The sequence below is a fragment of the Manis pentadactyla genome (assembly GCF_030020395.1).
Source record: "Manis pentadactyla isolate mManPen7 chromosome Y unlocalized genomic scaffold, mManPen7.hap1 SUPER_Y_unloc_3, whole genome shotgun sequence".
NCBI classification, from domain to species: domain Eukaryota; kingdom Metazoa; phylum Chordata; class Mammalia; order Pholidota; family Manidae; genus Manis; species Manis pentadactyla.
Window position 1 is genome coordinate 539,837 of NW_026644608.1, and position 72,089 is coordinate 611,925.

The following is a 72,089-nucleotide window of genomic DNA, read 5'->3' on the forward strand; positions in this document are numbered from 1 at the left end:
CAAGTTAAATACTTAATTAAATGACTATGTTCTGGAAAGTAAAAACTACTTGCTATATTTCTCCAGGAAATTCTATCAATAAGCACCTTTTTCTTTTTTCAGCATTGTGAGATGTAAGTATAAGCAACGTGGATGGACACTGTTGGTGGGTCAAATTTAGCTGACATCTTTGAGTCTACAGTCTTCTACAAGGTTTTAAGAAGCAAGTCACTCCCATAAAAGAAAAGACACACACAAAGAGAGGGAGGGAGGGGAAGGAGGGCCTGCCTCACTCTGGGCCCCAGAACAAGTCAGTGAGCATTCTGACCAGCCTACTGCCATCTTTAAAGAAAACCTGAGTGAAAGTAGGTATGGGAATTCCCAGAGCCCACCTACAAGGTGCCGTGTTATGAATCCAGCAGAAAATCCACGTTCATGGAGTTAAACAGAAAGCCGCCCTCACAAATGGATTCACCTCCCCAGTTTTAAATCTATGGAGGGCATCACGGACATTCACCCCAAGACCTGAGGTGCTCACTGCCATCCTAAAGGGCCCCCTCCCAGTGGCTGTACCAAGTGGCTCTGTCTTGGAGGGGGCCTGCTGGGATTAGACAAACACACAAACACAATACACCAGGCATTTACAGCTAGGGAATCAATTTCTATTTGTGGAAATACAATTCAAACCAATTTACCTTGACCCAGGGGAGCATTCATTTTAAAATACAGGTGCATTACCCCTTTGTTCTTGGGCTAGGAGCCTCACTGGAAAGGATATCTAATGCTTGAGTGAGAACGTCTTTCTGTAAGTTTGCTTTTATACCTAGAAAATGTTACATACTGGTGCATACAAGTTGGAGGAAAATTCCGTGGATTCTTGAACAGGTGGCCCTGTCCTACAAACAGTTCCTGTTCTTGGTGGCTAACTCAGGCTCCGATCATTGGCTTCCCTGTCTCTGCTTCACCTACCCTGGGCCACTCTCAGATGACCCAGCGTCTCTCAAAGCCCTCTGGTGTCCGTGGCAGCTCTTCCTTTATTTCTAGAACATCCTGGAAAGGTACAGAGAGGGCAAGGGCCAAAGGGGGCAGAAAAGGCCTAAAGGCGGGGCTTGACTATTCAGCATGGGCGTCTAGCGGCAGCCAGACAGGGAAGGTGGGGAGGTTTTCTGGAGGACAACCTCACTCCCCAAGCAGCACTTCCCACGTTTTCCAAAGTACCACCCAGTCTGCGGCCGGCTTCTCCCTGGTGAACCTCGGAGAAGTAGGATCTTCATTCTAGCGACAAGAAAGTGGCACAAACATCACCAAACACACCTGAACTGGGCACGAAGCATTCCTGATGCTTCATCCTAAATGCTGGCTCTGGACTGGGGCTCCAGCTCCTTTCCAGTGAGGCAGCATGCGCCCGAGCAGGAGAGTGACACTGCAGCACCGCATTACCATGAAGGCAGGGGAGGCAGGGAGAGCAGCACATCCAGCTGAGTCACCCAGGGAACTTTTGGAACCAGACACCATACCCAACACCAGATGCTGGCCCAGCTCCGGGGCAGAGTCCAAGTCCCTGCCAAACATGACAGGGGCTTTAAAAGATGAAGGGGAGTTATTATTTTGCATTCCCAGAGGGATGCTCTACCACAGAGCCTGCATGGTTTTGTGGGAGGAATTCTCATTTAGGCCAGAAACCATTACTGTGGCTGCACAGGTGCCTGAGTTAGCTACATGACCTTGTGCCAGTAACTTAACCTTTCCGGACCTGTTTTTATCACCTGGAAGTCAAGAGGACTGGACCAAGATTTCTATACTCCATGTCCAGTTCGAACGCCCTGTAACCCATGTTAGGGAAGCTGACACAGAGAGAAAAAAAGGGGCAATTTCTATAGTTGTTTTCAGCAAGGAAAACAGGAAAGCTGACATACTCTTGACCATTCTGTAGCTACACTGGATTTTATCAGAGCAGCACCCTCTCCTGGACAAGGGCCAGCCCCCTGACTGCTGCTGGCACCATTTCCTCTCCCAGCAGGGCTCCCCTACACTCCAGTCCTTCCAGGGAAGACACACTTGGGTGATGTTACTTCTGGAGGGCGCCATCTCCCTATTCCTCATCTAGCAAGGCATCCCCTGTACAGGTAATAACAGGAACAGCCAACATTTGGAGAGGCCACACTATGTGCCAGGAATGGTTCTACATCCCTTGGATGAACTGGTTTTTTAATCCCTACAACTGTATAAGTCAAGCACCAATATATCATCCCCATGTTCCTGACAACAGAGACACAGAGAAGAAATAATTTGTCTAACATCACACAGCTTCTAAGTAGAACAGTCCCATGAAAACAGGCAGACTGGTTCTCAGATCTCCACCACTATTTTATACCGCCTCTCTAATGACAGTACAAAATAAATAATTTGAGATTTTTCTTTTCACCATGAATGAGCACCCTTACATGCAGTGGGCAGCTGCCTACATCAAGAACATGTGGCCTTGTCTTAAAGAGACAACATGGAGACACCAAACAGATCAAACCCATAATGGGAAAGATGGATTGATCTGGGTCTGACTCCCTACTCTACCTGTGATTATGCGGCTCCCAGAAATTTCTTTAAAAGTCCCAGTTCCTCATCTGTAAGATGTGGATAAATAATATCCACTTGGTATGTTTACTGTGGGGATTACATTTAAAAAATCATTGTAGAGGGCCCAGCTAGTTTCTAAATTATGACAGTGAGTATATATATCTGTATTGAAATCTCAAAGGACAGATATAAAATTGCTCAAGATTTCATTTGCTAGGTTGGGGCAAGAGGTTGAATTCTGAGTTTTAGAGTTACCAGTCTGTTAATTTAATTCATTGATGTCTATTTCAATATAATGAGTCATAAGAAATACACACTTGGTCATTCAGATGACCAAATATGTGTTTCCCAGGCATATCTGGTCTCATCTTGTCCTGTTAATCAGAGACTTTTGGACTCCATCCAATGGGGCTGGAGGTTGGATCAGCCCATGGCCAATAGTTTAGTCAATCATGACTAGGCAACGAAGCCCTCACAAAACCCCTGAGAAGAGCTTACTGCTTTCTTCTCTCTGGGATCCTGCTTCTTTGTCCCAGAGAGAGCTTCTATGCTTGGGGATCCAGAACATGCCTCCATATGCCATGAGCCAGGCCCCAAGCTCTACAAGGACAAAAGCTCCTTTATTTGGGAACTTGCCCTGTGTGTCTCTTATCTGGCTGTTGTGTCCTTTACGGCATCCTTTATTAAACTGGTAAACCCAAGTGTTTTCCTGAGTTTGTGAGCTGCTCTAGCCAATTAATCGAACCTATGGCATAGGTTGTGGGAACTTCCAGTCTGTAGCCCGTAGGTCAGAAGCACAGGTAATTTGGAATCAGGGGTGAAGGGCAGTCTTGCAGGATGGAGCCCTTAACCTGGGGAATCTGGTGCTGTCTGCAGGCAGAGAGCATCAGAATGGAGTTGAGTTCCCTAACACCCTGCTGGTGTTTGAGAACTGCTTGGTGGTGTGTGTGTGGAGGAAGACATTCCCCCTCCCCACTCACACACATATTGGAATCGGTCCAAGAACTTAAAAGAAGGTAAGCACATCAACGCACCACCTGCTAACATCTATTGACATCTATTTTCTATTGAAATCTATTGACATTTATTTCTTACTATTCTTTGGGAGTCATAAGATTGTGGATCCCTCTCAGTTGTTCCTAAAGTATCCAAAATTCCAATAGTAGATTCCTTAAAGAGGGAGAGGCCAGGTACCCTAAAAGATGAGAACAGTTCTGCGAGCGAGAAGCTCTCTGCTGTCTGCCCCCCTCTATCACTCACCCGAAGACACACTCTGCCCTTCAGTTCTCCTTCCATGATATGGATACAACAGTTTCTGCTCTTACCTGAGCTATGCTCTTCCTATGTTTTTACCTTACTTATTCTGAATTCACATAATAGTATAATTGGAGTGGTAATGTCTAACATGTGAAAATTTTGAAGTTTAAAAAGTCTTTTCATGTGCCTTATTGCCTTATTTAGTTTCCTTAACAACACATTTTTAACAGCCTTGAGGGTAAATTTACTAAATTTAGCAAAAAGGACTGTTTTGCTCTTCAGTGGAAAGATATTAGAAAACTAAAATGTGTTTCAAATGTGTGTTTATGTGTGTATATATATATATATATATATATATATACATATGGACTATATTACATATACATGCATCTGTGTATGCACATATACACATACATATGTGTGTGCATCTAGCAGACTGAGCCTGTGGCCTCCAAGAAGATTGAGGACACTACGTCTCTCACGGCTCTGTATCTGCTCACAAATATTCTTGCCTAAAAAAAGTAGATTCCCCGGTAACACCTACCACATGTCTGAATCACACGGGTAACGCTATCTGCTAAATATTTATAAAGGAAAACGGCAAATGGCTGCAAAATGGATATTAAATCCAATTTATTAAATTCCATGCCACTACTATTTTATAAATTATTCCTTTAATTGTGTGTTTCCTGAAAACTTCAGACCACCAAAGACTCTGCCCTCAATTTTAAGCTGATTCTGAGAAAAAAAAAATCACTTATACAGCTTTAAAATGTTTAAACCACCCAAATGGTGACCCTGGATTTCAAGTATATAACATAAAATGTATTCACCAAATTATATACAGTTTAATCTAAATGAGTCACAAGTAAAACTTCATTAAAGTCATTTATGTATCTATAAAAATGAGGCCTAAACCATGTAAAAAAAAAACCAGGATGGACACAACCTAACATTAAACACATCTTTGGTGTACTTTTTTTTCTATTATTGCCATCCTGCTCCATCTCAGCAGGACCCCTTGTACCTAATCTTGCAATATAAGCAATTCTGACTTTTTGGGAATATTCTGCAGCAAGATCAATATACACTTCTATTAAAATCACTTAGTGAAATTTGCATAAATCATTAGCTAAGTAAATTTACTGAGGTGGGGGAAAAATTTGCCAAGATACACTATTAGAGGAATGTAAACTACCAGCTAATCTACTGTGGGCTGTCTGTACCTCCCAGCCCACACCCAGATTAGATGATGGAGACAGCCCAGGGAAATAAGCATGCTAATAACTGACACTGTTCCTAAAGGTGCAATAAAATACACTGTTTCTTCAACTATGCTAAATATCTGCAGGGTAACATATATAGTACAGTAGGTGGTAGGAACAGCCAGACTAGATTTAAGTCCACTCTGTTACCATAAGAGAATCATCTTCCCCAAAAGCACACCTCCTCTTCTAGAGCGCCCCATACTGGCTGATGAACCTGCCATCCCTGGGGTCACCAAAGCCACAGGGACAGGGTCAGCACAGATATCCTCTTCACTGAGTCAGTGCCAAGCCCAGTGTTTCTAACCTCCTTACTATCACTGCTCCCACTGGCTCTCACCACCACTGGCATGCTTTTAGTTCTAGGCTGGAGCCAGGAAATCCAGTCTCAGGAAGCAGGACTCACAGACAGAGTCCAGAGGGACAGAGGTAACCTCGGTGCCATGGTGTCATGTCTAGAGGGATCACAAGGAACGGCCCCCCAGCAAGTACTTCCAAGTGGGGCTCCTAAAGCAGGGGCATCTCCGGCAGGGGAGGGAGAGAGGCAGGGACCAGGTCATTTGGGCAGGAAACTATCTGTTCCATTTGGGGTATAGACTACAGGGAGGTGCATGCCAGTCAGGAAGGTCACAGAGGAGCCCGGATTCTCCCCAACAGGTGAATTTGGAAGGCAGGGAGGGTCAACATCAGACAGGCACCTAAGAGCTCATCTGCCTGGTGTTGCAGGAGCAAGGGCTGAGGAACTGAGGTGGCCTGTTCCATGGAGTCACATGTCATGCAATGTTGGGGAGGCAGAAACCACGGGTAGGGGAGGCCCCAAAGGCTTGTGGTCACCGGACAGATGATAAACCAACACACCAGCTCAAGCTGCTCTGAGCACTCCCACTCATAGTTAGGGATATAGCCCCAATTCTATTTGCCTGCCTCTCCTAGAGTTCTGTAAGTAATGCCCAAGAAATTGACCGCATGCACTGGTGCTGGATTTCAAAGCACATAAAAAATGGTTTTGATTATCTGCTATGGACAAAGCACTGCATGAGGCCACTTGTAAGCACCCAATGAATCTTCCCTGGCTGTAAAGTTGCACTGGTATCAGACCAGTTTTACTCCTTAGGTACATACACACGGTTAAGATGAAATAAACAATGACTACCAAACGGTGGTGTGAACAAAGCCGAGTCTACTGTCTGCTGGCAGGGAGAGATGCCTCACTCAGGCATCAGATATGCAAGGGCTTGCTCCCAGAAATAGGGGCCTTAGGTACAGAGCAAAAGCAGGAAGCACCCCTATGAGGCAAAATTTCGAGGTCAGGTCTCTGCCAGGGCCGTCGAGAAGTGTCAGGTCTCTGAGACTCAATGTTGTCATTGAGCCTGCTTTGAACCGGTCCAGGATGGGCTGGTGAACATTCCAGCAGGCCTGTGGCCAGTCAGCAGACACACCCACACATGCATGCTCCAGGTTTGGCGACAGTGTCACTTCAAGCACAAACACACACAATACAGCAATAACCTCCACCAAATAACTCATCATATCCCTCAGCCTCTGTTTTACTTGTATTGCACATTTTTGTTTTTGTTTTGTTTTGTTTCAAAATCAAGTGACTTTTAGTAAGGGTTTTCCAGGACAGCCAAGGGCTTTCTAGGATCAAAAGAGATATACTTGACTCTTTATTTGTTACCATGTGTCCATAAACCATGACTTAGTTTCACACTTGCTGCCTGGGTCCTTAATTCCAAAACTACCTTTCCAGAGAAAAGGTCTCTCTGTATTAGAATACTGTGTGTTCTACACAGACAAGATAGAGTCTTAAAAAGCTGCATTGGTGTCTGAGAAATTGAAGTATCAGCCTTACCAGCTTGGCCATTTTGAGTCATTGGAAAAGTGGTTTACTTCACCCTGAATTGATGAATTTCTATTGAGGGGTATGTTTCTCTAACACACAGAATAAACTGGCACTTGGCAGTAATTTAAACAAGTGAACAGAGCCAGCCTGCCATCAGAACAAAGCCACAGAAGCAGAAGCAAGACAGATCTAAATGAGTTAATCTGCAGAGAAGCCACTCCTGCAGACCATTAATACAAAACCAGCTGTCCTCTCCTTTGGGCACTAAAGCTGCTCCTCTGGTTAGTCTGCACGGAGAGAGACACAACAGGTCTAAGGATCAGAGAGTCAAGCTACTGCAAGGAGCACCTGGGGCCTGTGGAAACCCACCGTGGCCTGGTTAAGGTGCTGACACACCATCCCTCCAAAAGGCCCATCCCCACGCGCTCCCCATGATCCACCCTGTCCTCGGCCTCAGGGAGGGCTGGGCCTTGGCATCTGCTGCCTTTAGAAGCCCTGCCCTTTTCTGATTGTGTGCCCATCATGGAGTCGAGCTGAGCTGACCAATCCCTTTACCAGCCTGTCTGGGCCAAAAATGGCCATTTCTGCCACACCTTCTGCAACCCCAAAGAGCCAGGTTCTCACTCTTGAAACTGGCCAGAAGCTGGTGCCTGCTCCCCACTGACAGGGCGATGGGCTCAAGTCCATTCTCCTCTCTCATGATGGAGCCCAGCTCTTCAAAATGGACCACATTTGAATTTGTTCATCCCAATGCAACCTGTCCCAAAGGAAGCATTGTCTGGTATGTTTCTGTGTGTCCACATCTCTCCATAATCCTGACACAGAAAGCGCATCTTCAGCCCCAACGTGGGACAGGAGGCAAGGACCCTGGAACAGTTATTCTCGACACTGAGTTGCCTGCACAGTACAGTCTCGGGGTGCGCGTGTAAAACCTTCCAGGGCCCATCATAACCTCAGTTCTCCCTCAGTTGGTCTAGGTTCTAATTCATCTGGCATCAGGATGGTCCAGAAAGCATTCCAGGTGATTTTAATGTGCAACCAGGGCTGAGAACCACTGATTTAGAGAGAAAAAAGCAGAAGCCATCAGCTGCAACTCCCCAGTGTCCACACAATTTAACAGAAGCTCCTACCCAGGCCCCTTCCCCAAGCTTGGACTCCACAAAGTAAACATGAGCAAAGCGTGTTGAGTTGTGGTGCTGCAGTTCATGCAGACAGTGCCTCTAAGCAGGCTGAGCCTCAGTTTATCCAACTATTAGGAAAAGGCTACTTTAGATATAGTTGTTTTGCTTCTCCCATTTTCCATCTTTACACGTCTCCTTCTCTCTTCCTCTCTTACATCAATGCAGACTTTTTCTATATCTGCTTTTCTACTTCTCCAAAAATATTTTATGTGTAGCCTTGAAATTAGATTTGGGAAGTGTCTGCCCTGTTAAGTAAATAACATCACAAAAACTATAACCTCTATAATCCACCTGGGGTCTATAACACTGATGATGGGATATTCTGTAATAACAAAAGACTCCATCCGTGGGACCAGGGTGGGGTAAGGCTCGCGCTGAATCTCACAGATCTGTGCCCTGAAAGCCAGATTCAGACTAGCAGCTCTATGCTACCTAGCAACCACCCACCATGATGCTTGCCACTTTTTATTCCCTCTGAGCTACGTTTAATATCTACTTATCAAGTAGAAAATTCATTTCAGAACTACTTTCAGAGCAAGTATAAAGACTCTTTCAGGATATACTATCTACATTACTTTAATCCAATGAAATACATAAATCTCTCACCCTGCACTAAGCCCAGCAGGTGGGAGGGCATGCAGTCTCTCAGATGGGCCTTCTGGGATGGAGGAGAGTGCACAAACACCCAGATGAGCAGGGCACGGGCAAGAATCTGGGGTAAAGCCGGTCTCTGTGGGACTCTGTCTAGGATGATTTAAGTATGGAAAGTACCAAGAGTTTTGTTTGTGTATGTTGTTTCAGAAAACTCTGACATCCAGCAAGCCCAGATCACAGCTGTGCTCCAGGCCTCGAGGATCTGCAGGCCATCTCCATCGGGCTGTTCCCAGGATCCACAAGCACAGCAAGTCTGCTTCAAAACTCATCACCTGCCCTCCTGTTCTTGTATTTTTATCTCAGGGAATGAGATCATTACCCACTCACTTATCCAATCAGAAGCCTAGTAGTTATCTATCTCCCCTCAAACCTCTCTGCACTCCTTCCAAATCCCAAAGTGCTAGAGATTCCATGTTGCAAACACACTCCTATTTGTCATTTCCATCCCAACCCACAGCCCGTTTTAATGTGCTGCTTCCCAGACCCATCCATTGGCCTCCTAACTGCTCCCCTGCATTGAGTCTTGCCCCCTCTAATCTATTCTCCTAAATTCTGCCACCTTTATGAGACAATCCTCATCACATTGCTCCTTCCATTAAAGCCCTTCAATGGCTCCCCACTGTCTGCAGGATGAAGAGGAGTGTACAACCCCCCACAACCCGACCTCTCCAATCTCATGTCTCCCATGCCCCACCCTGAACCCTCTGTCCCAGTCAAATGAGCCAGGTGGAGGTCCCAGCACTCCAGCCTGCCTCCCATCTCCTTACGCCTGTTTGGGCTGCTCCTTGTAGCTGGACTGTCCCTCCACCTTCCTGCCCTCAGCAAAACATACTCATTGTCTGGCCCTACCTCCTCCAGGAAACCTTTCCTCACCCTTGACCCCAAAAGAAGAAGGGGCCGCCCTACCCTGAGCCCCACCCCCCAGTCAGACGTCTCTCAAAGCATCTACCATGTTATTGCACTTGCTTACTAACACCACTGGGATCACCTGGAGGGTGAGAATTCTACTGTATCTTTTCAACCTCAATGCCTACCAGTGCTGCCTGATGCAGAGGAATTTAATAAACATTGGGTACATGAATGAATGTTTCAGTGACAGCATTTTAACTGTGGTACCAAAACTATTTTCTTTGCAACTTGTATATACTTTGCTTTCAACTGCTTATGATGTTGAACCGCCTCTTACTCTAGTTGTAAATCATTTGCAGAGGCCCAAAAAATAAATCAGCCCAGGAGATATGTCACCTTCTCATCCCCTGAGAAATCATTTCTTTGTTCTTTTTTCCCGGAAAAGGGGTCACACTTCGAGGCACTCTAGCAGCTCATAGTAAGAAACTATCAAAATGAATTATTCCAAATTCCTGGCCCTCCCTGCTTTTAAATGCCTCTTCCCTGGAAGTGGTTACTGAGTTGAGCACAGGGTGAAGAAACTAATTAAATCAAAATGACCATGGCATAAACCAAGACTCGCTTATGAAGTCTACATCCATGTCCCCTGCCCATGTAGCTAGACGGAAAATAACACAGAGCAAACACGGACATCCCCAGCTTTGTGGCTTCTAGGCCTACGAGGGAGTCACATGGAAACCAAGGAACTGTTCTCACGTCACCGCCCCTGTGCCCCAGGTGGAGCCTCTGGAAGGCTCTGGGCCCACCCAGAACCCCATCTGAAATGTCAAATATCTGCAAAGTGTCTGCAACTTAATACCGAGCAAATACTCTCTTTTCCAAGTGATTTCATATTGGAAAATGAGCAATTTAAATAAATATTTAATTAACATGGTGTTTTTATGCTTGATGCTAATGTACTTAGAGTAATTTGTTTTCCCAGATTCTCTTCCACAGAATTATTTCATGCAGTGCACCACAGATCCATCTGAAACTCTTTTGGTCCCTAATAGACAACCCAGGGAACCTAGAAACCAGCCAAACAATGAAACAAGTAAGTGGAAACCCTTTCACTGAAAAGCTATCGAGACCCTTTTGCTCTGGGACACGTATCACACGTGCTGCCGGACGGGACAGGCCCCCCTGACCCCCTCGGTGGCCCTGGGTCTGTTCTGATGGCATTGAGGCCTCACTGACCAGGCTCTGGTGGTCCCAGGCAGGGACGAGGGGGAGAGGAAGGTTACTCAGGAAGAATGTGGGGCTGTGACATTTTGTTTTGTCGGCCCACAAGGCTTGTTGCCATTCTGCTTTCCTTACCCATACAAATCTTGCTATGGACTGACCCCAAATCCCCAAAATTTCAAGGCTATTTCTAATATCCTTTATTAATAGAAGCTTTTAACTTTTTTCACAGCACAGTGCTCAGATATGCTCTGAACACACAAAAGCAGGTGCCATATAAGGGTCTGCTCCCCTAAACATTTTGAGGAGTGGTGGAACAGTTTGATTGTGACGATGTGAGCAGCAAGCTGGACACCACACTAGTGAGCGATCACTTTTTGGGTGGCTCTAGACTTCTGCTTCCCTTGGATCAGGGCCCTGATTACCCAAAGTCAGCCGGGGAAAGAGGTCCAACCCACTGGTACTTACCATCTCAGAACCACTATCTAATTCTCTATGCTGATTTCTTTGCCCTTCAGCACCTTCTTAGGAATGTACTTCACTGCAAAGAGTTTACCAGTTGCCTTCTCTTCGGCTAAGACCACTTTAGAAAACGCTCCACTGTGGACAAAGAGAGAGAAAAAGAAGTGGCTTAGATTCAGCAATTTACATTCAGAAGTCCATAATGGCTCCTCCTATTCCACTACCACAGTTTGAGCAATAATCACATGAACAAATACCAGTATGACAATTGCTTTTTTTATCCAGCCTCTCTCCCTGCCATACTTGTTTATGCAAAGAAGTACACACATGCAAATGTGCCCCGTGCAAAGGGCCATGTGGATGTCCACATGGGTCTGGCAAACTCCCAGGGTCACCTGCCACACTGCAGAACACCACTGTAGAAGTCACACTGGAGCCAACTGGGAGCTCCCAGAAAGGTTCCCACAGAGAAAGGTGGTCTCCATCTGAGATTGTCAGTTCCCCCACCTCAAAGCAGATGAGAGGGTAAAACTAACATGTCTAGGTCCCGCACAGACCCTTTTATCCCCAGAAAACTTCAGAACACTTCACAAACATTTAATTAATTCTCACAGATAGGTAAGGATATAATTTAAATGTGAGTTGGTGCAACACATGGTACTGACATGGGGTTAATTAATTGGTAGGAGCATGCTTGTCTTCAAAACACAGCTTGTTTTTTTTGAAACCAAATAAACAAACAGAATATATATGACATCCTGAGTGGGGGACTCTGTTGCCTAGAAATATAAATTTAACTCTTTGAGGGCAGAGCAACAATGTATGTAACCAGGACATTCAGAGCCAGAGAGCCTGTTTCTCCAGAGAGTCCTGTGGTCAGTGAGCCCCAGAGCCAGCACCTCAGTGGCCTCCTTGTCCCTCCATCCTGCCCCCTCCTCTATTGGCCAGCAGGTAGTATCCAGGTGCCAGCTCAGGCTAGGGACAAAACTTGCCTGATGACTCAGAAACAAAAATAGGCTGTTCCACCGTTCACTCTTATCTCAGCAAGTCTGGCTTTGCGCACATGGGCCAAGGAAAGCCACGACCCACCGAGTCATTCTCTGTCCCCAGACTTCCAGGAGCAATTCTTATTTCCGCAGAGAAACACTAAGCATGGCCTCCACACAGTTATGATTAGAGACACACCCTCCTGCCTCGAGAGAAGCCATTAGAAAGGCCAATGTCATCCCAACATTGGTTCCTCAGTGGCACCAAAGAGAGGCCTCGGCAAGGAGGACCCACTCTTCTCTTCCTCTGCCTGCCCATCTGACAAGGAGAGGTATTTGTCACTGGCCCAAGGAAGACAAATATATATGTTTTAGACTCTTTCTGGTGAGAGAAATTAATTTCTCTTAGTGCAAATTAACTATGAGTCCTTGGGTCCATGTTCCTACGGGAACATAAAGTCTTATGAGGGAAGTCTGTCTACCTTCAAGCTCTGTACCTAATCATATAAGCCTGAGGGGCAGAAGATGGGCATTCACAAAAGAACCACATGGAAAATGTCAGAACAGGAGATCTTCCAGCCAAATCCACAAATTATTGGCCAAGTGGGATTTCCCCCTCATGGTAACACATGCTTCCCATATACTTATAGACACTGAGAAGGGATTAATGGTCACCAAAAAGAAGGGGGTGAGGAGGGTGAGTGGGGAGGGAGGGAGAAGGGGATTAAGGAGCATTACGATCAGCACACATTATGTTTGGGAGTCACAGGGAAGACAGTAGAGCACAGAGAAGACAAGTAGTGACTCTATAGCAGCTTACTATGCTGATGGACAGTGACTGCAATGGGTTTGCGGGGGAGCTTGATAATATGGGTAAATGTTGAAACCACAATGTTGCTCATGTCAAAGCTTCATAATATCAATGATACCTTAATTTTAAAAATTCTTGCTCTGAGGTTTTAAGTGTTGGAGTTGGATTGAGACTTATTTGAGTAGGTCCTACTAGAACTGGTATCTTTACATTCTGAACACATCTATTCCCTATTTTTAAGCCATTTAAAATATCTCTTTGTGTAGCTTTATGATTTGAGGTAAGAGTTCTTAAATATCTCCATTTTCCTAGGTATATAATATAATTTTAAAAATTAAATGTAAACTTTTTTACATTAATGAAAATTAAAATTAAAGTATTTGAACTAACACTCAACAAAATGGATTTCTCTTCTTTTGGTGTACAAGTTCACAAATTTAAAAACATACAGATTTGTGTAATTACTATGTCAATCAGGATACAGAGGAGTTCCATCATACACACAAAAAAACTGCTTGCTGTTTCTTTGTGGTCATTCCTCCCTTCACACCCAGCCCTTGGCAACAACAGCTATGTTACTATTTCACTTTTTGAGGATGTCACATAAATTGAGCCACACAGTATGTACCCTTCAGAGACTGGCTTTTTTTTTACTCAGTATGATGCTTTTGAGGCTCATCCAAGTTGTTGCCGGTACCAGAAGCTTATTTTTTTATTGATGTGTAGTATAACATTTTATGGATGTACCACAGTTTGATTTGGTTGACCTGTTGAGGGGCATTTGCATTGCTTCCTGTTTTCAGGAATTTCATTTCATTAGAGCAAACATCTAGGGGTAGAACTCCTGGGTCATTAGGTACATTTATGCAGAAGATTTTGTAAGATGTCAAACTTATTTCTAGAGTGGCTATAACATTCTGAATTCCCATCCATATTCTGTAAGAGTTCTAATTGCTCCACATACTCACCAACACAGTGATGTCAATGTTTCTTATCCATTCTTATAAATGTATAGTGGTATCTGTCGTGGTTTTAATTTGCAATTCCCTAAAGGCTAATAATGCATATGTTCTAAAGGACTTACTTGTCTTCTAAATATCTTTGTGGACTGTCTGTTAATCTTCTGATTGTTTGTATAACTGAGTTTCGAACTTCTTTGTGTATTTTCATGTTATATCCTTAATGTTTTTGCTGAGACCAGTGTTTAAGACTCCAACTGTAATTGTAATATATGTTTCTGCTTTCAGTTCATTCCATTTTATAATGTATTTTGAAGCTCTGCTGTTAAGTGCATATATGTTTGGGATTATGTCTTCTTGATGAGTTGAGTCTGTTGCCATTATGTAATATTGCTTTTTTATCCCCAGTTTTCATGGCTCTGAAGTCTCACTTGTTTGCTATTAGTATAACAATGGAAGCCTTCACATGGTTCTCATTTTCAGGGTACATTTTGTCTTCCTTTTATTTATTAATTACTTATGTCAATATTTGTGATGTAAGGTCTGGATAAAAACTAGTTTTTATGTCTTGAAAAATTGGTCTTTTAATTGTGATTTTGACCTTTTATATTTCAGGTATTAATTGAAATGTTTGGATTTAGTTTGATCATTTCATTATTCCTCAATGTCCCTCTTCTCTTTCCCCTTTCCTGTCTTTTCAATTATGTTGACACTTCCTAGTGTTACATTTCAGTTTACATTCTTTCTTACCATAACCTTCTGTGCAAGATATATTTAGCAGTTTCTGGGGTGGCAATATATATAAATTTTAATCTTCTTAGAATCAATATTTAATCACTTTAATGGAATGTGGACAACATAGGTCTCTTTGTGTCCCCTCCACCACTTCTATGGTTTAGTCTTATTTATTATATCTACATGCAATTAAAACCACATTAGTCAATGCTGTAATTTTTGCTTTCAGTCATAATGAATATTTTAAGCAACACATGGAGAAATATTCTATGTGTGGAGTATTTATCATTTACTCTTGCTTTGCTTTATTTCATTTGTAGTATAGTTTTACTAGTTATGATCCAATAATGATGAATTATTATTAAAATCCATAATTACATTGGGGTACACTATTTATGTTGTGTAGCTATGTGTGTTTGAAAGAAATCCTGCCCTAAAAGTCCTCTGTGCTCCACTTATCAATCTCTTACCCCTTCCAACAATTCCTGGCAACCATTGTTCTTTTTTATTCTGTCTATAGTTGCTTTTTCCAGAAGTCGTATAGTTTGAATCCATCGGTAGGTAAACTTTTCAGGTTAGTTTCTCTCACTTAGCAAATGCGCATTTCAGTTTCTTTTATGTATTTTCCCGGCTTGATAGCTTATTTCTTATCACTGAATAACATTCCATGTAGTATGGAAGTACCACATTTTTTTAGCCATTACCTGGCTGAAGGATATCTTGGTTGCTTCTGATTTTTGGCAATTATGATTAAAATGTTATAAACATCTCTATGCAGGTTTTTCTGTGGACCTAAGTTAATTGCTTCTTTGAGCAGCTGCAGCCACATGGGTCCCTCCCCAGCACCGGACGCCAGTCACGAGAACTGCCAGACTGCGCCTGCGCGCAGGACACTTCCTGAAAGACACGCGCATTAGCCAAAGTAGCCAATCCCGCAGCGGGGGCAAAGGCCAGCCTGCTCCACCCACCTGAGTCCAGGACTGGGTTCTGCTTGTGACTGACAGGCACGGCTTGCCGTACAATCCGCCCGTTCAGTCCCTCCTGGCCTCCCATTGGCGGGACCGCTCTGATCACAGCCCTGATTGGCGGGTTGTGCCTGGAAAGGCACAGCAAACCCGTACCTCGCCTTCTGTGACATCCCACCTTCCAGAGAGCGGGAATTGCACGGACGTCGCAGAGAGTTCCCGTCCAGGGTAGGCCGCATAGTAGCAATGTCGGGGAGACCAAGAGGAAATTGGGAGCCTTTGCCTTTATTAAGGGGCCATGTGAAAACCTTTCTGAACCCTCCACCCTAGACCTTAAAGAGACCCTCCAGCCTGAGAGAGCCCGATCCCCTCACCCACCCTGAGAGGGTCCAGATCCCCTCAGCCTCACAGGACACCAAATCCCACCACCTTGAGCGATCCTAAATCCGCTAACATGGAGGGATCTCACATCTCCTCAGCGTGAGGAGCACCTCACCCAAACCACCTCATCTTCAGAGAACTCAAGGCCCTTCACCCAGAGAAATACTAAATCCCCTAAGGCTTAGACCCCTCCCCATACCCTCAGTAACCCCAGCTCCCCTCAGCCTGAGGCCCGCCCCAAACTCTTCGCCCGAGTAACCCTAACTATAGCAACTACAGAGAGAACAAATTTCCTCAAGGCTCAGAGACCTTGAATGCCCCAAGCCTGAGAACTATTAATTTCCATTCAGCTTCAAAAACCCAAACTAACCTCAACGTCAGAGGTCCTAAGGCCCCTTAATGAGAGACTCCAAATTTCCTTAGCCTGACAGACCTCAAATTTCCTCAGCCTCAAAGATTTAAAAATCCCCTCAACCTGAGCTTTCCAAATCCCTTCAGCCTGAGACTCCAAACCTTGTCCTGAGAGATTGCAAATGCCATCAGCCTAAGGGATCCCAATTCTCCTCAGCATGAGACCCCAAATCCCCTCACTCAGCAGCCCCGGTTTCCTCAGCCCAAGATCTGCGTTCCTTAGAGATCAAGGCAGCTTTACACCCAGATTTCTCCAGAATCCACAGGTGGAGAGCCCCAGATCTCTTCTTTGAGAAATATTCCTTTCCTCTCGCTGGATCAGTTCCATGATTGTCAGCCTGACCCCAGTCATGGCATCCAGTGCTCCGCATCTCCCTGCAACTCCTCCAGCCGTGCCCTCTGAGGACTGCCCTCAAACACCCGCAGCAGGCCCCTCCAGGAACCTTCGCCGCCTTTCCTCAGAGGGCCTGAGCTGCAGGGATCTAAAGAAACAAAATTCAGCTCATGTTAGGCTGGTTGTGGCCACTGAAGATGCTCCCATCCCACCAATGCCCACCCCCGTCTTTCCCCACTGGGTCCCCACATCTTCCTGCCCTGGACAGGAAGACAGACCTGCATGGGGGCAGTGGTCTGGGCTGTCACCCCCTCTCAGCACCTTCTCCCTTCACAGGTGCCTTGGCTTTGGCGCTGGAAGATTTAGGGACACTTGCCGGCATCAGAGTCCCAGCAGCACCTGCCTGGCCGTCCCAGCACCATGAGCTCTGACAGGTCCCTGGAGGAGAACAGTGAGGGACACTCAAAGGCAACGAGCTGGAAGGCCACGGTGAGAGGTGTGGGAGGTGAAGCCAGGCTCCAGATGGGGTTTCTAAGAAGGAAGGGAAGAGGGGCTCGGTCACAAGGAGCCTGCACCAGTAGGCGACCCTCTCTGTGAGTGCATGCAGGATGTCTGAGACATGGGGAGAAAACGGGACCCTAGCATCAGCAATTGCTCTACGTCAGGGGAGGGATGGGAAAATTCTCGCTTGGTGTTTGCACAGTAATTCAGGACCCAGTCAGGAGACAGAGTCTTCACCCTTATTTCAGAGACCACCCAGCGGCCTCAGGCTGCCTACGCCCTACATGCAAGATGGAGCAGAAGGCCCAGCTCACAGTTCAGACTTGTATTAGTAAATCACTGATGGAACCTATTATTTTCTCTAGGCCAGAGATGATTTCAAAGACATTTCCAGATACTTCTCCAAGAAGGAATGGACAGAGATGGGAGACTGGGAGAAAACCCCATACAGGAATGTGAAAAGGAACTATGAAGCACTGGTCCCTATAGGTAACACGACATGTGGAGTGCAGAGTAGCCTGGGAAGCAAGTCTTCAACCCCTGCATCAGTCTGGCTCTCTCTCAGGTGGCTCCGTCTGCCCACAGTTCCCTTCTGCGTGGAGACAAACCCAGAGGGAAATGCTTTTTGTATCAGTGTGGGGCCAGTACTGGTAATGCGGAGCTCACCTCCTGCCTTACTCCAGACCCTCCCAGCACATCCAAATGAGTCGCTATGACTTTATAGTGCTTTCATTTCTTGCTGTGCTCTGTTCATTCTTCCAGCTCTTCCCTTTTAAGACAAAGATTTTGCTTCTTTCCAGGTCTCAGATCTCCTCGACCAGCTCTCACGCATCGTCGCAGGCAGGCCACCAAGCCCCAGGTGGATGACACTGAGGATTCTGATGAAGAATGGATGCCCAGTCAGCAAGGTGAGGAGCCAGGAGGACTTAAAGGTGTCCTGAAGCTGACCTGGGTTCAGGTACCAGCTGGGTCTCAGGAGGTAACAACAGAAACACTACTTCCTCAAAATCACAGACATTCACAAAGCAAGCAAGATACAGAACAGCATATTATACAGTAAGAGGCTATTCATATAAAGTTCTTAAATGGGTAAAGTAATTATATATGTTATTTAAAGATATATTAATAAGCAGCAGATGTATAACAATCGGAACGTGATAAGAAATACCAAATTCAGAATAGTTATCACCACAAGAGAAGAAGGAAGGGCTGGCAGGTGGCTTCACTGTATATTGATTAGTTTTCTGTTTGTTTTTATTTTTGTGTTTGATTTTTGAAGTAGAAATAAAGACCTGAAGCCTTTTGTAGCAGAATGTTGCAATAAGACTGAATGGTAGTGGATATATAGGTTTTCCAGTGTTAACTCTCCATACTTTAAAATACATCGTTGTTACTTGCTTTTGTAAAACATTGTTAACTAATGAAAAGGCAGTTAAGGAAATCTTAATTAGACTATAAATCCAAAACGGAGCTTTCTAACACTAATCTCATGATTGTTCAGTTATTGGATTAAATGTCTTAGAAGAGGGAATGATTAATATATTATGTAAAGTTGCATGATTTATGTATGTATATTTAATCATACCACATGGTGTTCTTACCCAAAAGTGAATGTGATTCTTTGCCTGGGTTCCAAGAAAGTGTTTGAGAGAGCTAGTTAGTGTAGCTGATCTTTCCCACATGTCCCTAACCAGAGACAGCATCAGCTAAATAAATGAGGGACAATCACTATAAAACAGAAATGAGAGGCTCAATTCTGCTGCCCCTCAGACAGGATACTTTAAAAGAAGAGTCAGTCTGCCTAAACTGGGGAAAGCAGCTTGGATTAGGTCTATTATTCTCCATCTACAGATTTCTGGGTCCTTAGGATCTTAAAAGTAGTGTTAAGAGATCTGACATCCACAAAGGTTCTGACATGGAAGGAGAGTCTTCATAGGAAACCGTATGCCCATGGTTTATCGTACATCTGTGCATTGCTATCTGGATGCAATTAAAACCCCCACCCCAGCCAATTTCTTTATTTATTTTTATTGTGATTTAAAAGAAAAAATAATAATAAGTTTTTCCTCTTAGCAGTTTTTAAGTAGGCAACATGGTATTATTTTTTTTAATTAATAGGCTTTATTTTTTAGAGAATTTTTAAGCTTACAGAAAAATTAAACAGAAAGTACAGAGAGTTCCCTCTTTCCCTATGCCCCCAGTTTCCCCAATTATTAACATCTTGAATTGCTGTGGTACATCTGTTACAATTGATGAACTGATACTGATAGACTATTATTGACTGGAGTCCACGGTTTACAGTAGGGTTCAATCTTTGTGTTGTACAGTTCTATGGGTTTTAACAAATGTGCAATTTCATGTGTTCACCTTTTACAGTTTTACCCAGAATAGTTTCACTGCCCTAAAAATCCTCTGTGCTCCACCTATTTATCCTCCTCCCCCCCAACCTCTGGCAGCCACTGATCTTCTTACCATCTCTATTGTTTTGCCTTTTCCAAAATGTCATATAGTTGGAATCACACAGTACGTAGTCTTTTACACTGGTTACTTTTACTTAGCAATATGCATTTAAGTTTGCTCTCTCTCTCTCTCTCTCTCTCTCTCTCTCTCTCTCTCTCTCTCTCTCTCTCTCTCTGTGTGTGTGACCTGATAGCTCTTTTTTTCCCACACTGAATAATATTCCATTGCATGGATATACAACTGTTTGTTCATCCAGTCACCTTTGAAAGACACTGGTTCCAATATTTGGCAATTACAAATAAAGCTGCTATAAATATTCATGTGCAGTTTTTTATGTGGACATAAGTTTCCAAGTTATTTGGGATAATAGTATGGTGATTGCTGGATTATATGGTAAGAGAATATTTAATTTTGTAAGAATCTGCCAAACTGTATTCCTAAGTGGCTGTGCCACCAGCAGTGAATGAGACTCCCTGTTGTTCCACATTTACTGTTGTTAGTATTTTTTTGTAGTTAGTACTGTTGTTACTTAGCCATTATAATAGGTAGTTGATGGCATCATTGTTGTTTATCTTTTCATATGCTTATTTGCCATCTGTGAAACTTCTCTAATGAGATGACTGTTCAAATCTGTTTGTTTGCTTGTTTGTTTGCTATCATTAATCTACAATTGCATGAAGAACGTTATGTTCACTAGGCTCCCCCCTTCACCAAGTCACCCCCACAAACCCCATTACAGTCACGGTCTGTCAGCATAGTAAGATGCTGTAGAATCACTACTTGTCTTCTCTGTGTTGCACAGCCCTCCCCATACCCCCCACAATATACATGTTAATCGTAATGCCCCCTTTCTTTTTCCCGCCCTTATCCCTCCCTTCCCTCCCATCCTCCCCAGTCCCTTTCCCTCTGGTACCTGTTAGTCCATTCTTCCGTTCTGTGATCTGCTGCTGTTTGTTCCTTCAGCTTTTCTTTGTTCTTATACTCCAGAGATGAGTGAAATCATTTGGTACTTGTCTTTCTCCACCTGGCTTATTTCACTGAGCATAATACCCTCTAGCTCCATCCATATTGTTGCAAATGGTAGGATTTGTTTTCTTCTTAGGGCTGAATAATATTCCACTGTGTATATGTACCACATCTTCTCTATCCATTCATTTACTGATGGACACTTAGGTTGCTTCCAGTTCTTGGCTATTGTAAATAGTGTTGCAATAAACATAGTGGTGCATCTGTCTTTTTCAAACCGGGCTGCTGCATTCTTAGGGTAAATTCCTAGAAGTGGAATTCCTGGGTCAAATGGTATGTCTATTCTGAGCTTTTTGAGGAACCTCCATACTGCTTTCCACAATGGTTGAATTAATTTACATTCCCACCAGCAGTGTAGGAGGGATTCCCCTTTCTCCACAACCTCACCAACATTTGTTGTTGTTTGTCTTTTGGATGGTAGCCATCCTTACTGGTGTGAGGTGATATCTCATTGTGGTTTTAATTTGCATTTCTCTGATGACTAGCGATATGGAGCATCTTTTCATGTGTCTGTTGGCCATCTGAATTTCTTCTTTGGAGAACTGTCTGTTCAGCTCCTCTGCCCATTTTTTAATTGGATTATTTGCTTTTTGTTTGTTGAGGTGTGTGAGCTCTTTATATATTTTGGATGTCAACCCTTTATCAGATCTGTCATTTATGAACATATTCTCCCATACTGTAGGGTACCTTTTTGTTCTATTGATGGTGTCCTTTGCTGTACAGAAGCTTTTCAGCTTGATATAGTTCCCCTTGTTCATTTTTGCTTTTGTTTCCCTTGCCCAGGGAGACATGTTCATGAAGAAGTCGTTCATGTTTATGTCCAAGAGGTTTTTGCCTATGTTTTTTTCTAAGAGTTTTATGGTTTAATGACTTACATTCACGTCTTTGATCCATTTTGAATTTACCTTTGGCAACGGTATTATTCACTACAGGCACATTGCTGTACAACAGATTGCTTGGACTTTTCGTCTTCTATGACTGAAACTCTGTAGCCAGTGAACAACTCCCCAGGGGATTCTCCCCCAAGCCCCAGGCAACCACCATTCCATTTTCTGTTTCCATGAATTTGATTACTTTAGATATCTCATATAAGTATTTGTCATTTGTGATTGTTTTATCTTGTTTAGCATAACGTCCTCAAGGTCCATCCATGATGTAGCATATGAGAGGATTTCCTCCTTTTTTTAAAGGCAGAATAATATTCCTGTGTGTGTGTATAGCACATTTTCTTCATCCATTTATCCATCAGTTAGGGTGCTTTCATACCTTGGATACTGTGAGTAATGCTGCAGTGGCCATGAGTGCAGAAATATTTATTCAAGATCCTGTTTTCAAATTCTATTCATATATACCCAGAAGTTGGATTGCCAAATCATAGAGAAGTTCTATTTCCAATTATTTGTGGAAACTCCACACTGTTTTACATAGTGGCTGCAACACTTTACATTTCAACAAACAGGGTTGTAAGCATTTCAGTTTCCCATCATCCTTGTCAACACATGTTATTATATGTTATTTTCATATTGGCCATCCTAACAGGTATGAGATGACATGTTGCTGTGGTTTTCATTTGCATTTCCATGGTGATTATTGATATTGAGCATCTTTTCATATGTTTGTGGGCCATTTACATGTATCTTCTTTGGATAAATATCTACTCAAGTCTTTTTTCCATTGTATTAGTCAGCTTGGGCTGCCATAATGAAATACCATAGACTGAGTGACAATCCACAGAAATGTGTTTTTCTCATTCTGAAGACTGGAAGTCCAAGATCAAGGTGTTACCATGGTGAAATTCTCTTCCTTACTCTTAGCCAACCTCCATCTTGCTCTGTGTTGGTACTCTTCTTTGTGCATGCTCTTAGGGAGAAAGACACAGATCTTTCTCTTCTTCTTGACAAGACAAATCCTATCATGAAGGCCCCACTCTCATGACCTCATCCACCCCTAGTTAAGTCCAAAATGCTCCATCTTCAAATACCGTCACATTGGGGGTTAGGGTTTCAACATAGGAGTTTTGGAGGGACACAGTTCAGTCCATAGCACCCAATGTTTAATTAAGTCACTTGATTTTTTTACTGCTGAATTGTAGGAGTTCCTTATATATTCTGGATACTAAACCCTTATCAGATGTATGTTTTACAAATACTTCCTCCCATTCTACATGTTGCCTTGTCAGTCTGTTGGTTGTGTCCTTTGTTTCATAGAAATCTTCAGTGGTCTCATCTATTTTTTATTTTGTTCCTTGTGATTCTCATGCCATATCCCAGAAATCATTGCCCATTCTAATATCAGGAAGTTTGCCCTTGTTTTTTCCTGAGAGTTTTATACTTTAAGGTCTTCCATTTGGGTCTGTAATCCACTTTGAGCTGATTTATGTACATGATGTCAAAAAAAGGGCCCATTTTCATTCATTTGCATGGAGATACTCTCAGCCCCACCGTTTGTTGAAGAGACTATGTCCTTTCCATTTACTGTGTCTTCTTTAATTTATTTCCACAATGTTATCTAATTTTCAGTGTGCAAGTGTTTCACTTCCTTGGTTAAGTTTACTCTTAATTACTTCATTCATTTTGTTGCTGTTCAAAATGGATTGTCTTCTTAGCTGCCTTTTTTGATTGTTCCTTGTTAGTGCATAGAAGTACAAGTCATTTTTGAGTGTTAACTTTGTACCCTGCAACTTGCTGAATTTATTAGTTCTAATAGGATTTTGGGAAGAATCTTTACAATTTTCTCCATATGAGATCCGCAAACATACATAATTTTACTTCTTTCTTGCCAAGTCGGATTCCTTTTATTTCCTTTTCTTGTGTGATTCCCTGGCAAGGTCTTGCAGTACTATTTTGAATGGAACTGACAAGAATGGGCATCCTTGGCTTGTTCTTAATCTTACAAGAAATGCTCTCATTTTTTTCACTGTTGAATACAAGGTGGGAGGTGGACTTTTCATATTTGGCTTTTATTATAGTGAGGTAATTTCCTTCTACTCCCAGTTTGTTCAGTATTTTTGTCAAAAAAGGCCAATTTATTATTTAACGATGAATGCAATAGATAATTTATGAACATAGGAAGAAATATAAATGACATTTTCTCTAGTTTTTAAACATTTTTTTTTGCTTTGTAACCGCTTTATTGAGTGTAATCAGTACAGAGAAACAGAAGAGCTTTTCCTGAACAATATTAAGGCTTCTGATCCATGAACATGGCATGTCTTTTCATTTCTTTAGGCCTGTAATTTCAGGTACAAGTTTTGCACTTCTTCTGTTAAATTTATTCTGAAGTATTTTATTCTTCTCGATGCTGTTATAAATGTAATTGTTTTCTTAATCTCATTTTCAGATTATTCTAGCTAGCATATAGAAATACAAATGACTTCTTCCTCATATTCTGCAAATTTGCTTATCTTATTAGTTCCAATAGCTTTTTAGTAGATTCTTTGGGTTTCCTATATTCCAGCTCATGCTGTCTGCACATGGGGATAGATTTACTTCTTCCTTTCCGATCTGGATGGCGTGTGTCTTGCTCTTCCCTGATTACCCTCACAGAACCCCCAGTAAATGTTGAATACAAGTGACAGGAGCAGAGTCCTGTTCCTTTTTTGTTCCTCATGGCAGGAGGAAAGCCTCTAGTTAGTATGCATGATAATAGCTGTAGGTTCACTTCTAATCTTAGTTTGTTAAATGTCTCTAGAAGTGTGTTGAATTTTGTCAAATACCTTTTCCACATCTACTGAGATGGTCATGTGGTGCTTTAAAAAAATCCTATTGATATGCTGCATTACATTAATTGATGTTTGGATATTAACCTAACTTTTTATTCCTGAGATAAATACCATTTGGTCATGGCATAGAATCCTTTCTATATGTTGCTGGATTCAGCCTTCAATATTTTGTTGAGGTTTTTGTGTTTATATTCATAGGGTATATTGGTCTGTAGTTTCCTTTTCGGTCATGTCTTTGATGTCTGTGTCATTTTTTTTCTGAGAGGGCATCTCTCATATTTATTGATCAAATGGTTGTTAACAACAATAAAATTGTGTATAGGGGACTCAATGCACAATCATTAATCAACCCCAAGCCTAATTCTCAACAGTCTCCAATGTTCTGAAGCATAACGAACAGGTTCTTACATGGTGAACAAGTTCTTACATAGTGAGTAAGTTCTTACTTGGTGAACAGTGCAAGGGCAGTCATATCACAGAAACTTTCGGTTTTGATCACGCATCATGAACTATAAACAATCAAGTCAGTCATGATTATTCATTTGATTTTTATACTTGATTTATATATGAATCCCTCATTTCTCCCTTATTTATTTATTTATTTTAATAAAATGCTGAAATGGTAGGTAGATGCAAGATAAAGGTAGAAAACATAACTTAGTGCTGTAAGAGGGCAAATGTAGATGATCAGGTGTGTGTCTGTAGACTGAGTGTTAATCCAAGCTAGACCAGGGCAACAAAACATCCACGTATGCAGAAGATTTCTCTCAGAACAGGGGGGGTGAGGTTCTAAGCCTCACTTCTGTTGATCCCCAATTTCTCACCTGATGGCCCCCCTGCGACTGTGCCTGTCTTAGGTTGTTCCTCCCTTGAGGAATCTTACCTGTCTCTGGCTAACCAGTCATCTTCCAGGGCCATACAGGGAAATGTAAAGTTGGTAAGTGAGAGAGAAGCAATATTCTTTGACAAGGTTAGCTTTTTACTTCTTTGAAGATTTATGCCCTGTGGCTTCTATGCCCAGCATTTGTCTTGAGGTATCTTTACCACTTGGAAGAATTATGATACTTGGTAATTTCGATGTGAGGCATGAATTCTACTAATAGTTTTTAAACATTTAAAAAAAATTAGTTGATGACCCCAATAGAAAGCCTCGATGATACTTCAGAAACCATTTTCCTATCGCCCTTCAATACTCCTTTTACTCATCATTCTAGTTCAGACTGCCATGTCCCTAATGTGAATTTCCAGAGTTTGGAATTATTTACCAACTGAAGCATTAATTTTTCTTCACCTTTAGAAAAACCTTCTTGGGTGGCCTTCAGAGTGGAACGGAGTAAACACCAGAAGGTGAGTATTTCCTAAATCCTGTTGACAAGAAAATCTTTCTCATGGACCCAAACACAGGTAAGAGGAGGAGAAGGCACTGAGTGTGCTAGAAACTGCTGCCTTCCTTTCCTGATCCCTTCTGCACAATGTCTGCTATCATTTTAATAGCTAGTAAGAACAGCAACAAAGAAGCTACCACTTGTTTCTATTTTCACAATATTTCAGACGTTATTTTAAGCATTTTACATGAATAACCTGACTTGAACCTTGCAGGAACCCTATGAGGTAGGTACTATAACCATCACCATTTATAGATGAGGAAACTGAGGTAAAGAAATGTTTGATTACAGGCCTTGGATCACAGTTTCAGTGGTAGTGCAATCTGACCCAAAGCTCCTTCTCTAAACCACTTACAAGCCCATTAAAACTTTCATAGTTGTCTAAAACTCACACTGTCTTTATTCATAACTTCACTCATCTTACTGGTGATAACAACTTAAGCTCCTGTCTGCTATGCTAAAGTGGGAGATGTGCTAAGACCATCTGACTAAGGGAAGCTTACAAATGGTCAGTACTGACAGTGAATAGGAGATAGGATCCCCACCCTCACAGCCCCCAACTCTAATCAAAAGAGGCATCTCCCAGCCCAGAGGAACTCCAAGTTTGATGGTTGAGGAACAACAAATAAGAAAATAGCTGAAGGACTCCATATAGGCTACACACTATTCTGCCAAAACACATCCATCTGGCACTGCTTTCAAATGCTCATTCTCGTAGGAGGAAGTGGGTCTTTCCTCCGAGCTTTACTTAGGCAATCACATTTATTTGCAATCATCTGTGTAGCCTGCCTCTGAAATGGGAGCTCTTTGAGAACCTTGTTCATACCTGACTCTTCTCAGAAGTCCCAGGCCCAGCTCAAGGCCCTGTATATTTTCTCAGTAATTCGCATTAAACTAGATCAAACAAATTAAACTAGATGTAAGAGGGTCAAGGAATGCTGAAGATAGTATCTATAAGATAGATTTCAAATATGGAGGCAAGCGAGGAGGTAAGTTGATAGCAAGACTAATCTCACATTCATGCTGCATTAGCTCACAGAATAATTTGGTCACAAAACAGAATGACATTTGATGTTCATTATAACATTAAGAATTCACATATATGCCAGTTTATGGGTCAGGAAACTGAGGAAAACTAGCTGGCGTTACAACCTTATTCAGACAGAATTGACAAAGGAACCAGCTAATCCAATTCCAGACACTCTTTCCAGGATCTGGCAGTCTGCAACCTTTGCCATCTTTCCTTTATCGTCTAGATTTCTCGGTTCTCTTCCCAATCTCACTGTTTGGTCACCTCATTTCCCAGATATATTTTATACCCTCTACATTTCTACATTTCCTCTTCCGAGCAGGCCCAGAAACCAGTTTCCCCTCCTGGAAAAGCAAGTACCTCTGGACATCACTCTAGACAAAAAATGGGTAAGAGGAAAAACTTTAGTCCTTCTCAGTCCTTTAGGAAGGCTGATGAATATGGTGAAAGCATGCGGTTTGCACTTTGGATAGGCCCGGGATTAAGCTGGACTAACCTGAAGCCTGAAGTTAACACTAGGGCCTCGGGCAAATCTTACAAATTCTCTGAGTTCCTGAATGTTCATTTGTAAACTGAAGATAAGGATGCATAGCTCATGTATTGCTTGAAAACATTAGTTTAAAAATAAAAGAATTGGCCTGTACAAGTTGTCCAATAAATCCATCTGTGATAACAGACCATACCTTTTTGGTATTGTATGCCCAGACCTTTGTTTAATGCCTACCATGTTACATCCCCTCAACAAATATTCTCTGAATGAATAAATGTGTGAATGAACCATTTTCGAAGTACAAACTTTGGGAAGTTTAACCTGATAATGAAAATAACAAATTCAATTGAGCATCCGTAGTCAGTGTTGAATGGTAGTCTCTCTGAACCAGTAGTTAATGGGGTGAAAACTAGAGTGTGTAGAAGGACAGGAGATCATTTGATGGGAAGAGATTTCACTTTCTGACCAAACAGGGACTAACATTCCAGACCTCACCAACCTCACTTACCTACCCTTCTTCAACTTAGAACTTGCGGGAGAGGAGACTGAAGTAAAGACGTATAACCTACGAGAAAGAAAGGGCTGTGTGTACCAAGAGGTCAGCGAGCCCCAGGATGACGACTACCTCTGTAAGTGACCCTTTTGGCCCACTCACAGAGAAGGCTGTTGTGTCTTGGTACAATAATTTCATGTTGTCGTTTTCAGTCCCCACATTATTCCTTTCCTCTAGTGACTTGGAATGCAGGACTGAAGCTAAATGGTGTGAGTGCCTGCACTCTTTCTGGAGCTCTTTACATCCAAGAACATGCACTATGCTTTCCCTAACCCCTGTTGCTCTCACCTCCAGATTGTGAGAAGTGTCAGAACGTCTTCATTGACAGTTGTGCTGCTCATGGGCCCGCTGTGTTTATAAAGGACACTGCAGTGGACAAGGGACATCCCAACCGCTCAGCCCTCACTCTGCCCCCTGGGCTGAAAATCAGACCATCGAGCATCCCTGAGGCTGGGCTTGGAGTGTGGAATGAAACATCTGATCTGCCGTTGGGTGTGCACTTTGGCCCCTACGAGGGCCAAATCACAGAAGATGAAGAGGCAGCCAACAATGGGTATTCCTGGCAGGTTAGAACATCTATCTCTTCCCCTGTCCTCTGGCTTCCCACATCCTCCCTGTGGATTGATGGGATCTGACCTTCTACATACCAGAACATGGATGGAGATAACATAGTCAGCTCTGTGTACTGGGTGGACTTTGCATCAGCATGGAGCTCCCAGGTAAAGATCAGAGGGTAGGTGGGAGCATGGAAGTACAGACATAGACAAGTGTCTCCTCCCTTCCAGGGCCCTTGCTCTGAGTGGGCAAATTGACTCAGATACATAGACGTTGGCTGAGGAGTATGTCACATTCAGTTGGTGACTGAATCCATGCAGGATGAAAGCACTTTGATAACAATACGGTATAACACTTCTTCTGTTACCTCCCCCAGAAAAAAATCCTTTAACTTTTCTTTCTGAAATTCAGATCACCACAGGGAGAAACTCCTGTTTTTACGTGGATGGAAAGGACAAATCTTGCGCCAATTGGATGAGGTAAGACCAAATTTTCTGAGTTTCAGAGAGGACATCTGACTCTCACAAGCCCACACTCCTTCCCTTCTCATCATGCCTCCCTCAGTTGTCTCCCTCAAGCCTCTGTTTCTCTGTTTACTCCATACAGTGTTTTATTTCAAGAGTCATTTAGAAAAAAACAAGAAATAAAAAGATAGTATGTATCCTAAAATAAAAATCTCTATGCTAGACAAAATTTCAGCCCTAGAAGAAACCTTGAGGAGCCTAGATTCACACACTTTAACTTATCTAATCAACATTTATTAGGCATTTACTATGTTCCAGTTCAGACAAGGGAATTCTTTAACTAAACACATTATAATCCATGTCCTTATGGAGGACATATTGCAAAACCATTAAAAAATTGATTTCAAGATTTAACAATAATTTTCCTATTTTTTCAAGAAGTACACAGTGCCCACATAAATTAAAACAAGGGAGGGCAGCACATCTTTAACCTGTGAGAGCAGCAAATCTTCTTAGATTCACTTCTAATTAGAACTGGGTTCTGAAGCCTACATTCAAATAAGCTGTAGTATGGCTGCGGGCCTCTGAGCTTCATGACCCAACAACTTCCCTTACCAGGGGGACACAGAATGTGAATGAACCATTGTTGTCCTGTGCTATTATGCTAAGGCAAAAAGACCTCCACTTTCTATAGAAACCTGGGGAAAGCAAGTAAATGGTACATTATATAAAGGGTGGAGAGATTGGACAAAGGCATCTCAAAACAGGATATGAGTTAGGCTGATACGTGCTAATCTAAAAGCAGAGTCCATAATCAGGCCCAAAGTTCTGTTACAAAACAGACTTAACTTAGAGAAGCTAAACGTCAGTGGATTTTATGGCAAACTGAGGTGGAGGCTAAGTCTGAAATCAGGCTTTGGAAAACACTTAATTGGGCAAGGGAGGAAAGCATTCTAGGCAGGGTGAGCACAGTAAGAAAGACTTGGCAATAAGAATTCGCATGATATTGTGAAAGAGACTGAGGTATGTACAGAAGCTTCCCCAGGAACAGTGAGGGGAGGGGGCAGCCTCAAAGCCAGCCATAAACATCGGGCATGGAGCTGGACATGGATATAATAAGCGGCAGGAACTTACTGCCTGTGGTTTCTTCCCTTTTGCCTGCTGTAATCCTAGGTATGTAAACTGCGCCAGGTATGACGAGGAGCAGAACCTGGTGGCCTTTCAGTATCACAGTCAGATCTTCTACAGAACGTGCCAGGTCATCAGGCCGGGCTGTGAACTGCTGATCTGGTACGGAGATGAGTATGGCGAGCAGCTGGGCATCAAGCGGGAAAGCAAGTGGAAGGGAGAGCTCACAGCAGAGAGAGGTGAGCACCACTGTTCTCTAAAATGGAAAGAAATGAAAGGATTCTTGGGAATTTCATAGTCCAACTTTTAAGAAGAGTAAAATCCAGAATAAAGTCAGTAAAACTGCAATTCAGATGCTTCAGAAATTAAGGACTCATTTCATATGCCTTTGACACTTAGGAACAGTTTTTACTTTAAAAATTTTTGCTCTGATTTTTATAATACATTGTGCATAAAATATATTACAGCATACATAGAGTACTGGAAGACTTACGGGCAAAAATAAAAGAGTTTTCAAGCACCTTCCGACTCTCTCCCCAACACAGTTTCTTCTGGCCCTTTTAGCTATTTCTTCTTAATTTGTTCCATATTTCTGAATGACGTGTATGTTGATGTGCACTCATTCACAATTCAGTCAGTTCTCGTGTGAGTTCCTGCTCTGTGCCCAACAGCAGCAGTCAGAATCACCCCTCGAGCAGCCGATGGGTGAACAAGGGTGGGTGTATGTGCATAGCATCAAACAGCAATGAGTGCTTTGAGGGGGACTAATCTAGGGAAGGTGTCTAGAACCATGAGGGGGGCAATGAGGTGTGGCAGAGAGAGGTCAGGGAAGGGCTCTCTCAGGAGATAACATTTGAGACATGCAAGTACCTGTGGGCAAAGAAGTCCAGGCAGAGGGACCAGCTAGTGTGCCATCCAAGGCAGGAGAGGTCGGGTGACAAGGACTGGCTGAGAGACCAACCAGGGGAAGGAGGCCTAGAGGGCAAGAATAGAGGTTGTGTACATACATGGTAGCCTGAGGCCTATGACCTATAAAGACATGGGATTTTCCTGAGTGAGATGGAACCAGTGTGCAGTTTTCAACTGGAGAGTCACATGTGCTCTGCTCTGAGATAATGCTTTCATTAATTTCTGGAAAATAGACTGCAGAAAGAGGATGGTGGGTTGATTGGAGAGATGGGAGTTGGGGCCATAAGAAGTATGATTTGGGATTTATTCGTAACAGGACTTGTTATTGCAATTAAAATGCTAAGGCTGAATGAAATAAGTCAAGTATGAATAGGTGGTATGACTCTTGAAGAAGGATATACTTTCATTTTGTGATTTGTAGAAAACTGACAAAGAATCAACTCACAGTCTAGTTGGGGCAGCAGGAGCCCAAGCCCTTTAGTCAGTGGGGCCTGGACCACTCGCCCTTGTCCAATCCGAATCCCACCTCCTGGTGGGTATCCAGAAGCATAGGGGTCCTCAATTAAATATGTCTTTTAGACTGTGGGTGATCAAATTCAGATTTACCCACACATGCTCTCTTTAAGCACTATTCTAGCCTGCCTTCCACATTTCTACATCTCCAGGCTGAGTGGCTCCTAACTTAGTGGATCCCATTCCCCTCAGAGGAAATACCTAAGACCGATTACACCTGAGTCATCAGGAGCATTGTTACCTCTCCAAAGAATAAGATAGCTGCAGACACCATCACAGGCAGATATGACGTAGACAATACTAGGATGTAGGAAAAGGCCACTGCCGGTCCATCTGTGGGAGGCAGAAGCTGCCTCTGAACACACTTGAAAGTTCCTGGACTGATCGATACATATAAAATGCCCTGGATGTGGGTTTGGGGGATTTCTGAGGAAGATGCAGTGAATAAAAATGGAGTGGAGATGTGTGAGAAATACTCTCACTGGTCCGAACTCAGTAAGCCGACACAGAGACAAAAAGAACGACGGAGCGAGGCTTGAATGGCGGCCTTGCAAGATCAGGCGTCTGGGGAGCAGGCCCACTCAGGGCCCTTATAAAAAGCAACTTATTCTTTAGCACATGGGTACCTCCCCTGGTTCCTCATTGGCTAATCTCTCCCTGATGTTGCCTAAGCAAGTTATATCAATATTAAGCTTTCTTTATATTTGTCTTAATTTTATTTGCTGGTTCAAACCCTTTTCTGCATTTTTCTGAAGTGATGCACAGCCCATACTTTCTCAATCTCCCTCCCCAGCCCAGCTGGAGCGACTCCCTGGTACATGTTCTGATACATAGGCTGCTTGTCAATACCCTTTTGTTTAAACGTTAATTCCTCTGAGAATAAATCACATTTAGTTTTATGCCATTCCTAATAGATGCCACACACAGCTTGTGCTGTTAGCACAATAAAAATGATTAGTGGGGCAGGCCCATCAGAAGACAAAGCATCCCACGCAGACAGCTTTGTCAACATCTACCTGACCAGAAACTTCTTCTCTCAGCAGAGCCAAAGCCAGAGATCCATCCCTGTGCCTCCTGCTCTCTGACCTTCTCCAGTCAGAAATCCCTCAGCCAGCATGTGGAGCACAGTCACCCCTCTCAGATCCTCCCACAAACACCTCCAGGAAAACATCTACAACCAGAGGATCCCTGTCCAGGCCAACACAGCTGGAGTGACAAAGCTGAAGGTCAAGAGGTCAAAGAAAGGTCCAAAACTTTGCCTAAAAGTTTAAGGCAGAAGTGGATTTCAGGGACCTTTTCCAACCCACGCAAAGGACAAATGGGGGGCTCCAGGACACATAAAATAATGATGGAGGCCAGCACAGGCCAGAAAGTGAATCCAGAAGATACAGACAAATCATTTGTGGGGGCAGGAATGTCAACTGGAAGAGTCAAGAACAGAGGGTGGGGTCAAGGCTGCACCGATAGGTCCAATCTCATCCAACACCAGAGGACACACACCAGGGAGAAGCCCTATGTTTGCAGGGAGTGTGGACGGGGCTTCACGCAGACAGCACACCTCATCCGACACGAGAGGATACACACAGGGGAGAAGCCCTATGTTTGTGGGGAGTGTGGGCAGGGCTTCACGCAGAAGGAACACCTCATCCCACATGGGAGGATACACACCGGGGAGAAGCCCTATGTTTGTGGGGAGTGTGGGCGGAGCTTCACAGAGAAGTCAGGCCTCATCCGACATGAAAGGATACACACTGGGGAGAAGCCCTACATTTGCAGGCAGTGTGGGCGGGGTTTCACGTTGAGTTCACACCTTCTCCGACATGAGAGGACACACACCGGGGAAAAGCCCTATATTTGCAGGGAGTGTGGGCGGGGTTTCACGGTGAGTTCACACCTTCTACGACATGAGAGGACACACACCGGGGAAAAGCCCTTTGTTTGCAGGGAGTGTGGGCGGGGCTTCACACAGAGGGCACACCTCACCCGACACCAGAGGACACACATGGGGGAGAAGCCCTGTGTTTCAGTTATGGTGAGTGAGCCATTGCCAATAAATAGCATCCCAACAACCACAGGAGAACAAATGTAACCACACACACTCCATACACATTCTGTGAGCAATCTTCAAAGGAAGCCTCCTGACCCCTTACACTCCAATTATGAGTGCAAAAATAAGTGGTTGCAGAAATCTCACTTTCAGTACAAGAAATGAAGTATACAACTGGGGGAGAAATTCCTCAAGTGCGTTGGGGATGTTAACACCAACCCCCTGCATGGCTTTTTGGCTTCCTGTTCCAATAAATTTTGTCTCCAAACAAATCTGAAGTCCAGACCACATGCTTCATTCACCCCTTATCACTGAAAGCAGGATCTGAGAGGACCACAGAGAACACAAACTATCAGCCCAGGTCTCCACAGGCACTCACGCCCTGGAAAGGCATACGTCTGGAGTCAGTCGGGGTAGGTCTGTGGAGAATTGATTAGTGGGCCCAGGGAGAGAAGTCTAGGATTTGAGACAGACTCATAAGGAAAGGTAATTCCCTGGTATCCTGGAAAATGTGATTTTTCCTCCTATAGACCCCTTCCCTCCACTGCCACCCTCCTCCCTTGCCTTCTTCTGGCTCCACTCCTGTTTCCTCAGACCACTGTAGCCTCACAGATGAAAGCCAGAAAGGGGTGTGTGCACGCACATCTGCCTGGCTCAGTCTGGGTCACCTGGTCTTCCTCTCTCCTTGCTGCCCGCTCAGCATCAGCATCTCATGGTGCATAGCACATGGACTCCGTATCAGACCAGACTGGGTTTATGCTCTGATCAGACTATATTGAGCTCTTCCCTCACCAGCTATGTGGCCTACGGCTACACATTCACTCTCTGTATGCCTGTTTCCTAATCTATGAACTGAGAACGTGGCACAGAGGGTGGCTGAGAATGCAAGCCCCTTCCTCATTGTCAGTCTCCAACTGCACTGCTTTCAATGCCTATGCCTTCCAGGTCTTTAGTGCTGGGCAAGGGAAGACAGACATCGTAGGGGCTAGGGAGCCACATTCAGAGACTACACAGACACCACTGCCACCTCTACACAGACTGACTTCTCAGAATTCTCATCTACCCTGAGGAGGTGAGAGGTCAGGGATGCATCTGTCCTCCCCACTGAGCCTGGAAGCCTCAGACTCTCCCTCCACACAGGCAGGCAGAGCTGTCAGTTACATGTGAAGCCAGCCCCCGCCCACTCCTTGATCCAAATGGATTCTAGAGGAGGAGTAGAGAGAGGTCTGTTTCCTCTTCCTCCCCTTCAGTAATAACCCTCATTCCTAGGCTGACCACCAGCCTCCAAGGTGGCCAACAAGTCCATCTCCTGTTATCCACACACTGGTACGGCGTCCTCCTTCATGGGACAGGACTGACAGGTGTTGTGAAAGTGGTATATGACTCCCTAGGTCATAGGAAGGCATTTGACTTCAGCCTTGCTCTCACCATCTCGCCCTGTGCAAAGCAACTGGGGGTTCATATTATTTTAAATGTGCATTGAACATTCACAAAGACACACAACCATCTGGATCATCATACCAACCTAAAAGTCATGTGAAAGAATTGAAGTCATAATTATCAAATTATGCTCTCTGATCAGAATGCAATTGACTTAGGGTTAAATCACAGAAAATTAGAAAGAAAATCTACAAATATTTGTAAATTACATACATCTGAATAATAAATGGCCAAGAGGAAGTTCAGAAATATTTTGAACTGAATAAAAATTAAAACAACATACCAAATTGGTGTGATTCAGCTAAAGCAGAACTTAGGGAAATGTACAGCATGAAATACTTAGGTTAAGAAAAAAGAAAGGTATTAAATCACTGATCTTTAAAAATCTTTTTTAAAGGACCAAAAACAAACCCAAATCAAACAGAAGGGGAAAAAAAAACTAAGCACACAAATGGACAAAATTAAAAACAGAAAACTAATAGAGAAAAATCAATGAACTAAATGGTTATTTGATATCAGTAAAATTTACAAATGTTAACAAAGAAGATTCAAATTATCAGGATCAGGAATAAATGAGAAGATCTCAGTACAGACTCTGTTAGTTATTAAAAAGATAGTAAGGAAATACTATGAACAACTCAACACACATAAATATAACAACCCAGGTAAAAAGATCAAATTCCTTGAGAGAAAACTAACTCATCAAAGAGAAAATAGATAACCTGAAGAATCCTTTAATTATAAATAAATGAATTCATAATTAAAAGCCTCTCAAAATTTTTTACTCAGTCTAAATTCCATTATACATTTAAAGATGAAATGATTCCAATTCTACACAAACTCTTCCCAAAAAGAGACAAGGAGGGTACACTTCCCAGCTCATTTTTACAAAACCAGCATTAACCTGATACCAAAGCCAGAAAGAAAAGAAAACTATGGGTTAATATCTCTCATAAACATTGATACAAAAATCAAACAAAATCTTAGCAAACTGAGCTCAGAAGTATTTATTACATTATGTACTACAATCAGGTGGGGCTTATCCTGAAAAGGCAAGTTGCTTCAATATTTGAAAAAAATCAATCAGTGTAATGCACTATATTAATAAAGAAGAACAACTATACAATCATACCAACTGATGCAGAATTAGCATTTGAAAAACATGTCATCCATTCAAGAGTTTCAAAAAATTGTCAGTCAACAAAGATAGAAAGGAACTTCCTCGGCCTCACAAAGGTCACATAAAAAAGCTGAAATGTGATATTATACTTAATGATAAAAAGACTGAAAGCTTTCCCCTGAAGATCAGGAACAAAGGAAGGAAACCTCTTTCACCACCGTTATTTGAATTATACTAGAGTTCCTAGGCAGTATAATAAGGCAAGAATAAGAGATAAAAGGCATACAGATGGGAAAAGAAGAAATAAAAATGCTTCTACTTGCAGATGACATGATTAAAACCAAAAATAGTAGCCCAAAACACTTCTCTTAGAACTGAGTTAATTAAGGTCACAGGACATGAAGAAAAAGCTCTTAAAATAATTTTACATCTATATACCAGCAATGCTGTTTCCAATAGCTCCAAAAATATTGAAATATTTAGGAATAAATTTAACAGAACATGAACAGGATCTGTAAGCTGAAAACTATAAAACACCAATGAAAGAACTTGAAGAAGAGCTAAATATGGAAAGACAAATGTTCAGGACAGGAAGGCTCAACTCCCCAAACTGACATATAGACTTAAATCTATGAAGTATGGGTCTGGGCATTCATACACCTCTCCACCCAACTGTCAGCTGCTGGCAGCCAGAATCCTTGTTTGCAGAAGAGGCTCAAAGGTGTGAGTACTGCCTAATATCCACTGGATTCCAAGTCTCCATCTCCTGGCAAACTGCTGAGAAGCCCTTCGCCAAGGCCACCGTCCAGTGCCTGTAACACCTGGCAGGCCTCCAAGACCTGCTGGCTTCCAGCACCTCCACCTGACACTGTGATCGCCCTCGTCGGGGCAGGTCGATAGTCCTTGGGCAAACACACCACCAGCTGAAACATGGCCAGCCTTCTGCATCACATCCTGAACTCTGACCACAGCTATGGTCAGCCTCACCTGTTTTCACTCTGCTTGTCTGCTGCCAGGTAAGGATACTGTTGGCTTGAATGGGCACCATAGCTGGCAGGTGAGGGGGTCACTCACCAGGACAGTCAGCCAAGAGCCCAGGACAGCAGAGTACCCAACACAGCTGGGGTCTGGGCAAGCCTCACAGAGGGCCAAGAGCACATGAGAGTCATTTGACCCCTGGACTCTGTGCTGCCTGGCCCTAAGTCAGGTCCCAGTCCTATCAGTCTGGCCTATGACCCCATTACATGAACCAGTCTCCCTCAGGAAAGGGTGTTGCCCAGAGTTGCTGTCTTCACAGATCAAGCTTCTTGAAACATACAGAAGTGTTTTAAAAACAGCTTTTTTCATAGTAACTGGTTGTTAATCACATCACCAAGAGAAACCTCCTGTAATACTTTGAAATATGCACTTTAAGATATTTTTCAAGTTCTCACACTTAATGGCAACAACTTTATTGTTCTTTTCTTTATATGCAGTTGTTTGTTTGTTTTAAAGTTTAGAAAATAAAAACCACCCATGCCATAATATGGAGGGAACACAGCACAGCAAATTAGAACTTTCTGTCCATCACACACAGACAAATGCACTCAGACACACTGGCACTCTTTTCTTTTACAAACACTGTAGAGCCCCAATCTCCCTTCCTCACTGGCCTCTTTTGCTTTCTAAAGGAACTTAAACTCCTTCCCTTCATTCACATCATGGGTTGGGCTCTGGTTGAACCAACTGCCTCTTGCTAGAAAGGAAAGATATTTACAAAAAGAGTTTGTGAACCAGAACCTGGCCTGGTTTTGGTACAGATTTAAATACACAATGTGTTCAGGGCCCAGAAGATTCTCATGATATGAAGTGAGGGAGAACACATCCGACTGCTCTGGGAAAAGGGAAAGGCCGGTGGTCTGAGAGGCTTCCTGGCAGCAAGAGGGCTGCTGAAGGGGCGGGCTTTGCATGGAGTTTGTGGTGCAGGGAAGGGGAGAGCTAGACAAGGATGTCTGGGCACGCTCGGCCCAGCTGGTTGGGAACTTTGAGGAGCTTAAGGCTCCCCATCCCCGTGGCTGCCTGCTCAGCTCTAAGCCCGCCCACTGTTGCACGCAGCCTGCTGCACCTCCCTCCTAGCCAGCTGGCACCAGCTCGCAAACTGGCAATCACTGTGCTGGGATCAGGCCAACCAGAGGCAGGCCCTGCCCACAACATCCAGAGACGACGAGCACAGAGGCTCACACCTGTGTGCTCGGCCCACTGGCTCTGACACTGGAGACAGGCACCGCAGACGGGAATCAGGAAACAGCTCTTTCCTCCCCCCAGGCACCAGCTCCGCTCCCCTACGACCCCAACCTCACTCTAGGGGCTGAGCAGCACCAGAGACTGGAGCTTCTGGGCTCTAGTGGGCACCACACAGAAACAGGAAGCGTCAAAAGAACGTGGTTCAGACCAAAATCTCACAAACCCCAGATAAAGGGCCAAATGAACTGAACTCACCAATCTGCCTGAAAGAGAGTTCAAAATTAAAATTATAAACATGCTTATGGAGGTACAGAGAAATATTCAAGAACTCAGGAACAAATTTAAGTCAGAGATTGAATCATTAAGAAATACCGTACCTGAAATGAAACATACAATGGAGGGATTTAAAAGCAGATTAGATGTAGTAGAAGAGATGGTAAATGAAATAGAAATTAGTGAAGAGGAATACAAAGAAGCTGAGGCACAGAGAGAAAAAAGAATCTCTAAGAATGAAATAATATTGAGAGAACTGTGTGACCAATCCAAACAGAAAAATATTCACGTTATACGGGGTACCAGAAGAAGAAGAAGAAGAAGAGAGAAAAAGGGATAGAAAGTGTCATTGAGGAGGTAGTTGCTGAAAACTTTCCCAATCTGGGGAAGGAGGTAGTCTCTCAAGCCATGGAGATGCACAGATCTCACAACACAAGGGACACAAAGGAGACAACATCAAGACATGTAATAATTAAAATGGCAAAGATCAAGGATAAGGACAGACTTTTAAAAGCAGCCATAGAGAGAAAAAAGATAGCACACAAAGGAAAACCCATCAAGCTATCATCAGATTTCTCAACAGAAACCTTACAATCCAGAAGGGAGTGGCATGATATATTTAATGTAATGAAGCAGAAGGGCCTTGAACCAAGAATGCTCTACCCAGCAAGGTTATCATTTAAATGTGAAGGAGGGATTAAACAATTTTCAGATAAGCAAAAGCTGAGATAATTTACCTCCCACAAACCACCTCTACAGGGCATTTTGGAAGGACTCCTGTAGATGGAAGTATTCCTAAGGCTAAGTAGATGTCACCCAAGGGATAGACAAAGAGTACAGATTATGATTCATAACATACAAAGAATGGAGGAGGAAAGAATAGGAGGGGGAAAAAAGAGCCTTTAGGTTGTGTTTTTAATAGTATACAAAGTGAGTTAAATTAGACTGTGAGATAGTAAGGGAATTACCCTTTAGCCTTTGGTAACCACAAATCTAGAGCCTGCAATGGCAATAAGTACATACCTATCGATAACCACCCTAAATGTAAATCATCAGAATGCACCAATCAAAAGACATAGAGTTACAGAATGGATAAAAAACAAGACCCATCTATATGCTGCCTACAAGAGACTCACTTCAAACCCAAAGACAAACACAGACTGAAAGTAAAGGGATGGAAAAAGATATTTCATGCAACTAATAGGGAGAAAAAAGCAGGACTTGCAGTACTTGTATCACACGAAATAAATTTCAAAACAAAGAAAGTCACAAGACACAAAGGACATTACATAATGATAAAAAGGTCAGTCCAACAAGAGGATATAACTATTATAAATATCGGTGCACCCAAAACAGGAGCATCTACATATGTGAAACGAATAGTAACAGAACTAAAGGGGAAAATAGAATGCAATGCATTCATTTTAGGGGACTTCAACACACCACTCACTCCAAATAAAAGATCAACCAGACAGAAAATATGTAAAGAGACAGAGGCACTGAACAACACTTTAGAGCAGATGGACCTAACAGACATCTACAGAACTCTACACCCAAAAGCAGCAGGATAGATGCACATTCTTCTCAGGTGCACATGGAACATTTCAAAGAACAGATCATATACTAGGCAACAAAAACAACTTCAGTAAATTCAGAAAGATTGAAATTATACCAACCAACTTCTCAGATCACAAAGGTATGAAACTAGAAATAAATTACACAAAATGAAAAATCCCACAAACACGTTGAGGCTTAATAACATGCTCCTAAATAATCAATGGACCAGTGACCAAATAAAAACAGAGATCAAGCAATATATGGAGACAAATGACAACAATAATTCAACACCACAAAACCTGCAGGACGCAGCAAAGTCTGTGCTAAGAGGGAAACATACTGCAATAAAGGCCTACCTCAGGAAAGAACAATCCCATATGAACAGTCTAAACTCACAATTAATGAAACTAGAAAAGGAAGAACAAATGAGGCCCAAAGTCAGTAGAAGGAGGGACATAATAAAGATTACAGCATAAAGAAATAAAATTGAGAAGAATAAGACAATAGAAAGAATCAATGAAAGCAGGAGCTGGTTCTTCAAGAAAATAAAATAGATAAACCCCTAGCCAGACTTATCAAGAAAAAAAAGAGAGTCTACATACATAAAGAGAACCAGAAATGAGAAAGGAAAAATCATGATGGACACCATAGAAATACAAAAAATTATTAGAGAGTACTATGAAAAATTAGTTGCTAACAAATCGGATAACCTAGAAAAAATGGACAGCTTTCTAGAAAAATACAACTTTCCAAGGCTGACCAGGAAGAAACAGAAAATCTGAACAGACCACTTACCAGCAAAGTAATTGAACTGGTCATCAAAAAACTACCTAAGAACAAACCTGTGGACCAGATGGCTTCACTTCTGAATATTATCAAACATTAAGTGAAGACCTAATACCCATCCTCCTCAGTTTTCCAAAGAGTAGAAGAAGAGGGAATACTTCCAAACTATGAGGACAGCATCACTCTTATGCCAAAATGAGGCAAATACACCACAAAAGAAGAAAATTACAGACCAATATCCCTGATGAACATAGATGCAAAAATACTCAACAAAATATTAGCAAACTGAATTCAAAAATACATCGAAAAGATCATCCATCATGATCAAGTAGGATTTATTCCAGGGATGCAAGGATGGTACCACATTAAAAAATCCATCAACATCATCCACCACATCAACAAAAAGGAGGACAAAAAACCACATTATCATTTTCATAGATGCTGAAAAAGCATTTGGAAAAATTCAACATCAATTCATGATAAAAACTCTCAACAAAATGGGTATAGAGGGCAAGTACCGCAACATAACAAAGGCCATATACGACAAACCCACAGCCAACATTATACTTAACAGCGAGAAGCTGAAAGCTTTTCCTTTAAGATCGGGAAAAAGACAAGGATGCCCACTCTCCCCACCTCTATGCAACATAGTACTGGAGGTCCTAGCCAAGGCAATCAGACAACACAAAGGAATAAAAGGCATACAGATTGGAAAGGAAGAAGTTAAGCTGTCCCTGTTTGCAGATGACATGATATTGTACATAAAAATCCCTAAAGAATCCACTCCAAAACTACTAGACCTAATAACTGAATTCAGCAAAGTTGCAGGATACAAAATTAATACACAGAAATCTGTGGCATTCCTATACACGAATGATGAAACAGCAGAAAGAAAAATCAGGAATACAATTCCATTCACAGTTGCATCAAAAAGAAGAAAACACCTAGGAATAAACCTAACCAAGGAAGTCAAAGACCTATACTCTGAAAACTACAAGACACTCATGAGAGAAATTAAAGAGGACAATAATAAATGGAAATTCATCCCATGCTCTTGGGTAGGAAGAATTAATATTGTCCAAATGGTCATCCTGCCTAAAATAATCTACAGATTCAATGCAATCCCTATCAAAATACCAACAGCATTCTTCAATGAACTAGAGCAAATAGTTCTAAAATTCATATGGAACCACAAAAGACCCTGAATAGCCAAAGAAATTCTAAAAAGGAAGAATAAAGCTTGGGGGATTATGCTCCCCAACTTCAAGCTCTACTGCAAAGGCACAGTACTCATGACAATTTCGTACTGGCACAAAAACAGACCCATAGAACAACAGAACAGACTAGAGAGCCCTGATATAAACCCAAGCATATATGGTCAATTAATATTCGATAAAGGAGCCATGGACATACAATGGGGAAATGACAGCCTCTTCAACAACTGGTGCTTGCAAAACTGGACAGCTACATGTAGGAGAATAAACTAGATTATTATCTAACCCCATACACAAAAGTAAACTTGAAATGGATCAGAGACCTTAATGTAAGTCATTAAACCATAAAACTCTTAGAAGACAACATAGGCAAAAATCTCCTGAATATAAGCATGAGCAACTTCTTCCTGAACACATCTCCTCAAGCAAGGGAAACAAAAGTGAAAGAGAACCCATGGGACTACATCAATCTAAAAGTTTCTGTACGGCAAAGGACACCATCAACAGAAGAAAAAGGCATCCTACAATGTGGGAGAATATATTTGTGAATGACATAACCGACAAGGGGTTAACATCCAAAATATATAAAGAACTCACATACTTCAACACACAAAAAGCAAATAACCCAAATAAAAAATGGATAGAGGATATGAAGAGACAATTCTCAAAAGAAGAAATTCAGATGGCCAACAGACAAATGAAAAGATGCTCCACCTCACACCAATAAGGATGGCCAGTATCGAAAAGACTAAGAACAACAAATGCAAGTGAGCGAGGATGCAGAGAAAGGGGAGCCCTCCTACACTGCTGGTGGGAATGTAAGCTAGTTCTACCATTGTGGTATGCAATATGGAGGTTCCTCAAAAAACTTAAAATAGAAATACGATTAAACCCTGGAATCCCACTCCTTAGAATTTACCCAACGAATGCAACTTCTCAGACTCAAAAAGACATATGCACCCCTATGTTTATTGCAGCACTATTCACAATAGCCAAGATATGGAAGCAACCTAAGGGTCCATCAGTAGATGAGTGAATAAAGAATAGGTGGTACATCTATACAATGAAATACTACTCAGCCATAAGAAAGAAAAAAATCTACCATTTGCAACAACATGGATGGAGCTGGAGAATATTATGCTGTGTGAAATAAGCCAGGTGGAGGAAGACAAGTGCCGAATGATTTCTCTTATTTTTGGAGTATAACAACAAAGCAAAACTGAAGGAACAAGATAGCAGCAGACTCACAGACTCCAAGAATGAACTAGTGGTTACCAAAGGGGAGGGGTGTGGGAGGGCGGGTTGGGAGAGAGGGAGATGAGGATTGATGGGTATTATGTTTAGTACACATGGTGTGAGGGGTCATGGGAAAACAGTGTAGCACAGAGAAGGCAAACGGTGGCTCTGCGGCATCTTACCACACTGATGGACAGTGACTGCAATGGGGTATGGGTGGGGACTTGATAATATGGGTAAACGTAGTAACCACACTGTTTTTTCATGTGAAACCTTCATAAGAGTGTATATCAATTATATCTTATTTTTCTTTTGTAGATGATTATTTTTTATTGAAGGGTAGTTGACACACAGTATTACATTACATTAGTTTCAGGTGTACAACATAGTGATTCAACATTTATATACATGACAATTCTAGGTACCAGCTATCACCATACCAAGCTGTTACAATATCTTGACTATAGTCTTTATGCTATACATTACATCCCGGTTACTTATTGATTTTACCATTGGAAGTGTGAACTTTTTTTTTTGTGAAGGCATCTCTCGTACTTATTGATCAAATGGTTGTTAACAACAATAAAATTCTGTATAGGGGAGTCAATGCTCAATGCACAATCATTAATCCACCCCAAGCCTAATTTTCGTCAGTCTCCAATCTTCTGAGGCATAACAAACAAGTTCTTACATGGAGAACAAATTCTTACATAGTGAATAAGTTCTTACATGGTGAACAGTGCAAGGGCAGTCATCACAGAAACCTTCAGTTTTGCTCATGCATTATGAACTATAAAGAGTCAGTTCAAATACGAATACTCTTTTGATTTTTATACTTGATTTATATGTGGATACCACATTTCTCTCTTTATTATTATTATTTTTAATAAAATGCTGAAGTGGTAGGTAGATGCAAGATAAAGGTAGAAAACATAGTTTAGTGTTGTAAGAGAGCAAATGTAGATGATCAGGTGTGTGCCTGTAGACTGTGTTAATCCAAGCTAGACCAGGGCAATAAAACATCCACGTATGCAGAAGATTTCTCTCAGAACAGAGGGGGTGAGGTTCTAAGCCTCACCTCTGTTGATCCCCAATTTCTCACCTGATGACCCCCTGCGACTGTGCCTGTCTTAGGTTGTTCCTCCCTTGAGGAATCTTACCCGTCTCTGCTCACCAGTCATCTTCCGGGGCCATACAGGGAAATGTTAAGTTGGTAAGTGAGAGAGAAGCCTTATTGTTTGAAAAGGTTAGCTTTTTATTTCTTTGCATATTTATGCCTTGTAGCTTCTATGCCCAGCATTTGTCTTGAGGTATCTTACCACTTGGAAAAATTATGATACTCACTAAATTTGATATGAGGCACGAATTCTATTTAAGGGTTCTAATTAGGAAGGAAGAAGAAAAGCTATAGAAGTAGCAGGCGGAAGAAAACATGGGAAGATTGATTATTTCTTTGACATGTCTTCTTGTAGAGTAACTTCAGCATGAATAGGTTTTAAGCTACTACTTAAATTGCGCACACACATTAACATAATAGGAGTATAGTTACATAACCAAAGCATACCTGTAATTACCAGCCATCTGCAGTGAAACCAAGAAAACCAGTTAGGCACCTTAGGCATTTGTGAAAACTTATCTATGATATGGTGGATATTGTCCAACTGAACTTGAACAGTCTGAGAGAAATCAGACAAATTAAAACAACCCATTCCTGGGGAATGTTCACATCCGTTATGTTCTTTTAACAGTAAATAGTCTGTAGTTGTAAGATTTTGGAGCGCTACAATTTGCACTTCTCTTAATTCTTGGTTGAGTTCAAACAGTATAGAACCAGTTAAATTTGTTTTTTTTTGTTTTTTTTTTTACTTATTTTTTTATTAAAGGGTAGTTGACACACAGTATGACATTACATTAGTTTCAGGTGTACAACATAGTGATTCAACATTTATATACATGACAATTCTAGGTACCAGCTATCACCATACCAAGCTGTTACAATATCTTGACTATATTCATTACATCCCAGTTACTTATTATTTTACCATTGGAAGTGTGTACTTTTTTTGTGTGTGTGAGGACATCTCTCATATTTATTGATCAAATGGTTGTTAAGGACAATAAAATTCTGTATAGGGGAGTCAATGCTCAATGCACAATCATTAATCCACCCCAAGCCTAATTTTCGTCAGTCTCCAATCTTCTGAGGCATAACAAACAAGTTCTTACATGGAGAACAAATTCTTACATAGTGAATAAGTTCTTACATGGTGAACAGTACAAGGGCAGCCATCACAGAAACCTTCATTTTTGCTCATGCATTATGAACTATAAACAGTCAGTTCAAATATGAATACCAACTTGATTTTTATATTTGATTTATATGTGGATACCACATTTCTCTCTTTATTATTATTATTTTTAATAAAATGCTGAAGTGGTAGGTAGATACAAGATAAAGGTAGAAAACATAGTTTAGTGCTGTAAGAGAGCAAATGTAGATGATCAGGTGTGTGCCTGTAGACTAAGTGTTAATCCAAGCTAGACAAGGGCAATAAAACATCCACGTATGCAGAAGATTTCTCTCAGAACAGAGGGGGTGAGGTTCTAAGCCTCACCTCTGTTGATCCCCAATTTCTCACCTGATGGCCCCCCTGCGACTGTGCCTGTCTTAGGTTGTTCCTCCCTTGAGGAATCTTACCCGTCACTGGCTAACCAGTCATCTTCCGGGGCCATACAGGGAAATGTTATGTTAGTCAGTGAGAGAGAAGCCTTATTGGTTGAAAAGGTTAGCTTTTACTTCTTTGCATATTTATGCCCTGTGGCTTCTATGCCCAGCATTTGTCTTGAGGTACCTTTAAAACTTGGAAAAATTATGATACTCGCTAAATTTGATATGAGGCACGAATTCTATTTAAGGATTCTAATTAGGAAGGAAGAAGAAAAGCTTTAGACGTAGGAGGCGGAAGAAAACCTGGGAAGATTGATTATTTCTTTGACATGTCTTCTTGTAGAGTAACTTCAGCATGTATAGGTTTTAAGCTACTACTTAAATTGTGCACACACATTAACATAATAGGAGTATAGTTACATAACCAAAGCATACCTGTAATTACCAGCCATCTCCAGTGAACCCAACAAAACCAGTTAGGCACCTTAGGCATTTGTGAAAACTTATCTATGATATGGTGGATATTGTCCAACTGAACTTGAACAGTCTGAGAGAAATCAGACAAATTAAAACAACCCATTCCTGGGGAATGTTCACATCCGTTATGTTCTTTTAACAGTAAATAGTCTGTAGTTGTAAGATTTTGGAGCGCTACAATTTGCACTTCTCCTAATTCTTGGCTGAGTTCCAACAGTATAGATCCAGTCAAATTTGTTGTTTTACTGTGTGCACAGGCCAGCTTAGATATCTCCTTCCTCATTCCCATGGCAAGTCCAGGAGCTGGTGGGATGAGTGCATCTACAGCTGTAGCAGTGCATGGATCTTTGTTGGGGTTTTTTGGTGATCATGTTCTGGCGTGAGTCTTCCAGAGAGTGCTGATGTTGGAAGTTCTTTTTCCTATCGTGTCTTAGTTCATATTCGGGGTAGCCCAATTAGGCTTTGATCCGCTGTATAAACACAAACAGGCCCTTTGCCTACACTTTAATATGCCCTTTATACCCTTGTGTAGAACTCATTGGAGGTTACCACACAGGAACTGCCTTTTTTTTTTTTTTGTTATCACTAATCTACACTTACATGACGAATATTATGTTTACTAGGCTCTCCCCTATACCAGGTCCCCCCTATAAACCCTTTTACAGTCACTGTCCATCAGCATAGCAAAATGTTGTAGAATCACTACTTGCCTCCCTGTGTTGTACAGCCCTCCCTTTTCTCCTACCCCCCCCATGCATGTTAATCTTAATACCCCCCTACTCCTCCCCCCCCTTATCCCTCCCTACCCACCCATCCTCCCCAGTCCCTTTCCCTTTGGTACCTGTTAGTCCATTCTTGAGTTCTGTGATTCTGTTGCTGTTTTGTTCCTTCAGATTTTCCTTTGTTCTTATATTCCACAAATAAGTGAAATCATTTGGTATTTCTCTTTCTCCACTTGGCGTGTTTCACTGAACATAATACCCGCCAGCTCCATCCATATTGCTGCAAATGGTAGGATTTGCCCTTTTCTTATGGCTGAGCAGTATTCCATTGTGTATATATACCACATCTTCTTTATCCATTCATCTATCGATGCACATTTAGGTTGCTTCCAATTCTTGGCTATTGTAAATAGTGCTGCAATAAACATAGGGGTGCACTGATCTTTCTCATACTTGACTGCTGCATTCTTAGGGTAAATTCCTAGGAGTGCAATTCCTGGGTCAAATGGTAAGTCTTTTTTGAGCATTTTGATGTACTTCCATACTGCTTTCCACAATGGTTGAACTAACTTACATTCCCACCAGCAGTGTAGGAGGGTTCCCCTTTCTCCACAGCCTCGCCAACATTTGTTGTTGTTTGTCTTTTGGATGGCAGCCATCCTTACTGGTGTGAGGTGATACCTCATTCTAGTTTTAATTTGCATTTCTCTGATAATTAGCGATGTGGAGCATCTTTTCATGTGTCTGTTGGCCATCTGTATTTCTTTTTTGGAGAACTGTCTGTTCAGTTCCTCTGCCCATTTTTTAATTGGGTTATTTGTTTTTTGTTTTTTGAGGCATGTGAACTCTTTATATATTCCGGACATCAAGCCTTTATCGGATGTGTCATTTTCAAATATATTCTCCCATACTGTAGGGTTCCTTTTTGTTCTATTGATGGTGTCTTTTGCTGTACAGAAGCTTTTCAGCTTAATATAGTCCCACTTACTCATTTTTGCTGTTGTTTTCCTTGCCCGGGGAGATATGTTCAAGAAGAGGTCACTCATGTTTATGTCTAAGAGGTTTGTGCCTATGTTTTCTTCCAAGAGTTTAATTGTTTCATGACTTCCATTCAGGTCTTTGATCCATTTTGACTTTACTTTTGTATATGGGGCTAGAAAGTGGTCCAGTTTCATTCTCCTACATGTAGCTGTCCATTTTTGCCAGCACCATCTGTTGAAGAGACTGTCATTTCACGATTGTATGTCCATGGCTCCTTTATCAAATATTAATTGACCGTATATGTCTGGGTTAATGTCTGGATTCTCTAGTCTGTTCCATTGGTCTATGGCTCTGCTCTTGTGCCAGTACCAAATTGTCTTGATTACTATGGCTTTATAGTAGAGCTTGAAGTAGGGAGTGAGATCCCCCCTGCTTTATTCTTCTTTCTCAGGATTGTTTTGGCTATTCGGGGTCTTTGGTGTTTCCATATGAATTTTTAAATTATTTGTTCCAGTTCATTGAAGAATGTTGCTGTTAGTTTCATTGGGATTGCATCAAATCGGTATGTTGCTTTAGGCAGGATGGCCATTTTGACGATATTAATTCTTCCTAGCCATGAGCATGGGATGAGTTTCCATCTGTTAGTGTCCCCTTTAATTTCTCTTAAGAGTGACTTGTAGTTTTCAGAGTATAAGTCTTTCACTTCTTTGGTTAGGCTTATTCCTAGGTATTTTTTTTTAATGCAATTGTGAATGGAGTTGTTTTCCTGATTTCTCTTTCTGTTGGTTCATTGTTAGTGTATAGGAAAGCCACACATTTCTGTGTGTTGATTTTGTATCCTGCAACTTTGCTGTATTCCGATATCAGCTCTAGTAGTTTGGGGGTGGAGTCTTTAGGGTATTTTATGTACAGTATCATGTCATTTGAAAATAGTGACAGTTTAACTTCTTCTTTACCAATCTGGATTCCTTGTATTTCTTTATTTTGTCTGATTGCCGTGGCAAGGACCTCCAGTACTATGTTAAATAACAGTGGGGAGAGTGGGCATCCCTGTCTAGTTCCCGATCTCAGCGGAAATGCTTTCAGCTTCTCGCTATTCAATATAATGTTGGCTGTGGGTTTATCATAGATGGCCTTTATTATGTGGAGGTACTTGCCCTCTATTCCCATTTTGCGGAGAGTTTTTATCATGAATGGATGTTGAACTTTGTCAAATGCTTTTTCAGCATCTATGGAGATGATCATGTGGTTTTTGTCTGTCCTTTTGTTGACGTGGTGGATGATGTTGATGGACTTTCGAATGTTGTACCATCCTTGCATCCCTGGGATGAATCCCACTTGGTCATGGTGTATGATCCTTTTGATGTATTTTTGAATTCAGTTTGCTAATATTTTGTTGAGTATTTTTGCATCTACGTTCATCAGGGATATTGGTCTGTAGCTTTCTTTTTGGTGGGGTCTTTGCCTGGTGTTAGTATTAGGGTGATGTTAGCTTCATAGAATGAGTTTGGGAGGATCCCCTCCTCCTTTGTTTTTTGGAAAACTCTAAGGAGAATGGGTATTATATCTTCCCTGTATGTCTGATAAAATTCCGAGGTAAATCCATCTGGCCCGGGGGTTTTGTTCTTTGGTAGTTTTTTTATTACCGCTTTAATTTCGTTGCTTTTAATTGGTCTATTTAGATTTTCTGTTTCTTTCTGGGTCAATCTTGGAAGGTTGTATTTTTCTAGGAAGTTGTCCATTTCTCCTAGGTTTCCCAGTTCGTTAGCATATAGGTTTTCATAGCAATAATATCTCAATTAAAAAATTTAAAAATAGAACCTTGACTGATGCAAACCATTACTTTGTTATGCTCTATAACAGGTGCTTAGTATTCATTATGCAATTTAATCTTCATTTAGAGAAATCATTTCTTGTAGAAACCAAAGCAATTGGCAGGAGACACTTATTTCTTTTTTGTTCTTTCCTGAGCTATTCGTGTATTGCAATATGCTTCACTCTTAGCACAGCCTTTGCTGTGTCCCACAGATTTTGCATTGTTTTGTTATTGTCATTTCTCTCCATGTAGGCCATTGATCCATTGCTTACGAGCATGTTGTTAAGCTTCCATGTGTTTATGTGCTTTTTTGTTTTCCCTCCTTAATTTATGTCCAGTTTCATACCTTTAGCTGCCCTCTTGCTGTTAGGAAGTCTCTCAGACTGCTGGCCTTTCTTTTGTCCCAGAGCAGCTGGATACAGATCCTTGGTTTCCACAAGTGACTGGAATCTCAGTCTCTCCAGGAATTCTGCCTGTCTTAGCTTTCCAACCCCCTAATCATGAGAGTACCGTGAAAGCACCATGAAATGTAGGTTTGTGCTCCCAGAGCAGATCTCCAGAGTTAGGTATTCAGCAGTCCCAGGCCTCAACTCCCTCCCTCACTGTGTTTCTCTTCCTCCTGACGGTGAGCTGGGGTGGGGGAAGGGCTTGGATCCAGCAAGGCCATAGCTTTGGTACATTCCCATGTTCCTTGAGGTTTATTCTTTTCTCCAGGTTTATGCTTTTTGGCACAGCCTTCTTTCCTGTTGCTCTTTCAGTGAGAGAAGCATGAATGCACAAGTGAGTGAGCATGACAAAAAATAAAGTATGAGACCTTTTGCAGTTTCAAGGGAATTTTTCTGAGAACTTCATAAATTCTCCTAATTAAATATGACCACTATAACATAGAATTTCTTCATAAAACACAGTAAAATATGATTGTGTAGTATACAATCTTGTAAGATTGTCTTAAGTGTCTCTTACCCCTATTAACATGGGTACCACTAGGATAACCAACCATCCCAGTTTCTCCTGGACTGGACTGGTTTCAGCAAAGTCTTGTGTCCCAGGAATCTCTCAGCCCCAGGGAAACTGGGATGGTTGGTCACTCTTGAAAACTGTCCTTTAGCATAGTATGGCATTGTTCACCTTATTACAGTTGATTGATCCTGGATGGTTACCAGACTTACACTTGGCTGGATTGATGGAAATGGGACCATAGTGTCTGTGGCAATCATGGAGGTGTCTTTCAGCTTTTCTTTCAAGAGAAAACCTACTGTGAGGAGTGGAATCAGACAACAGCCTCCAACTGTAGCACTTTTGAGATATTTTAGCATCATTCCATCAAAGGACATACCCAACCCAACCAATTTCTGAGCACAGGAGTGATACTAGGGCCATTTCTGCTCAATGTGGGGTTCCTCTAATCAGCACCCTTTGCTCTGGAGCTCCCAGTTGGGCTGGCTGAGACTTTCATAGAGTTGCACTGTAATCTGAAGCACTGACAACTCATTCCTTCTTCATTTCCTCTCATCTAATAAGTGTCAGACCTGTTCTGTGGTCTGAAGTCTCTCCCTGCCTGTTGCCACTCCTCATCTTTTGTTTTTTTTTAATTGAAGGGTAGTTGACACACAATATTACATTACATTAGTTTCAGGAGTACAGCACAGTGATTCAACATTTATATACATGATAATTCTAGGTACCAGCTATCACCATACCAAGTTGTTACAATATTTTGACTATATTCCTTATGCTATACATTACATCCCGTTACTTATTTATTTTACAATTGGAAGTGTGTTTATATATATATATGTATATATATATATTTTTTTTGTGAGGGCACCTCTCATATTTATTGATCAAATAGTTGTTAACAACAATAAAATTCTGTATAGGGGGATCAATACTCAATGCACAATCATTAATCCACCCCGAGCCTAATTTTCATCAGTCTCCAATCTTCTGATGCATAACGAGCAAATTCTTACATGGAGTACAAATTCTTACATAGTGAATAAGTTACATGGTGAACAGTGCAAGGGCAGTCATCACAGAAGCTTTCGGTTTTGCTCATGCATTATGAACTATAAACAGTCAGTTCAAATATGAACACACATTTGATTTTTATACTTGATTTATATGTGGATACCACATTTCTCTCTTTAATATTATTATTTTTAATAAAATGCTGAAGTGGTAGGTAGATACAACATAAAGGTAGAAAACATAGTTTAGTGTTGTAAGAGAGCAAATGTAGATGATCAGGTGTGTGCCTGTAGACTATGTGTTAATCCGAGCTAGACAAGGGCAAAAAAACATCCACGTATGCCCCCCTGCGACTGTGCCTGTCTTAGGTTGTTCCTCCCTTGAGGAATCTTACCCATCTCTGGCGAACCAGTCATCTTCCAGGGCCATACAGGGAAATGTTATGTTAGTCAGTGAGAGAGAAGCCTTATTGGTTGAAAAGGTTAGCTTTTACTTCTTTGCATATTTATGCCCTGTGGCTTCTATGCCCAGCATTTGTCTTGAGGTATCTTTACCACTTGGAAAAATTATGATACTCGCTAAATTTGATATGAGGCACGAATTCTATTTAAGGATTCTAATTAGGAAGGAAGAAGAAAAGCTATAGACGTAGGAGGCGGCAGAAAACATGGGAAGATTGATTATTTCTTTGACATGTCTTCTTGTAGAGTAACTTCAGCATGTATAGGTTTTAAGCTACTACTTAAATTGCGCACACACATTAACATAGTAGGAGTATAGTTACATAACCAAAGCATACCTGTAATAACCAGCCATCTCCAGTGAACCCAACAAAACCAGTTAGGCACCTTAGGCATTTGTGAAAACTTATCTATGATATGGTGGATATTGTCCAAATGAACTTGAACACGCTGAGAGAAATCAGACAAATTAAAACAACCCATTCCTGGGGAATGTTCACATCCCATATGTTCTTTTAACAGTAAATAGTCTGTAGTTGTAAGATTTTGGAGCGCTACAATTTGCACTTCTCCTAATTCTTGGCTGAGTTCCAACAGTATAGATCCAGTCAAATTTGTTGTTTTACTGTATGCACAGGCCAGCTTAGAGATCTCCTTCCTCATTCCCATGGCAAGTCCAGGAGCTGGTGGGCTGAGTGCATCTACAGCTGTAGAAGTGCATGGATCTTTGTTGGGGTTTTTTGGTGATCATGTTCTGGCATGAGTCTTCCAGAGAGTGCTGATGTTGGAAGTTCTTTTTCATATCGTATCTTAGTTCATTTTCATGGAAGCCCAATTAGACTTTGATCCTCTGTATAAACACAAACAGACCCTTTGCCTACACTTTTATATGCCCTTTATACTCTTGTGTGGAACTCACTGGAGGTTACCACACAGGAACTGCCCTTTTTTGTTTTGTTTTGTTTTGTTTTGTTTTTGGTATCACTAATCTACACTTACATGATGATTATTATGTTTACTAGGCTCTCCCCTATACCAGGTCTGCCCTATAAACCCCTTTACTGTCACTGTCCATCAGCATAGCAAAATGTTGTAGAATCACTACATGCCTTCTCTGCGTTGTACAGCCCTCCCTTTTCTCCTACCCCCCCCATGCATGTTAATCTTAATACCCCCCTACTCCTCCCCCCCTTATCCCTCCCTACCCACCCATCCTCCCCAGTCCCTTTCCCTTTGGTACCTGTTAGTCCATTCTTGAGTTCTGTGATTCTGTTGCTGTTTTGTTCCTTCAGATTTTCCTTTGTTCTTATATTCCACAAAAAAGTGAAATCATTTGGTATTTCTCTTTCTCCGCTTGGCGTGTTTCACTGAGCATAATACCCGCCAGCTCCATCCATGTTGCTGCAAATGGTAGGATTTGCCCTTTTCTTATGGCTGAGCAGTATTCCATTGTGTATATATACCACATCTTCTTTATCCTTTCATCTATCGATGCACATTTAGGTTGCTTCCAATTCTTGGCTATTGTAAATAGTGCTGCGATAAACATAGGGGTGCACTGATCTTTCTCATACTTGACTGCTGCATTCTTAGGGTAAATTCCTAGGAGTGCAATTCCTGGGTCAAATGGTAAGTCTTTTTTGAGCATTTTGATGTACTTCCATACTGCTTTCCACAATGGTTGAACTAACTTACATTCCCACCAGCCGTGTGGGAGGCTTCCCCTTTCTCCACAGCCTCGCCAACATTTGTTGTTGTTTGTCTTTTGGATGGCAGCCATCCTTACTGGTGTGAGGTGATACCTCATTGTAGTTTTAATTTGCATTTCTCTGATAATTAGCGATGTGGAGCATCTTTTCATGTGTCTGTTGGCCATCTGTATTTCTTTTTTGGAGAACTGTCTGTTCAGTTCCTCTGCCCATTTTTTAATTGGGTTATTTGTTTTTTGTTTTTTGAGGCATGTGAACTCTTTATATAATCTGGACGTCAAGCCTTTATCGGATGTGTCATTTTCAAATATATTCTCCCATACTGTAGGGTTCCTTTTTGTTCTATTGATGGTGTCTTTTGCTGTACAGAAGCTTTTCAGCTTAATATAGTCCCACTTACTCATTTTTGCTGTTGTTTTCCTTGCCCGGGGAGATATGTTCAAGAAGAGGTCACTCATGTTTATGTCTAAGAGGATTTTGCCTATGTTTTCTTCCAAGAGTTTAATGGTTTCATGGCTTACATTCAGGTCTTTGATCCATTTTGACTTTACTTTTGTATATGGGGCTAGACAGTGGTCCAGTTTCATTCTCCTACATGTAGCTGTCCATTTTTGCCAGCACCATCTGTTGAAGAGACTGTCATTTCACGATTGTATGTCCATGGCTCCTTTATCAAATATTAATTGACCGTATATGTCTGGGTTAATGTCTGGATTCTCTAGTCTGTTCCATTGGTCTATGGCTCTGCTCTTGTGCCAGTACCAAATTGTCTTGATTACTATGGCTTTATAGTAGTGCTTGAAGTTGGGGAGTGAGATCCCCCCTACTTTATTCCTCTTTCTCAGGATTGCTTTGGCTATTCGGGGTCTTTGGTGTTTCCATATGAATTTTTGAATCATTTGTTCCAGTTCATTGAAGAATGTTGCTGTTAGTTTCATTGGGATTGCATCAAATCGGTATGTTGCTTTAGGCAGGATGGCCATTTTGACGATTTTAATTCTTCCTAGCCATGAGCATGGGATGAGTTTCCATCTGTTAGTGTCCCCTTTAATTTCTCTTAAGAGTGACTTGTAGTTTTCAGAGTATAAGTCTTTCACTTCTTTGGTTAGGCTTATTCCTAGGTATTTTTTTTTAATGCAATTGTGAATGGAGTTGTTTTCCTGATTTCTCTTTCTGTTGGTTCATTGTTAGTGTATAGGAAAGCCACACATTTCTGTGTGTTGATTTTGTATCCTGCAACTTTGCTGTATTCCGATATCAGCTCTAGTAGTTTGGGGGTGGAGTCTTTAGGGTATTTTATGTACAGTATCATGTCATTTGAAAATAGTGACAGTTTAACTTCTTCTTTACCAATCTGGATTCCTTGTATTTCTTTATTTTGTCTGATTGCCGTGGCAAGGACCTCCAGTACTATGTTAAATAACAGTGGAGAGAGTGGGCATCCCGGTCTAGTTCCCGATCTCAGCGGAAATGCTTTCAGCTTCTCGCTATTCAATATAATGTTGGCTGTGGGTTTATCATAGATGGCCTTTATTATGTGGAGGTACTTGCCCTCTATTCCCATTTTGCGGAGAGTTTTTATCATGAATGGATGTTGAACTTTGTCAAATGCTTTTTCAGCATCTATGGAGATGATCATGTGGTTTTTGTCTGTCCTTTTGTTGACGTGGTGTATGATGTTGATGGACTTTCGAATGTTGTACCATCCTTGCATCCCTGGGATGAATCCCACTTGGTCATGGTGTATGATCCTTTTGATGTATTTTTGAATTCAGTTTGCTAATATTTTGTTGAGTATTTTTGCATCTACGTTCATCAGGGATATTGGTCTGTAGCTTTCTTTTTGGTGGGGTCTTTGCCTGGTGTTAGTATTAGGGTGATGTTAGCTTCATAGAATGAGTTTGGGAGGATCCCCTCCTCCTTTGTTTTTTGGAAAACTCTAAGGAGAATGGGTATTATATCTTCCCTGTATGTCTGATAAAATTCCGAGGTAAATCCATCTGGCCCGGGGGTTTTGTTCTTTGGTAGTTTTTTTATTACCGCTTTAATTTCGTTGCTTTTAATTGGTCTATTTAGATTTTCTGTTTCTTCCTGGGTCAATCTTTGAAGGTTGTATTTTTCTAGGAAGTTGTCCATTTCTCCTAGGTTTCCCAGTTCGTTAGCATATAGGTTTTCATAGCAATAATATCTCAATTAAAAAATTTAAAAATAGAACCTTGACTGATGCAAACCATTACTTTGTTATGCTCTATAACAGGTGCTTAGTATTCATTATGCAATTTAATCTTCATTTAGAGAAATCATTTCTTGTAGAAACCAAAGCAATTGGCAGGAGACACTTATTTCTTTTTTGTTCTTTCCTGAGCTATTCGTGTATTGCAATATGCTTCACTCTTAGCACAGCCTTTGCTGTGTCCCACAGATTTTGCATTGTTTTGTTATTGTCATTTCTCTCCATGTAGGCCATTGATCCATTGCTTACGAGCATGTTGTTAAGCTTCCATGTGTTTATGTGCTTTTTTGTTTTCCCTCCTTAATTTATGTCCAGTTTCATACCTTTAGCTGCCCTCTTGCTGTTAGGAAGTCTCTCAGACTGCTGGCCTTTCTTTTGTCCCAGAGCAGCTGGATACAGATCCTTGGTTTCCACAAGTGACTGGAATCTCAGTCTCTCCAGGAATTCTGCCTGTCTTAGCTTTCCAACCCCCTAATCATGAGAGTACCGTGAAAGCACCATGAAATGTAGGTTTGTGCTCCCAGAGCAGATCTCCAGAGTTAGGTATTCAGCAGTCCCAGGCCTCAACTCCCTCCCTCACTGTGTTTCTCTTCCTCCTGACGGTGAGCTGGGGTGGGGGAAGGGCTTGGATCCAGCAAGGCCATAGCTTTGGTACATTCCCATGTTCCTTGAGGTTTATTCTTTTCTCCAGGTTTATGCTTTTTGGCACAGCCTTCTTTCCTGTTGCTCTTTCAGTGAGAGAAGCATGAATGCACAAGTGAGTGAGCATGACAAAAAATAAAGTATGAGACCTTTTGCAGTTTCAAGGGAATTTTTCTGAGAACTTCATAAATTCTCCTAATTAAATATGACCACTATAACATAGAATTTCTTCATAAAACACAGTAAAATATGATTGTGTAGTATACAATCTTGTAAGATTGTCTTAAGTGTCTCTTACCCCTATTAACATGGGTACCACTAGGATAACCAACCATCCCAGTTTCTCCTGGACTGGACTGGTTTCAGCAAAGTCTTGTGTCCCAGGAATCTCTCAGCCCCAGGGAAACTGGGATGGTTGGTCACTCTTGAAAACTGTCCTTTAGCATAGTATGGCATTGTTCACCTTATTACAGTTGATTGATCCTGGATGGTTACCAGACTTACACTTGGCTGGATTGATGGAAATGGGACCATAGTGTCTGTGGCAATCATGGAGGTGTCTTTCAGCTTTTCTTTCAAGAGAAAACCTACTGTGAGGAGTGGAATCAGACAACAGCCTCCAACTGTAGCACTTTTGAGATATTTTAGCATCATTCCATCAAAGGACATACCCAACCCAACCAATTTCTGAGCACAGGAGTGATACTAGGGCCATTTCTGCTCAATGTGGGGTTCCTCTAATCAGCACCCTTTGCTCTGGAGCTCCCAGTTGGGCTGGCTGAGACTTTCATAGAGTTGCACTGTAATCTGAAGCATTGACAACTCATTCCTTCTTCATTTCCTCTCATCTAATAAGTGTCAGACCTGTTCTGTGGTCTGAAGTCTCTCCCTGCCTGTTGCCACTCCTCATCTTTTGTTTTTTTTTAATTGAAGGGTAGTTGACACACAATATTACATTACATTAGTTTCAGGAGTACAGCACAGTGATTCAACATTTATATACATGATAATTCTAGGTACCAGCTATCACCATACCAAGTTGTTACAATATTTTGACTATATTCCTTATGCTATACATTACATCCCGTTACTTATTTATTTTACAATTGGAAGTGTGTTTATATATATATATGTATATATATATATATTTTTTTTGTGAGGGCACCTCTCATATTTATTGATCAAATAGTTGTTAACAACAATAAAATTCTGTATAGGGGGATCAATACTCAATGCACAATCATTAATCCACCCCGAGCCTAATTTTCATCAGTCTCCAATCTTCTGATGCATAACGAGCAAATTCTTACATGGAGTACAAATTCTTACATAGTGAATAAGTTACATGGTGAACAGTGCAAGGGCAGTCATCACAGAAGCTTTCGGTTTTGCTCATGCATTATGAACTATAAACAGTCAGTTCAAATATGAATACTCATTTGGTTTTTATACTTGATTTATATGTGGATACCACATTTCTCTCTTTAATATTATTATTTTTAATAAAATGCTGAAGTGGTAGGTAGATACAACATAAAGGTAGAAAACATAGTTTAGTGTTGTAAGAGAGCAAATGTAGATGATCAGGTGTGTGCCTGTAGACTATGTGTTAATCCGAGCTAGACAAGGGCAAAAAAACATCCACGTATGCCCCCCTGCGACTGTGCCTGTCTTAGGTTGTTCCTCCCTTGAGGAATCTTACCCATCTCTGGCGAACCAGTCATCTTCCAGGGCCATACAGGGAAATGTTATGTTAGTCAGTGAGAGAGAAGCCTTATTGGTTGAAAAGGTTAGCTTTTACTTCTTTGCATATTTATGCCCTGTGGCTTCTATGCCCAGCATTTGTCTTGAGGTATCTTTACCACTTGGAAAAATTATGATACTCGCTAAATTTGATATGAGGCACGAATTCTATTTAAGGATTCTAATTAGGAAGGAAGAAGAAAAGCTATAGACGTAGGAGGCGGCAGAAAACATGGGAAGATTGATTATTTCTTTGACATGTCTTCTTGTAGAGTAACTTCAGCATGTATAGGTTTTAAGCTACTACTTAAATTGCGCACACACATTAACATAGTAGGAGTATAGTTACATAACCAAAGCATACCTGTAATAACCAGCCATCTCCAGTGAACCCAACAAAACCAGTTAGGCACCTTAGGCATTTGTGAAAACTTATCTATGATATGGTGGATATTGTCCAAATGAACTTGAACACGCTGAGAGAAATCAGACAAATTAAAACAACCCATTCCTGGGGAATGTTCACATCCCATATGTTCTTTTAACAGTAAATAGTCTGTAGTTGTAAGATTTTGGAGCGCTACAATTTGCACTTCTCCTATTTCTTGGCTGAGTTCCAACAGTATAGATCCAGTCAAATTTGTTGTTTTACTGTGTGCACAGGCCAGCTTAGAGATCTCCTTCCTCATTCCCATGGCAAGTCCAGGAAATGGTGGGCTGAGTGCATCTACAGCTGTAGAAGTGCATGGATCTTTGTTGGGGTTTTTTGGTGATCATGTTCTGGCATGAGTCTTCCAGAGAGTGCTGATGTTGGAAGTTCTTTTTCATATCGTATCTTAGTTCATTTTCGTGGAAGCCCAATTAGACTTTGATCCTCTGTATAAACACAAACAGACCCTTTGCCTACACTTTTATATGCCCTTTATACCCTTGTGTAGAACTCATTGGATGTTACCACACAGGAACTGCCCTTTATTGTTTTGTTTTGTTTTGTTTTGTTTTTGGTATCACTAATCTACACTTACATGATGATTATTATGTTTACTAGGCTCTCCCCTATACCAGGTCTGCCCTATAAACCCCTTTACTGTCACTGTCCATCAGCATAGCAAAATGTTGTAGAATCACTACATGCCTTCTCTGCGTTGTACAGCCCTCCCTTTTCTCCTACCCCCCCATGCATGCTAATCTTAATACCCCCCATACTTCTCCCCCCCTTATCCCTCCCTACCCACCCATCCTCCCCAGTCCCTTTAACTTTGGTACCTGTTAGTCCATTCTTGAGTTCTGTGATTCTGTTGCTGTTTTGTTCCTTCAGATTTTCCTTTGTTCTTATATTCCACAAATAAGTGAAATCATTTGGTATTTCTCTTTCTCCACTTGGCGTGTTTCACTGAGCATAATACCCGCCAGCTCCATCCATGTTGCTGCAAATGGTAGGATTTGCCCTTTTCTTATGGCTGAGCAGTATTCCATTGTGTATATATACCACATCTTCTTTATCCATTCATCTATCGATGCACATTTAGGTTGCTTCCAATTCTTGGCTATTGTAAATAGTGCTGCGATAAACATAGGGGTGCACTGATCTTTCTCATACTTGACTGCTGCATTCTTAGGGTAAATTCCTAGGAGTGCAATTCCTGGGTCAAATGGTAAGTCTTTTTTGAGCATTTTGATGTACTTCCATACTGCTTTCCACAATGGTTGAACTAACTTACATTCCCACCAGCCGTGTAGGAGGCTTCCCCTTTCTCCACAGCCTCGCCAACATTTGTTGTTGTTTGTCTTTTGGATGGCAGCCATCCTTACTGGTGTGAAATGATACCTCATTGTAGTTTTAATTTGCATTTCTCTGATAATTAGCGATGTGGAGCATCTTTTCATGTGTCTGTTGGCCATCTGTATTTCTTTTTTGGAGAACTGTCTGTTCAGTTCCTCTGCCCATTTTTTAATTGGGTTATTTGTTTTTTGTTTTTTGAGGCATGTGAACTCTTTATATATTCCGGACATCAAGCCTTTATCGGATGTGTCATTTTCAAATATATTCTCCCATACTGTAGGGTTCCTTTTTGTTCTATTGATGGTGTCTTTTGCTGTACAGAAGCTTTTCAGCTTAATATAGTCCCACGTACTCATTTTTGCTGTTGTTTTCCTTGCCCGGGGAGATATGTTCAAGAAGAGGTCACTCATGTTTATGTCTAAGAGGTTTTTGCCTATGTTTTCTTCCAAGAGTTTAATGGTTTCATGGCTTACATTCAGGTCTTTGATCCATTTTGACTTTACTTTTGTATATGGGGCTAGACAGTGGTCCAGTTTCATTCTCCTACATGTAGCTTTCCATTTTTGCCAGCACCATCTGTTGAAGAGACTCTCATTTCACGATTGTATGTCCATGGCTCCTTTATCAAATATTAATTGACCATATATGTCTGGGTTAATGTCTGGATTCTCTAGTCTGTTCCATTGGTCTATGGCTCTGCTCTTGTGCCAGTACCAAATTGTCTTGATTACTATGGCTTTATAGTAGAGCTTGAAGTAGGGAGTGAGATCCCCCCAGCTTTATTTTTCTTTCTCAGGATTGTTTTGGCTATTCGAGGTCATTGGTGTTTCCGTATGAATTTTTAAATTATTTGTTCCAGTTCATTGAAGAATGTTGCTGTTAGTTTCATTGGGATTGCATCAAGTCGGTATGTTGCTTTTGGCAGGATGGCCATTTTGACGATATTAATTCTTCCTAGCCATGAGCATGGGATGAGTTTCCATCTGTTAGTGTCCCCTTTAATTTCTCTTAAGAGTGACTTGTAGTTTTCAGAGTATAAGTCTTTCACTTCTTTGGTTAGGCTTATTCCTAGGTATTTATTTTAATGCAATTGTGAATGGAGTTGTTTTCCTGATTTCTCTTTCTGTTGGTTCATTGTTAGTGTATAGGAAAGCCACACATTTCTGTGTGTTGATTTTGTATCCTGCAACTTTGCTGTATTCCGATATCAGCTCTAGTAGTTTGGGGGTGGAGTCTTTAGGGTATTTTATGTACAGTATCATGTCATTTGCAAATAGTGACAGTTTAACTTCTTCTTTACCAATCTGGATTCCTTGTATTTCTTTGTTTTGTCTGATTGCCATGGCTAGGACCTCCAGTACTATGTTAAATAACAGTGGAGAGAGTGGGCATCCCTGTCTAGTTCCCAATCTCAGCGGAAATGCTTTCAGCTTCTCGCTATTCAATATAATGTTGGCTGTGGGTTTATCATAGATGGCCTTTATTATGTGGAGGTACTTGCCCTCTATTCCCATTTTGCTGAGAGTTTTTATCATGAATGGATGTTGAACTTTGTCAAATGCTTTTTCAGCATCTATGGAGATGATCATGTGGTTTTTGTCTGTCCTTTTGTTGACGTGGTGGATGATGTTGATGGACTTTCGAATGTTGTACCATCCTTGCATCCCTGGGATGAATCCCACTTGGTCATGGTGTATGATCCTTTTGATGTATTTTTGAATTCAGTTTGCTAATATTTTGTTGAGTATTTTTGCATCTACGTTCATCAGGGATATTGGTCTGTAGCTTTCTTTTTGGTGGGGTCTTTGCCTGGTGTTAGTATTAGGGTGATGTTAGCTTCATAGAATGAGTTTGGGAGGATCCCCTCCTCCTTTGTTTTTTGGAAAACTCTAAGGAGAATGGGTATTATATCTTCCCTGTATGTTTGATAAAATTCCGAGGTAAATCCATCTGGCCCGGGGGTTTTGTTCTTTGGTAGTTTTTTTATTACCGCTTTAATTTCGTTGCTTTTAATTGGTCTATTTAGATTTTCTGTTTCTTTCTGGGTCAATCTTGGAAGGTTGTATTTTTCTAGGAAGTTGTCCATTTCTCCTAGGTTTCCCAGTTCGTTAGCATATAGGTTTTCATAGCAATAATATCTCAATTAAAAAATTTAAAAATAGAACCTTGACTGATGCAAACCATTACTTTGTTATGCTCTATAACAGGTGCTTAGTATTCATTATGCAATTTAATCTTCATTTAGAGAAATCATTTCTTGTAGAAACCAAAGCAATTGGCAGGAGACACTTATTTCTTTTTTGTTCTTTCCTGAGCTATTCGTGTATTGCAATATGCTTCACTCTTAGCACAGCCTTTGCTGTGTCCCACAGATTTTGCATTGTTTTGTTATTGTCATTTCTCTCCATGTAGGCCATTGATCCATTGCTTACGAGCATGTTGTTAAGCTTCCATGTGTTTATGTGCTTTTTTGTTTTCCCTCCTTAATTTATGTCCAGTTTCATACCTTTAGCTGCCCTCTTGCTGTTAGGAAGTCTCTCAGACTGCTGGCCTTTCTTTTGTCCCAGAGCAGCTGGATACAGATCCTTGGTTTCCACAAGTGACTGGAATCTCAGTCTCTCCAGGAATTCTGCCTGTCTTAGCTTTCCAACCCCCTAATCATGAGAGTACCGTGAAAGCACCATGAAATGTAGGTTTGTGCTCCCAGAGCAGATCTCCAGAGTTAGGTATTCAGCAGTCCCAGGCCTCAACTCCCTCCCTCACTGTGTTTCTCTTCCTCCTGACGGTGAGCTGGGGTGGGGGAAGGGCTTGGATCCAGCAAGGCCATAGCTTTGGTACATTCCCATGTTCCTTGAGGTTTATTCTTTTCTCCAGGTTTATGCTTTTTGGCACAGCCTTCTTTCCTGTTGCTCTTTCAGTGAGAGAAGCATGAATGCACAAGTGAGTGAGCATGACAAAAAATAAAGTATGAGACCTTTTGCAGTTTCAAGGGAATTTTTCTGAGAACTTCATAAATTCTCCTAATTAAATATGACCACTATAACATAGAATTTCTTCATAAAACACAGTAAAATATGATTGTGTAGTATACAATCTTGTAAGATTGTCTTAAGTGTCTCTTACCCCTATTAACATGGGTACCACTAGGATAACCAACCATCCCAGTTTCTCCTGGACTGGACTGGTTTCAGCAAAGTCTTGTGTCCCAGGAATCTCTCAGCCCCAGGGAAACTGGGATGGTTGGTCACTCTTGAAAACTGTCCTTTAGCATAGTATGGCATTTTTCACCTTATTACAGTTGATTGATCCTGGATGGTTACCAGACTTACACTTGGCTGGATTGATGGAAATGGGACCATAGTGTCTGTGGCAATCATGGAGGTGTCTTTCAGCTTTTCTTTCAAGAGAAAACCTACTGTGAGGAGTGGAATCAGACAACAGCCTCCAACTGTAGCACTTTTGAGATATTTTAGCATCATTCCATCAAAGGACATACCCAACCCAACCAATTTCTGAGCACAGGAGTGATACTAGGGCCATTTCTGCTCAATGTGGGGTTCCTCTAATCAGCACCCTTTGCTCTGGAGCTCCCAGTTGGGCTGGCTGAGACTTTCATAGAGTTGCACTGTAATCTGAAGCATTGACAACTCATTCCTTCTTCATTTCCTCTCATCTAATAAGTGTCAGACCTGTTCTGTGGTCTGAAGTCTCTCCCTGCCTGTTGCCACTCCTCATCTTTTGTTTTTTTTTAATTGAAGGGTAGTTGACACACAATATTACATTACATTAGTTTCAGGAGTACAGCACAGTGATTCAACATTTATATACATGATAATTCTAGGTACCAGCTATCACCATACCAAGTTGTTACAATATTTTGACTATATTCCTTATGCTATACATTACATCCCGTTACTTATTTATTTTACAATTGGAAGTGTGTTTATATATATATATGTATATATATATATATTTTTTGTGAGGGCACCTCTCATATTTATTGATCAAATAGTTGTTAACAACAATAAAATTCTGTATAGGGGGATCAATACTCAATGCACAATCATTAATCCACCCCGAGCCTAATTTTCATCAGTCTCCAATCTTCTGATGCATAACGAGCAAATTCTTACATGGAGTACAAATTCTTACATAGTGAATAAGTTACATGGTGAACAGTGCAAGGGCAGTCATCACAGAAGCTTTCGGTTTTGCTCATGCATTATGAACTATAAACAGTCAGTTCAAATATGAACACACATTTGATTTTTATACTTGATTTATATGTGGATACCACATTTCTCTCTTTAATATTATTATTTTTAATAAAATGCTGAAGTGGTAGGTAGATACAACATAAAGGTAGAAAACATAGTTTAGTGTTGTAAGAGAGCAAATGTAGATGATCAGGTGTGTGCCTGTAGACTATGTGTTAATCCGAGCTAGACAAGGGCAAAAAAACATCCACGTATGCCCCCCTGCGACTGTGCCTGTCTTAGGTTGTTCCTCCCTTGAGGAATCTTACCCATCTCTGGCGAACCAGTCATCTTCCAGGGCCATACAGGGAAATGTTATGTTAGTCAGTGAGAGAGAAGCCTTATTGGTTGAAAAGGTTAGCTTTTACTTCTTTGCATATTTATGCCCTGTGGCTTCTATGCCCAGCATTTGTCTTGAGGTATCTTTACCACTTGGAAAAATTATGATACTCGCTAAATTTGATATGAGGCACGAATTCTATTTAAGGATTCTAATTAGGAAGGAAGAAGAAAAGCTATAGACGTAGGAGGCGGCAGAAAACATGGGAAGATTGATTATTTCTTTGACATGTCTTCTTGTAGAGTAACTTCAGCATGTATAGGTTTTAAGCTACTACTTAAATTGCGCACACACATTAACATAGTAGGAGTATAGTTACATAACCAAAGCATACCTGTAATAACCAGCCATCTCCAGTGAACCCAACAAAACCAGTTAGGCACCTTAGGCATTTGTGAAAACTTATCTATGATATGGTGGATATTGTCCAAATGAACTTGAACACGCTGAGAGAAATCAGACAAATTAAAACAACCCATTCCTGGGGAATGTTCACATCCCATATGTTCTTTTAACAGTAAATAGTCTGTAGTTGTAAGATTTTGGAGCGCTACAATTTGCACTTCTCCTATTTCTTGGCTGAGTTCCAACAGTATAGATCCAGTCAAATTTGTTGTTTTACTGTGTGCACAGGCCAGCTTAGAGATCTCCTTCCTCATTCCCATGGCAAGTCCAGGAAATGGTGGGCTGAGTGCATCTACAGCTGTAGAAGTGCATGGATCTTTGTTGGGGTTTTTTGGTGATCATGTTCTGGCATGAGTCTTCCAGAGAGTGCTGATGTTGGAAGTTCTTTTTCATATCGTATCTTAGTTCATTTTCATGGAAGCCCAATTAGACTTTGATCCTCTGTATAAACACAAACAGACCCTTTGCCTACACTTTTATATGCCCTTTATACTCTTGTGTGGAACTCACTGGAGGTTACCACACAGGAACTGCCCTTTTTTGTTTTGTTTTGTTTTGTTTTGTTTTTGGTATCACTAATCTACACTTACATGATGATTATTATGTTTACTAGGCTCTCCCCTATACCAGGTCTGCCCTATAAACCCCTTTACTGTCACTGTCCATCAGCATAGCAAAATGTTGTAGAATCACTACATGCCTTCTCTGCGTTGTACAGCCCTCCCTTTTCTCCTACCCCCCCCATGCATGGTAATCTTAATACCCCCATACTTCTCCCCCCCTTATCCCTCCCTACCCACCCATCCTCCCCAGTCCCTTTCCCTTTGGTACCTGTTAGTCCATTCTTGAGTTCTGTGATTCTGTTGCTGTTTTGTTCCTTCAGATTTTCCTTTGTTCTTATATTCCACAAATAAGTGAAATCATTTGGTATTTCTCTTTCTCCGCTTGGCGTGTTTCACTGAGCATAATACCCGCCAGCTCCATCCATGTTGCTGCAAATGGTAGGATTTGCCCTTTTCTTATGGCTGAGCAGTATTCCATTGTGTATATATACCACATCTTCTTTATCCTTTCATCTATCGATGCACATTTAGGTTGCTTCCAATTCTTGGCTATTGTAAATAGTGCTGCGATAAACATAGGGGTGCACTGATCTTTCTCATACTTGACTGCTGCATTCTTAGGGTAAATTCCTAGGAGTGCAATTCCTGGGTCAAATGGTAAGTCTTTTTTGAGCATTTTGATGTACTTCCATACTGCTTTCCACAATGGTTGAACTAACTTACATTCCCACCAGCCGTGTAGGAGGCTTCCCCTTTCTCCACAGCCTCGCCAACATTTGTTGTTGTTTGTCTTTTGGATGGCAGCCATCCTTACTGGTGTGAGGTGATACCTCATTGTAGTTTTTATTTGCATTTCTCTGATAATTAGCGATGTGGAGCATCTTTTCATGTGTCTGTTGGCCATCTGTATTTCTTTTTTGGAGAACTGTCTGTTCAGTTCCTCTGCCCATTTTTTAATTGGGTTATTTGTTTTTTGTTTTTTGAGGCATGTGAACTCTTTATATAATCTGGACGTCAAGCCTTTATCGGATGTGTCATTTTCAAATATATTCTCCCATACTGTAGGGTTCCTTTTTGTTCTATTGATGGTGTCTTTTGCTGTACAGAAGCTTTTCAGCTTAATATAGTCCCACTTACTCATTTTTGCTGTTGTTTTCCTTGCCCGGGGAGATATGTTCAAGAAGAGGTCACTCATGTTTATGTCTAAGAGGTTTTTGCCTATGTTTTCTTCCAAGAGTTTAATGGTTTCATGGCTTACATTCAGGTCTTTGATCCATTTTGACTTTACTTTTGTATATGGGGCTAGACAGTGGTCCAGTTTCATTCTCCTACATGTAGCTTTCCATTTTTGCCAGCACCATCTGTTGAAGAGACTCTCATTTCACGATTGTATGTCCATGGCTCCTTTATCAAATATTAATTGACCATATATGTCTGGGTTAATGTCTGGATTCTCTAGTCTGTTCCATTGGTCTATGGCTCTGCTCTTGTGCCAGTACCAAATTGTCTTGATTACTATGGCTTTATAGTAGAGCTTGAAGTAGGGAGTGAGATCCCCCCAGCTTTATTTTTCTTTCTCAGGATTGTTTTGGCTATTCGAGGTCATTGGTGTTTCCGTATGAATTTTTAAATTATTTGTTCCAGTTCATTGAAGAATGTTGCTGTTAGTTTCATTGGGATTGCATCAAATCGGTATGTTGCTTTTGGCAGGATGGCCATTTTGACGATATTAATTCTTCCTAGCCATGAGCATGGGATGAGTTTCCATCTGTTAGTGTCCCCTTTAATTTCTCTTAAGAGTGACTTGTAGTTTTCAGAGTATAAGTCTTTCACTTCTTTGGTTAGGCTTATTCCTAGGTATTTATTTTAATGCAATTGTGAATGGAGTTGTTTTCCTGATTTCTCTTTCTGTTGGTTCATTGTTAGTGTATAGGAAAGCCACACATTTCTGTGTGTTGATTTTGTATCCTGCAACTTTGCTGTATTCCGATATCAGCTCTAGTAGTTTGGGGGTGGAGTCTTTAGGGTATTTTATGTACAGTATCATGTCATTTGCAAATAGTGACAGTTTAACTTCTTCTTTACCAATCTGGATTCCTTGTATTTCTTTATTTTGTCTGATTGCCGTGGCAAGGACCTCCAGTACTATGTTAAATAACAGTGGAGAGAGTGGGCATCCCGGTCTAGTTCCCGATCTCAGCGGAAATGCTTTCAGCTTCTCGCTATTCAATATAATGTTGGCTGTGGGTTTATCATAGATGGCCTTTATTATGTGGAGGTACTTGCCCTCTATTCCCATTTTGCTGAGAGTTTTTATCATGAATGGATGTTGAACTTTGTCAAATGCTTTTTCAGCATCTATGGAGATGATCATGTGGTTTTTGTCTGTCCTTTTGTTGACGTGGTGGATGATGTTGATGGACTTTCGAATGTTGTACCATCCTTGCATCCCTGGGATGAATCCCACTTGGTCATGGTGTATGATCCTTTTGATGTATTTTTGAATTCAGTTTGCTAATATTTTGTTGAGTATTTTTGCATCTACGTTCATCAGGGATATTGGTCTGTAGCTTTCTTTTTGGTGGGGTCTTTGCCTGGTGTTAGTATTAGGGTGATGTTAGCTTCATAGAATGAGTTTGGGAGGATCCCCTCCTCCTTTGTTTTTTGGAAAACTCTAAGGAGAATGGGTATTATATCTTCCCTGTATGTTTGATAAAATTCCGAGGTAAATCCATCTGGCCCGGGGGTTTTGTTCTTTGGTAGTTTTTTTATTACCGCTTTAATTTCGTTGCTTTTAATTGGTCTATTTAGATTTTCTGTTTCTTTCTGGGTCAATCTTGGAAGGTTGTATTTTTCTAGGAAGTTGTCCATTTCTCCTAGGTTTCCCAGTTCGTTAGCATATAGGTTTTCATAGCAATAATATCTCAATTAAAAAATTTAAAAATAGAACCTTGACTGATGCAAACCATTACTTTGTTATGCTCTATAACAGGTGCTTAGTATTCATTATGCAATTTAATCTTCATTTAGAGAAATCATTTCTTGTAGAAACCAAAGCAATTGGCAGGAGACACTTATTTCTTTTTTGTTCTTTCCTGAGCTATTCGTGTATTGCAATATGCTTCACTCTTAGCACAGCCTTTGCTGTGTCCCACAGATTTTGCATTGTTTTGTTATTGTCATTTCTCTCCATGTAGGCCATTGATCCATTGCTTACGAGCATGTTGTTAAGCTTCCATGTGTTTATGTGCTTTTTTGTTTTCCCTCCTTAATTTATGTCCAGTTTCATACCTTTAGCTGCCCTCTTGCTGTTAGGAAGTCTCTCAGACTGCTGGCCTTTCTTTTGTCCCAGAGCAGCTGGATACAGATCCTTGGTTTCCACAAGTGACTGGAATCTCAGTCTCTCCAGGAATTCTGCCTGTCTTAGCTTTCCAACCCCCTAATCATGAGAGTACCGTGAAAGCACCATGAAATGTAGGTTTGTGCTCCCAGAGCAGATCTCCAGAGTTAGGTATTCAGCAGTCCCAGGCCTCAACTCCCTCCCTCACTGTGTTTCTCTTCCTCCTGACGGTGAGCTGGGGTGGGGGAAGGGCTTGGATCCAGCAAGGCCATAGCTTTGGTACATTCCATGTTCCTTGAGGTTTATTCTTTTCTCCAGGTTTATGCTTTTTGGCACAGCCTTCTTTCCTGTTGCTCTTTCAGTGAGAGAAGCATGAATGCACAAGTGAGTGAGCATGACAAAAAATAAAGTATGAGACCTTTTGCAGTTTCAAGGAATTTTTCTGAGAACTTCATAAATTCTCCTAATTAAATATGACCACTATAACATAGAATTTCTTCATAAAACACAGTAAAATATGATTGTGTAGTATACAATCTTGTAAGATTGTCTTAAGTGTCTCTTACCCCTATTAACATGGGTACCACTAGGATAACCAACCATCCCAGTTTCTCCTGGACTGGACTGGTTTCAGCAAAGTCTTGTGTCCCAGGAATCTCTCAGCCCCAGGGAAACTGGGATGGTTGGTCACTCTTGAAAACTGTCCTTTAGCATAGTATGGCATTTTTCACCTTATTACAGTTGATTGATCCTGGATGGTTACCAGACTTACACTTGGCTGGATTGATGGAAATGGGACCATAGTGTCTGTGGCAATCATGGAGGTGTCTTTCAGCTTTTCTTTCAAGAGAAAACCTACTGTGAGGAGTGGAATCAGACAACAGCCTCCAACTGTAGCACTTTTGAGATATTTTAGCATCATTCCATCAAAGGACATACCCAACCCAACCAATTTCTGAGCACAGGAGTGATACTAGGGCCATTTCTGCTCAATGTGGGGTTCCTCTAATCAGCACCCTTTGCTCTGGAGCTCCCAGTTGGGCTGGCTGAGACTTTCATAGAGTTGCACTGTAATCTGAAGCATTGACAACTCATTCCTTCTTCATTTCCTCTCATCTAATAAGTGTCAGACCTGTTCTGTGGTCTGAAGTCTCTCCCTGCCTGTTGCCACTCCTCATCTTTTGTTTTTTTTTAATTGAAGGGTAGTTGACACACAATATTACATTACATTAGTTTCAGGAGTACAGCACAGTGATTCAACATTTATATACATGATAATTCTAGGTACCAGCTATCACCATACCAAGTTGTTACAATATTTTGACTATATTCCTTATGCTATACATTACATCCCGTTACTTATTTATTTTACAATTGGAAGTGTGTTTATATATATATATGTATATATATATATATTTTTGTGAGGGCACCTCTCATATTTATTGATCAAATAGTTGTTAACAACAATAAAATTCTGTATAGGGGGATCAATACTCAATGCACAATCATTAATCCACCCCGAGCCTAATTTTCATCAGTCTCCAATCTTCTGATGCATAACGAGCAAATTCTTACATGGAGTACAAATTCTTACATAGTGAATAAGTTACATGGTGAACAGTGCAAGGGCAGTCATCACAGAAGCTTTCGGTTTTGCTCATGCATTATGAACTATAAACAGTCAGTTCAAATATGAACACACATTTGATTTTTATACTTGATTTATATGTGGATACCACATTTCTCTCTTTAATATTATTATTTTTAATAAAATGCTGAAGTGGTAGGTAGATACAACATAAAGGTAGAAAACATAGTTTAGTGTTGTAAGAGAGCAAATGTAGATGATCAGGTGTGTGCCTGTAGACTATGTGTTAATCCGAGCTAGACAAGGGCAAAAAAACATCCACGTATGCCCCCCTGCGACTGTGCCTGTCTTAGGTTGTTCCTCCCTTGAGGAATCTTACCCATCTCTGGCGAACCAGTCATCTTCCAGGGCCATACAGGGAAATGTTATGTTAGTCAGTGAGAGAGAAGCCTTATTGGTTGAAAAGGTTAGCTTTTACTTCTTTGCATATTTATGCCCTGTGGCTTCTATGCCCAGCATTTGTCTTGAGGTATCTTTACCACTTGGAAAAATTATGATACTCGCTAAATTTGATATGAGGCACGAATTCTATTTAAGGATTCTAATTAGGAAGGAAGAAGAAAAGCTATAGACGTAGGAGGCGGCAGAAAACATGGGAAGATTGATTATTTCTTTGACATGTCTTCTTGTAGAGTAACTTCAGCATGTATAGGTTTTAAGCTACTACTTAAATTGCGCACACACATTAACATAGTAGGAGTATAGTTACATAACCAAAGCATACCTGTAATAACCAGCCATCTCCAGTGAACCCAACAAAACCAGTTAGGCACCTTAGGCATTTGTGAAAACTTATCTATGATATGGTGGATATTGTCCAAATGAACTTGAAC

The 72,089-nt window shown here is 41.3% G+C and overlaps 1 protein-coding gene across 1 annotated transcript; it reads left to right on the forward strand.

The window, feature by feature from the left end:
- Nucleotides 1-17,287: 17,287 nt before the first annotated feature.
- LOC118925363 (histone-lysine N-methyltransferase PRDM9-like) lies at nt 17,288-37,109 on the forward strand. The gene is made up of 12 exons (XM_057496695.1): nt 17,288-17,363; nt 17,741-17,857; nt 18,169-18,276; nt 25,873-25,926; nt 26,403-26,407; nt 27,217-27,379; nt 28,008-28,109; nt 28,328-28,599; nt 29,000-29,067; nt 30,226-30,419; nt 32,646-33,634; nt 36,966-37,109. The coding sequence occupies exons 1-12, from the start codon at nt 17,288-17,290 to the stop codon at nt 37,107-37,109; spliced, it is 2,292 nt and encodes a 763-aa protein (XP_057352678.1).
- The last annotated feature ends 34,980 nt before the right edge of the window (nt 37,110-72,089 follow it).

Excerpts from the sequence above, each read along its gene's own strand:
- LOC118925363 (XM_057496695.1), top strand. The coding sequence starts at position 17,288 with ATGAGCTCTGACAGGTCCCTGGAGGAGAACAGTGAGGGACACTCAAAG. Across the intron at positions 27,380-28,007 it reads TCACTCTAGACAAAAAATGG|AACTTGCGGGAGAGGAGACT; the intron begins GTAAGAGGAAAA and ends TCTTCAACTTAG. Across the intron at positions 29,068-30,225 it reads TCTTGCGCCAATTGGATGAG|GTATGTAAACTGCGCCAGGT; the intron begins GTAAGACCAAAT and ends CTGTAATCCTAG.